This window comes from Chelmon rostratus, chromosome 19 (genome assembly GCF_017976325.1).
Source record: "Chelmon rostratus isolate fCheRos1 chromosome 19, fCheRos1.pri, whole genome shotgun sequence".
Taxonomy (NCBI): Eukaryota; Metazoa; Chordata; class Actinopteri; order Chaetodontiformes; family Chaetodontidae; genus Chelmon; species Chelmon rostratus.
In genome coordinates this window covers 233487-291990 of record NC_055676.1, presented here as the reverse complement: position 1 = coordinate 291990, position 58504 = coordinate 233487, and the positions used below count along the sequence as shown (strand labels likewise).

The 58504-nt window shown below is 40.4% G+C and overlaps 1 protein-coding gene across 3 annotated transcripts; it reads left to right on the top strand.

Annotated features, from left to right (window-relative positions):
- Window positions 1–7558: 7558 nt before the first annotated feature.
- Window positions 7559–40566, top strand: syk (spleen tyrosine kinase). Of its 3 annotated transcripts, none has more exons than XM_041959960.1 (15): window positions 7560–7664; window positions 7762–7840; window positions 15046–15517; window positions 18079–18239; window positions 27018–27156; window positions 28670–28751; window positions 28891–28937; window positions 30167–30229; window positions 32874–32955; window positions 34853–35012; window positions 37255–37464; window positions 37927–38116; window positions 38706–38846; window positions 39568–39680; window positions 39823–40566. In XM_041959960.1, the coding sequence occupies exons 3-15, from the start codon at window positions 15116–15118 to the stop codon at window positions 39893–39895; spliced, it is 1863 nt and encodes a 620-aa protein (XP_041815894.1). In that variant the 5' UTR covers window positions 7560–7664; window positions 7762–7840; window positions 15046–15115; the 3' UTR covers window positions 39896–40566. The 3 variants fall into 3 exon arrangements, with proteins under 3 accessions (XP_041815896.1, XP_041815894.1, XP_041815895.1); XM_041959961.1 differs by having other exon boundaries at window positions 7597–7664; window positions 7766–7840; XM_041959962.1 differs by lacking the exon at window positions 30167–30229 and having other exon boundaries at window positions 7559–7664.
- The last annotated feature ends 17938 nt before the right edge of the window (window positions 40567–58504 follow it).

The following is a 58504-nucleotide window of genomic DNA, read 5'->3' as shown; positions in this document are numbered from 1 at the left end:
AAAAAATATTAAATAAATGTAAAAAAAAAAATTATTGAATATTAGGAGATGTCTAACTGACACTGGTTGAGTATTGCAATTGAAAAAAATGTTTGTCCTATATATGCAAATGTAGGCCAGTTAAGAAAATAAACCTCTAATAGATTCATAATATGCCTGTCAGTGAATGAGTGTCTTATGTCTTGTCAGTATCTTGTCAGTGTGTGTTAGAAGCATTTTGCTTAGCTGCTTTAGATAACTGCCCAACACCCTTAAACATATGACTAATCATAGTTAGACATCTGCTCTCTGTCCATGGTGCTGAAAGAAGCACCAAAATGGATAGGATGAAGGCATTTTCAATGCTCTAACTTGCAAATTTAATGCAAACATTAGGCATTGTTATATTTTTTAATTCTGTTGTCATGAGTATTTTTGTGACGTCATATGGCATTGCCATACCTTGACTTTTGCTGAAACAATGCCCTCTGAGAACTTTTTAGCATTAACACATATACGATCTGGCAGATCATCATTCGGAATAGATTTTACCAATGAAATCCTATATTGGAAATAAATGGTATATCTACACGCTTCCTATGGGTTCCTGATCATGTTGGTGAGTAGGGAAATAAGCAAGAGGATATTCTGGCCAAACAAACACTATTAAATATGTAAACCTACAAGTTCAATGAAGCAAAGATGAAGCTAAGACATTCATTAGGACATATGCACAATCAGTATGGCACGAGTACTGGGATGATAATGAAACTGTAAGACATCTTTATAATATACAAAGACATGCTGGTGCTGGGAGGATGGTGGGCTGGAAATGAAGGCAAGAAAATGTCATCGCCCATCAACCAGAATAGATTATACAGGCTTCAACCATAGCTTATATAAGATATAAGCACACAACCAGAAAATGATAACACTGTAGGAGTATGTGCTTCTTCATTATAGAAAATACAATATCAAGAGTCACTATCTTCTTCAGTCACTAAGGACAACATGTTTTGTCGTTGTCAGGTCTCTTGGGAAAACAGCAGGCAAGACATACTGTGACATTATCCACTTTTTAAAAGAAACTAATTTAGCTGTTAGTTTTTTAAAAGTCCACACTCCAGTCCAGTTGGTGGCAGTAATGCGCGTCTAAGACTAAGACATGCCAACTGCCAATACACACAGAAGCAGCAGCAGCAGCAGCAGAAGAAGTAGTAGCAGCAGTGGTCGTAGAAATAGTAGTAGTAGTAGAAGAAGAAGAAGAAGAAGAAGAAGAAGAAGAAGAAGAAAAAGAAGAAGAAGAAGAAGAAGAAGAAGAGGAGGAGGAGGACGAAGAAGCTGATGACATTGCTGCTGAGCTGTGAGAATAACCTCCGTCCTGTTCACAGTGCAGAATTATTGTCATGTCGCAAAAAATATGTTAAAATTCAAGACGACCTCACACAATAATAAGAGTTGAGTTACAGAGACCGACTGGCTGAAAGAGAAATAGACTGCACTGTAGAGGGTGAGTATTTGACCGTTAATACCGCATTAGTCCATTTAACCAAAGTACTCTAACGGTTTCATTTAGAGTGCATCCACCGGATATAATGGTAATTCACTTAGCAGTAAATATGAAACAGTTAAAGGGGCGAGTTAAGCTTCCATTTCTATCTATCTATCTATCTATCTATCTATCTATCTATCTATCTATCTATCTATCTGTCTGTCTGTCTGTCTGTCTGTCTGTCTGTCCAGGCTATATATATATATTCTTTTTTACAAACTCAATTTGGAAAAGAAAGCCTAGTATTTATCTGTGTTTTGAGTAATAACACTCTAACCAGCAGCTGCATGATTTTAAAGGTGCAGTGAAATTAATATGAGCTCATAATGCAAATGCAAAGATGGAGCAGACATCAGGGTTGTATTAAGCAGGGGCAAAAATGAGTTATGGGTTCCTGCATTGTGAAGGAACCGTGTTGCTGTGTCAGGCACAGAGCACAAAGCAGATTACACATGACAGCTTCTGATATTTCACATTGTATTTTGCATTTACATCATGTATGCTGAAATACTACTTGCCTCCAGATTTGCTATGTGTTACTTAGTTTGTGGAAAATTGATTGAACATATACTGTATTTATTTAAAAATATTTGAGCCCCTTAAGGGTCTAGGATCCTGAGGGCGTTGCCTGCGTTGGTTATCAAACCTGTGCAGGATGAAGCTTTTTGTGGCATTGGACCAACATTCAGGACCAAAAAACTGATATAATGGCCAAGGCCATTTTTTGTCCAGGCCCATATTGTAACTATCAATCACAAATTATAATGCGTATTCAGTGTGAGCATTCCCAACCAACCTACCCAACCCCTGCCACCCATCCCACCAGCAGTAGGGTCAGGGTCAGTTCACCCAAAGTACAATGTGCAAAAGACTTCTGGGTCATCACACATTGACACTTCATAAGTATGTGATTCAAGTGGATGGCTGAAATTTTTGTGTGAAAGGTGTGAAAATTAGTAAAATCCTGTCTAATGTTGTAATGTTGTAAAAACTAATGTAATTAAAAATGGTCTAATTACAGCTATGGTTAATACTACTGCAATACAGTCCTCTCATAGTGCCTTGTAGAAAAGTCACATTTGTTGATTTTGTTTAAGAGATGCATGATCCAAAAATATCAGTGGAGATCACTGACTTTATTGTTTTTGTTGAAATGTAACAGGGGATGTTAAGGACAAGTTTAATCAGTTCCAAAAAAGTTTGGACACTGTGTAAAATTTAAATACAAACGGAATGTAATGATTTGCAAAACACAGAAACCCGGTATTTCTTTGAAAATAGCACAAAGACAACATGGTTACATACAGTCCATTGTAGACGTACAACTGGCATTTGTGGTGCAGTGACTAACTTACAATGTTTCTTGGAAGTGTTCCTGTGCTCATGCAGTAATGTCCTCTAGACAGTCGTTTTCAATGCAGTGGCATCTGAGGGCCTGAGGATGGCCATCCAGTATTGGTCCCTTGCGTACAGAGATTTCTTTAGATTCTTGGACTTTTTGTCCGTCACAGAACCCCACCCCATCCTCGCTTCAGAAAGACTCAGCCTCTCTGGGATGCTCTTTTTACACCCAATCATCTTAGTAACCTGTTGGCATTTACCTCATTAATTGTAAGATGTTCCACCACGTGTTTTCTTTGAGCACGTCATAACCTTTCAAGTCTTTATTTTCCACCGTTCCAACTGTTTTGAAACATGTTGCTGTCATAAAATTCTAAATTAGGTTATAATTTTCAAAAAACAATGAAACTTCTCAGTTTCAACAATTCATATGTTGTTTTTGTGCTATTTTCAATGACATATGGGGTTTCAGTGTTTCGCAAATCACATTCTGTTTCTATTTACGTTTACACAGTGTCCCAACTTTCTTGGAAACAGGGTTGTACCTTTATGTATATATGTATAAACAACATTAGTTAATTAGTTCAGTTACTAACCCAAACATGTAATGTCAAACTGTGCTGCTTTCCTGTCTTTTGGCCTTTGTCAATGAATTAAAAAAAACAGCTAAAGCTTTTACAGTTAGTTCTTAAAGGATCAAGAATGTTATTCCTATGCAGCAGGGATACATTAGTTTCTGCATGGGTACGCAGTAAGCATCCCTAACCCTAACCCGATCTCAGTTTTACACAAAAATGAAAGCATCTTCCTGGGTTTCTGGTTTTTACTTGCCACTGTCCCAACTTTTTTGAAGCGTGTGTTGTTGTTGTTGTTGTTGTGAAATTTGATATGTTGGCTTTTTTCAACTCAATATGGGGTTTCAGATCATCATCGTTTCTATTGACATTTTACACAACGTCCCAGCTACTTTGGAGTTGTATGTCTTGACAATGGAAACAGCCACAATATATTATTTCATTAATTTACTGATTCATTTGACACTACCATTTTACACTTTTATGTTTCTTTTTCTGTTTTTCTGTTTTTTGATATTTTGCTTCTTCACATAATTCACACAAAATAGAAACTGACATTGGTGTGTCAACATTTAAGAGGTAGAAAGTGACTAGAAGAAAGCAAGAGGGAACATTAAATGAAACTTTAATCATAAAAACATATTTAGCAGTTTTCATTTTGCAATTCAGTTCAATGCATGGTGATAGATGAACATTTTATTTAAGCAATTCTGATGACATGTATTGTACTGTATATATTTATCTTTGTAAATGCCTAATGGCATACGCCAGTGTAGTAACTGTCCACAACTATCTGTAAAGCAAAAGTGAGTTCAATAAAATATGAATAGTGAAATGATCTTACTTGTCATTTGTCATTTTTGATTTTTTTCATACTGATTGCCTGTTTTTTGTCTTTTTTTTATGTTTTATAAGCCCTGGCAGGCTTATGAAATTTTGTGTCTTTTTTGTCCCCTTGTATGTTCTGTGCTCTGCCACATTTAATGATTACAAGGAAATTAAGTGTGTAGTTGTAAAGTTAATCACTAGCATCCATCACACATTTTGCTTGAGAATTCAAGTATTAAAATAAGGTTATTGGATCATAAAATCAAGGAAATGTCTTTAAGGCATGCATCAACAACATTTTGACGAGGAGTTTTTTCAAAGGAGACAGATTTGTTTAAACACACACATACACACACACACACACACACACACATATATTACATGTGCAGAGCTGCTCTAGATCAGATATATGTAAATTGTTTTGCTTTCCTGGACACAACCTATTCCAACCTCTCCCCTCTGGTTGGCGCTACAGATCACTCAACACCAAAACAACCAGACATAAAAACAGTTTCTTCCCACCTTCTTTCGTCACCCTGATGGACAGTCAGCAAGTCACACAGTGTCACTTAACCTCTGACACAAAAACATCAACTGACTGGCCATTTATCATCAAATAATGCGCAGGTTTTAACATGTACATTCATCACTCACTGTCACTGTCAACACACATTGTACATTTCATTGTATATATTGTTTATTGCCTCACCATTGTTTGTACATATTGCTTATTTTCCATTTTTGCACTGTTTAACTTATTATTCAGTCTTTTGTGTGTCTTTTGTCCGATGCAAGTATATTGAGTGCAATTTAAACCTGAGTCAAAATCCTTGTATGTGCACTCATGCTTAGCAAATAAAGCCGATTCTGATGCTGATTCTGATTTAATATGAGTTTACATCAGTCTATAGTATGTATGCAGCTGTACTGGTTATGTGGTGTTGTGTTAAATGAATTAATACAAATATCATAAAAATACATATCTGATCAGATTCAGTATAGACGGATACTCAATGTGAGGTACAGAGATTAAAAGATAAATAGATTTCTAGAAAGCTGAAATATGAAACTAAGCTTTTCTTCCCAGTGTGTGTCTACAGGGTTGTGGTTGTAGTTATTTGACTGAATTCCCTGACTGGGATGTTTTGGAATATTAAAATTAACAAAAACCCATCTGTACATGTCTGCTAAAACTAGTTAAGATAGACTTAGGGAGAGCTCTGCATGTGATGGGTCATAAAAATCTATAAAAATTCACATGTAACGCCTAATATGATTTTATTAAATTGAGGCCCACATTGCCCTTTAAGGCCATATTTCTTGTAAGCTAAGAGCCGATGAGGAAGTGAAGAGAGCTCACTTCCTTCGATGGGGGTAGACATGAGCAGTTTGACATAGTTACAGTAAGCTGACAGAAAAAAGACCACAAAGTGTATAGAAGACATCATATGGTGAGATTTTCCATCCCCAGTGCATCAACTCAAAACAAACGAGAACCACTTCACCTTAAAGATGAACTGAAGTCTGAATATAGCCCGTTTAAAATGTCACAATGTTTAGAGCTCTTTCATGCTGTGTTGTAGATGCTTTGCTGTTCTCCTTTCCACTTTCACTCTGACACCTTCACACAGATTGCTGCAGCAGGATTAAGAAATCAGCCATTGTATATTGGATTGTTTTTGTAATGTAATAACTCAAAGTATAACAGTTATCAAAAAGAAGATTCACAGCAGACATATACAAACAATTGCAATTCATGTTAATTGTCTTTGTTGCATAAAATTGCAGCAGACAGCACAAAGTTATGTGTGTATTGATATATGAATGGCAAATGTGCTTGTCAAGTTCCAGGTGAGCAAAAAAGGCATGCGAGAATAAAGTATGCCAGATGAGTGTGATAACACTAATGATACTTCACTTCATACTCTTCAACGTAATTGCTCATTCCCTAACCCTAACCATTACAACTGCAACCCTTAACCTAACCAACACCCTAAAACCAGGTTTTTTGCCATCTCACAACCCCTTGAGGAAGTTACAACCAAATGTCCTCACTTTCCAAAAAAGGACTCTCAAGGTCTAAAACTCTATGTCATCCTCACCAAGTTACACACACCAGTCCTCTGTCACGTTGCAGTTATAAGGAATACACTTCATAATTTTGTGACTTCAATTTAATTGAATTCTTAATTTAATTAACTGAAAGTAAATTTTAGGACATCACAACCATTCAGCAAAAGGCTGCAGCTTCTGGGTCAGTGTGTGCATTTTACTGACAGTATGTTCTGAGTACGAAACACCAAAGTCAACTGGCACTTCCTGCGTGGTAAACATGTACTGCTTATGACACATGACTGACTGTCTGTCCCTGCTTACACTGCTCAGTGCAACTATATATATGTGATATATGTGTGTGTTTGTGTGTGTGTGTACATATACTTGTTTTGACTTATTTTGTGTTTAAATGTATAAACACAAAAAAGTAAAAACAGCCATTTTTGTGTTGTCTTGTCAAACAATAGTTGACAACAACAACATACAACACACTATTTCATTATTCATTGCATCATTTCACCATTTCCGCTCAAGCAGACAGATATGTTAAAAAAATTTGTGGCGGTATTCACTCAAAGACTGAGCTTAAGTACAAATTTGAGGTTACTTGATTTTAATAAAACAGTAATTTGGCAACACAGGTCAGTGTGATGTCAAATATTGTGAAATTGTCTGTAGAGTAAACCAGGACCATTTTTGCACATCATAAAATAGCACAACACAGACACAAATATACTTAAACCTAATCAATCAATAAATTGAATGAATAATGAAATGTTAATACACATTAATCATTGCAGTATTGCAATTTCTGAAACACACCAAAATGTAATGATTAAGACACAAAAAAATAAAATATTAGAAATAAATTTTACCAATAAACAAAAAAAAAACAAAAACAAAAAAACAAAAAACAACAACAAAACAATCTCAAAGTCCTATCACAAGGTTTTTTTAACCTTTCAACCGGTCTTCCTCAGCAGTTTTTTCTCAAGATATTTTTGTCCAACTACTGTTTTCAAGGTCAGCACTTGTGTTTCTGTCTCAATAAAAATACATTAAAAAATATGATGAAACACACAACGTGATCTTTAAGTTGTGCCATCACTAAAGTAATCAGCGATGTCACTTGTGTCATTGCAGTTGTCACATAATTTCCTGCACATCGCACACATGTTGGTCAGTGTTCAGATAAAAAAAGGAAGTCAAAGAATTAAAATGTCAAGGAAGTCGTTGAAAAGAGGAAGCTTCAGTGCTCTAGCACCTCACTGTGTGTTTGCACACAGACTGATTGTCAATCTGCTCCATCTGGAAACACACAACTAGGATCAACTGTAAGTGACTGCTTGTTTTCAAGTGATTTTCACAGCACATAATTTTGTTTGTCAGGAGCTGGCTGAATTTAAGATGACCTGCTCGCATGTTGTTCAGACAGCTGGCCGCTAACATGCTCAAGGACTGAAAGGACAGAGTTAGAAGGAGATCAACACTCCGGAACTCACCACATACAGTAAGTGCAGTATTAGTGTTTTTTGTCTTTCTAAATTATTTACTCTCTCATTTTGCTGACTTATTTTTCAGAAAACAAACTAAAAATATCAACCAGTTGCTCGTGTTTCAGGAAATTAACGATGTAGAAATGAATAAAACCAATAACAGCATAGAATAAATTTATGTTTCCAAGACAAATTAAGTGGCCTAATATTATTCTTTTATGAACTTAGAGTTTTATTAGAAATGAAATCAGTGTAGTAAGACTCAGGAATGAAATTGTTACATGTTGGGTGCTGACTCAGACAACTAGGAAGCACTTTTATTTTCCAGGTCTTCATTAGAGGTGGAAAGAACTTTGCTTTAGTATTTCCATTTTCTGCTAGTTAATACTTGAACATAATGATATTTCAGAGAATATTGTACTTTTTATTAGACTACATTTTTTGACAGCTGACGATTGCAATACACAGTGCACTGGTAAAGACTGAGCCTGGTTGTAACTTTGTACAAAGAAACAGTCTACTACCTGTGTCACATTTGGGATGTTTGCGAGTTGTTAACAGTTCACCAGAGAGACATTTCCCCTCTAAACTTATGAGAAAAAAAGTCATGTTTTTGTGTGTTTATTTTTTTGGCAGTGGGATATTGTTAACAATAATATTAGTGGTGGTATGCTATGCATTACTGCTCAACAAAATTAAAAATGACCATCACTGCTGCCTAAATTTTAGTAGTAGTATAAAAGTACAAGTATAAAACTTTCAACATCAAAAATCTAAATTAACATAGCATTATCTATGTTAAATTAAATGGCAAAATGATACAAGAGATTAAATCAAACTGGAAGAGAACAGAATCCTCAAGGAGCTGCAAACATTAAGAGTCATATTTTCTATAGCAATAAAGGCCTTGTGAGACTTCCTGACAAACAAATTCAACATTAGGACAAAACACTGGTTGCTGTCAATAGCTGTCCCAGCATATGTGTAATTGTTGAATGGAGTAAATATAGATTCCTGTGTGTAGGGAGTGCAATATTGAACCCCAAATTGCTCCAGATGTGCAGCCCAGCAGCTTAATATAATATAATAAAATATAATATAATATAATATCGATAAACTTTATTTATCCCCGGCTGGGGAAATTTTGGCATTACAGCAGCATGTGATAGCAGTGGGAAGAAAAAAGGCAGCAGAGGTAGAGAACATTTGAATTTTTTTTTTTTAAGTAGACTACATATATGTACATATTATACATATTATATATAAAAAAATATGTAAAAAGTATGTCTTGCTTATATAACATCTTAGCAGTAATCTCAGTGTGAATGTGAATAGATGTATGCAGGTGATTTCAAGGCTGTGCAAGGTTGGTTGTGTTCTCATCAGTTTGAAAAGTGTTGTATCGGTGCAGTCCATTTTCCATTCTGAACTACTTAAAGTGATTAAACTTTTGCAGTCTGAAACCTTCATATCTGGGACTACAAACTGTGCTGTATGTTTTGAAAAACAGCCCATAACATATTATGAAATGTTAATGCTGCATTAGTAGTGACCAGCTACTAAGAGAGGGAAAAAATATGGAAAATGTGACAGATCTTGGCAAAACAAGATATTGTATCCAGGTTGTGATTATGTATCTGCTCTTTTCAACTCTATTGATCAAACAGAATCCTCTATTAATTGAATAGAATCTGTGGAAGTGAATAAGGTATAAAGGAATCATTTATTTGTCATGTTGCAACACAGGGTTGACACAATGTAATGTATGTTGCAGCCCCTTCATGCTCCACACACAGTATACAAATATGTGCTATGTCAGTGTAAAGTTTGATCATGTATTTATGGTGCAGCATGGAGGATGAGTTGAGGAAAAAAACTGCTCTGTCCTCTGGTGGTACGCAGCAGATAAGCACCAAAAGACTTAAAGCTGCACTAATCAACATTTTTTATATTGACAACTGCTCAAAGGACAATGTGTAATGAATGTTTTTTGGCTTGGTTTGCTACCATGCCTGAATAAAATCTTTATAAGGTGATGATGTCAATGTGCTTACAGCTTGTCCCACTGCCCTTAAGTGTTCACTGTCAATAATGTCATCAAGCAGATTAAAGGCATCAGTATGCACGAACCAAAAGCTTCATTGGATCTAACAGCACCTGAAATACCCTCCCAACCACCAGATACTTGCACAAGGCTATGCATAATTGCAAGAAACTAACTTTGCTAGGAAATCTTTTGGGAATCTGCAGCAAAAAGTTGCTGTCCTTCACCGCCATGTCTCATGAGTTCATGTTCAGTGCAAATGGCACCATTATGCAGATGGTTCAGTCACCACATGCCTGTTTTTTTTCATTTGCTTGATGGAAACAGTGTTCATTAATTTTAAATAAGCTGTTCCATTAAAAATGACAGCTCCTGTCATTTACACAAGCAATTCTTTAATGCAACTGTAACACCATGTCATATTCATGTAATGCCATTTCTGTTGATCAATACATTATGGTAATGTAAAAAAGTGAAGTGGTAAAGTTACTACCTTCTGAGCTGTCATTTTGCATCGCAACAAATTCCCTACCACTGCAATATTGCAGCATTTTGGAGATAAGTAAAAATGTATTCATAGGTATCTTGAACTGTCCGATCGTTCAGAGCAGTCGTAGATATGACATGCTCTCTGTTCAGACTGATGTTTAGTTTCTGGTATGTTTTAGATACTGAAATTCTCAGTTTGTGGAAAGAACAGGCACTGCTTCAGCTAAAACTGATCACAACTGGTTGACAGACAATCCTCTTGATCTTGACTATTCAAAGCAGAATTCCAAATATCTCAGTGTATGCAACAAACTGTTAACGTGTGTGATTCAAAGGATTTTTATGAGTATATTTAAAAAAACTTCAGTAATTGTTTTTATTATTAAAACTGTGACAGTGACTGCACATATCAATAATTAGCATTGTAATAATATGATAATGATTTTATGTTAAAACAATTTGCCACAGTGGCCAAGCCTGAAATACTTTTTGGCAATAACTGGCAAAGACTGCAGATATGCATGACTGCAGGATTTGGGGGTCTTGCTGTAGCGCTTTTGTGGTTACTCTGGTTATTGTGACAAGCATGTCACTAATAATGTCAGCAAAGGTGTGGACATGTTTTCATAGCTCAAGGCCTTTTGCGTTGCTGGTTATTTTGCATATGTCGGTTTGCCCTGCTAGTATAGTATAAAAGTGGTCAGATGTCAGTCACAATCCTAATGTTTTGGTGACCTCTTGAACATTTTAGTCATGCATGTGACTCTATGAATGGCAATGTCAGTCTGTAAGTCCACCACTTTTTATGGTGTTAGACCTCTCTGTTACGTGAATGTGTGTGTGGCACATCTCATGTTATGTTTGGAAGTGACTGGTTTAAGTTGGGAAACATGGAAGATAGGATGAACTCACATGGTTGGGGGAAGTCTCAGTCATATGGCCATGGGCTTTGACAATGGAGTCATGACAAAGGGGCCCAAGAAACGGGAAGATAGCTTTTTAGAATCAGTTTTGAGGGGAATGTTTTTGGAGAAAAGCCAAACTCTCTGACCTAGTTTGTACTCAGGAGCCTCTCTGCGGTAGCAATCGGCGAGCCGCTGTTTGTCCTCTGCCAAAAGGAGCAACACCACCAGAGCCCTCTTTCAGATTTGCTGACGAAGATGGATTGAACCAACAGAGAGTTCCTCTCCTTGGCCTGGGAATAGGGGGGTGGGGTGCGCAGGTACCCGAGAGAGGCCTTGAACAGGGTTAAGCCTGTAGCAGAGCTAGTGAAAGAGTTAAGAACGTACTCTACCCACAGGAGATGAGTAGACCAGGAAATAGGATTTGAGGCTGAGAGGCTCCTTAGAGCGGCTTCTAGGTCCTGATTGGTCCTCTCTGACTGGCGGTTGGTTTGGGGATGGAACCCCGAGGACAGACTAACTGATGCTCCCAGTGCCTGGCAGAACTCCTTTCAAAACTTGGGAGATGAATTGTGTCCCCTCTAGCTAATATCAGCTGGGATGCCATGCAGACGGAAAACATGCTGTACCACCATCTCAGTAGTATCTTTGGCGGAGGGGAGCTTGGACAGGACAACAAAGTGAGCAGCCTTAGAAAACCATTCAGCAATGGTAAGAATAACTGTAGTACCTTAGGAAGGAGGTAGAGGGCATCATATTTGATGTTTCTGGACTTGGGTCGGTACGTGAGGATGAAGTTAAACCGAATGAAGAATAAGGACCACCGGGCCTGGTGGGAGTTAAGTCGTTAAGTCAACTGGGTGTAAGCCTGGTTTTTGTGATCGGTCCATATCACAAAGGGTTGCTCTGAACCCTCCAGCAAGTGACACCACTCCTTCAGCGCCATTTTTACGGCTAGCAGCTCCCTGTCCCCGACGTCATAATTCTTCTCAGCTGGGGTTAATTTCCTAGAGAAAAAGGCACAGCGATGAAGTTTTTGGTCTGAGCCTGAACATTGTGAATGCACTGCTATTAGAGGTGTCTACCTCAACTACGAACTGATGAGTTGGGTTGGGTTGGATTAGGAGCAAACATGAACAAGACCTTGAGTCTTGTAAAGGCTGTGGTTGCTTCCGGGAAACACGAAAACAGGATTGAGAGGTTAGTCTGGTTAAGGGGACCACTACTCGTAAAGTGGCCATTCTTCCTCCGCCGTAATTTTTCTGGGTCTGCTCTCACCTGTCCGCAAGCGATGACACATCCAAGAAAGACGATTGAAGTAAATATCTGCTGCAAATGGTGAGTCACCCCTCCTGACTCTTGGAGAAAATGAGAATGTCATCTGGACACATGAACAGAAAGCTGTTAATATAGTCTCTCAGAACATTATTTACCAGGTTTTTGAAGACAGCTGGGGCATTGGAATGGACATCACCAGATATTCAAAATGCCTGATTGGGGTGTTAAAAACCATCTTCCACTCGTCCTTCTCCCTTATCCTCACCAAGTTTTTATTTATTTCTTTTTAAAATATATGTTTTATGTCTTGTCACAGAGGTTGAGAGTAATGTAATTTCAATTCTCTGTTTGTCTTGTACAATTGACAATAAAGCTGACTTTGACTTTTGACTTTGACAAATGATTGGTGTTCCTGAGAGGAAGCTTAGACAATACGATAGCTCCCTGTAGAGACTCGAAAGCTGAAGGGATAAGTGGCAATTAGTATTGGTTTTAATCGTGATAGCATTTAGACCCCTGTAGTCTATGCATGGACAGAGTGATTTGTCTTTCTTTGAGACAAAGAAGAACCCAGCACCGACAGGAGAAAAAGGATGGATTATACCTGCAGCGAGTCCTGGATATGTTTCCATTGCTTACCTCTCTATCTGGTAGGGAAACAGCTAACTCCTTGCTGAATACCTCCTTTAAGTCGTGGTATTCAGACGGCGCTCCGGACAGATGTGGGGAAGATACAGGAGAGACAGAGGAGATTTTTTGGGGAAATGGGGCTAATTGTAGGCAATGGGAAAGACAGAGAGAACTCTAGACAGTGATCTTAAATCTCTCTTAAAACGCACCTCTTTTCCTTGGCTTTTATTACCACTTAGATTGTTTATTTTATGTGCACAGGTATTTTACCCTTTATGTATGTTTATTTAAACTGTGCTTTATAAATAAGATCGATTGGATTGGTTCTTACAACTACCCCAGTCAATATGTGGGTTGTGAAGCTTAAGTCACAGATAACCAATGACTGGATGGATATGAGGAATGAACATAACACACAGGCAGATTTGTTCAACGTGGTTACTGGACAGTGTTACAGTTTTGGGTGCTATGCGGTGCGTTACCTCTTCCAGGAAGAGGAAGGTGATGGCCATGACTGGGGTGGATGAAGTCTCCAGTAGTTGGTGGTCTAGCTTCTTTGCTAGTTCCTTATCAATAAAGTTCTTTTCTGCCCCAGAATCCGGCAAAGCTTGGAGCTGAAGAGATAGGGTGGCAACAAAGGGTAGCAGGTAACAGCAGTTTAGGGTTAGATGGGGAGTTAATAGAGGGAGTGCTAGAGTCTACCTACACTATGTAACCTGGAAGAAAAGGCCACTGATGGGAGAAGGCAGAGGCAAGGTTAGAGGATCTCTCCCTCCATCTCTCTCATGTCCTATAATATAGACATTGCAGAGTGCAGCTTCATTCCATGAACTCTCCGCTGCCAGCACCCTAAATCTCACTGAGTAAGTGGCCAGCTATCATTTCCCTGTTTAAGGCTTAGTAATCTGCCAGCCACATCCCCCACATTATCAGACATGTTCTTGACCTCAGAGATGAACCCTTCATGTGTAAATTATAAATAAATAAATAATCTAATGGTTCTCGCATTCTCTAAGTTGCCTCTGCCTACTCTAACGACAACCCTCTTAGATGACCACAATATTTGCCGAACTCCACAGAAAATGGCTTCAGGTGCATATTGTGGGACTCTCTGACAACAGGCAGGGCCAAAGCTGAGGCTGCCCTGACTGGGGGCTACGTGGGGGGCTGCATAGAAGGCTGTATGGGAGGCTGCATGTTTGGCGGAGGGGTTGCTGGAACAGAAAAGAGACATTGGATTGAAAGTTAACATGCATCCACCGGGCTTGTTGCTGGGCAAGAATTGTCTCCAACATTTGTCCATGTTGTCCCAACAACCGTCCTTGGTGGAGCAGGGCCCGGTGTATACTCTCAATCTCTCTGTCTGTGAATGTCATCATGTTCCTGTCTGAACATAAGCTCCATTTTCCTTAATACTGGGGAGCATAGAAGTTAGATTATATAGTATAATATTACTGACACATAATATATAATATCACACAGAAGTATTGTATCTGTGTAAATGTACTATACATTCTTTGTACTTGTTATGAGTCACAAAGGAACCAGGGACTAAGCTGGTGCAGTTTTACAAATTCATTTAGATCAGTGACAAACACAATCGAGTCATACTGGATGGTGAGGTATGTTAGGGTCAAAGCCAAAGTAAAAAGTCCACATAGGCGAATAAATCCAACAAGGGAACATAAGTCCAAAAAATGATAAATCAAGCAAGGTCCACTGCAAAACAAAACAAAAACCGAACAACACAAAATGAGAAACCAAGCAAGGTCCAGTGCAAAACAAAGCAAAAGTCAGTAAATGTCAGTGAATTAAGTTTCAATTTAGTCAATTAATCTTGTTTCTTTCCTCTACTTTTATTTTTCTTTTTTTTTAGGTTAATTGCATCCTGGTGGCTGAATTTTGTGAGGGAACTTCATTAAGGGAGCCACCATCCAGAAGCCAACATGACTGACAAAGTGAATACATTGCCGTTCTTCTATGGTAACATCACTAGGGAGGAAGCAGAGGACTACCTGCAGCAGGCAGGCACAAGCAACGGCTTGTACCTGCTACGGCAAAGCCGAAACTATCTCGGAGGCTTCGCACTGTCTGTGTCGTATTCAGGCCGCTGCTACCACTACACCATAGAAAGAGAACCCAATGAAACCTATGCCATTGCAGGTGGTAAGAGCCACAGAAGCCCTGTGGATGTGATTGATTATCACTCTCAGGAGATGGATGGCCTTGTGTGTCTGCTAAAGAAGCCCTGCAACAGGCCCAAGAACATGCAGCCAAAGGTGGGGCCATTTGAGGACCTGAAGGAAAAACTGATCCGAGAGTATGTAAAACAAACCTGGAACCTGCAGGTTAGTGTCAACTCTATCCTGGAAGGTCATTTAGAATATAGAGTGTGTGAAGTCAGTAGGTACAATGCGTCCATGTTGAAGGAGGAAATCAGTCTGTAATGACGTCTGTAATTTTACTGTTGTGTTTTTTAATCTGTTAGACTTCTTTGTAGTAATACTGCCATTTTCCCTAATTTCAATAATTTGGCAAATACACTGTTATCATTAAGGTAGATTAATGGCCAGTGCTATAAAAAACATAAAGCCAATGTTGTGATGAAGTGTAGTTTTCCTAACAAGATTTGGCAAAATTCGGAAATAGCTGGTGATGAAAACAGTTCACTTTCTTGATTTGAAAGTTGAAAGCTTTGTGCTTCTTGTGATATTGTTTTTATTTCAAAGTTAACATGAACTGTCAAGATCAAGGTTTACTTCATCCATTATCACTAAGACTTATTGTATATTTGGTTTTTACCGACATGTATGTGTAGACAAGTGACTGTGTTGCAATGCACATGCTGGCATAGTTTGTGTGAGCCTGAAAGTTGCCCCAGGGAGCATATCAGGGCCAAATCATCCCTGGTTGACACTCTAATATCTTCACACTGACTTCCAATTTTGCATAAGTAAACAAAAGTATTCAGCAGTCAACATCAACAGCTGAGGAGGTTACTATATTGTTAATGCTTTGGAGATAAAGTTGTACCAGTTTCTCTCCAAAGCTGTGCACAATTGCCAATACATGAGATAAAGATAAGGTCATGTTAATAAAGAAATATTAGCTGTCTCTGGGTAAATCAATGTTAATGTTACTTATAAAAGGGAAGCTAAAAAAAAGGGCAATGAGAATGCTGAGCTTTCAAGTTTCATCAAGTCATTAATAACACCATCAAGCACATCATGTTTAGGAATGTCCTTTAAAACTCACACAAGTGCAGCTATTTACTGCACACTGTCATTAGAATCTAGTACAATTAGCTGATAATTAGCCTGATCAGCCACCGTCAGTAGCAAACATTGTTACTGTAAACTACTAATCAAACTAATAACTAACCAACTAATAACTTTCTGAGGTGGTAACAAAACATTAAACATATGCAGACAGTAAATGAATGAAATGGAAGTTGACTCTCCAGGGAAAATAATACTTCAACATCCCTTTCAGGAATTTGACATATTAACAATTCCTGACATGTAAGGAAAAACACTTTACTCTAGACAGACCAGATAGAAGGCATCATATGTTGTCTTCTTGTCAATTCAGCATCAATATAATCCATAAAGATAAACTGTATTTCCATTGAAACTTTGTTGCCTCAACTTCCCACCAGCCTCTGTTGGTTAGCTGCTCTATTTTAGTGGAAGACAACCATGGGAATGAGAGGCAAATTGTTTGATGTTTTCTCACTAAAATATGGGCTGGTTGGTGTATCAGATGCACACCCAATTAAGCACAAACTCATTACACTGTTATTTGGGGGAAAAGTAGGGTGCATCCTCTGTCACGTCTATAGCAAGTTAGCTGTGTCCTTTTGGATTTTAAACAGGAGGCATACATATCAATATTGTTGGAAAATGAATATTAACTGAGACATCTTGTGCTCTCTCGTGTCGATGTCCAGCGTAGTGGTGGAGACACTGGGAAACCTTGACATTGTTTATTTCCTGCGTCGTACTTAGTTTTTAACAAGAAATCCACAGCTTTCATTTAAGGGAACATCATCAGGAAGTGCCATAAATAAAATCTCTATTAAAGAGTGATTCCACTGATAAACAGAAACATGCAGTGACAGCCACCTAAGTAGTAATATCTTTTTAAAAGCAGTACATGCTGATAGCCACAGCTGTCTTTGAGTATGGTCAAGATTCTGCCGGTAATCATCATTCAACAGCATACAGTCTGGAGAGCAGGCAGTCTCTACACCAGGTGCTGTGTTATTTGTTCCTAGACACTTAACTGATGAACACTTAAATGTAATGTAAAAATACCCCCATTTGGTTCAAATCCCATACAGGTAACAATTTGGAGAAGTACTTATATTCATCATAAAATGCCATTTTGGTGTCAAATAAGTTTGATGTATGAAGTTCAGGTTTGTTAGTTTATGAAAAGGGTATGACAAGGGTTTTGTGAAGAACAAGAGACAAACTGTGATGCAGCCCATAAACATTTTTTCAGAACAGTTTTTATCCCATATTCCTATTATCAATACTGTGTATGTTCTGACAGTATAAAGAGACATTTCCTTTACTTAATCCTGATTTAGTAGTGTGACTGAGTTTTACTCTGTCACTTGCCCTTTGAAAAACCACATCTTGAAATGCTTTGACACTACTTACCAACCAGGGCAATAATGACACATGGTCCTCATTGCCATATGGAGTGTGTGTGTGTGTGTGTGTGTGTGTGTGTGTGTGTGTGTGTGTGTGTGTGTGTGTGTGAATGTGAACTGTAAATAGTGAAAATGCTGCTTGGTGTTTGATCACTTCACTTCAAATGGCTCACTCAATAGCCAGATCTGTCTTGACATGCATGCGCTATGTATTATGTGTGTGGGCTCATTGCTAATATGTGTGGGCAGGGAGCAGCTCTGGAGCAAGCCATCATCAGTCAGAGGCCTCAGCTGGAGAAGCTCATTGCCACCACTGCACATGAAAAAATGCCCTGGTTCCATGGAGCAATAACACGAGAAGACTCTGAGCCCAGGCTTCAAAATGGCTCCCGTACAAATGGCAAATTTCTGTAAGTATTATTAGTGTCACTATACAGATTTTGGCTGTGTTTATGTCTATTTTTTGAATCTTGCAATTTATCCAGAGCTCACAATATCCAGAATATGGTCAAAGAATAAACTCATGAAGACCACCATTCTCCACATTAAATCATTTTAGATGCATTTTGATGGTCCAGGTCACACAAAGATAAACCTACTTCACTGCACGTGTTAATTTCTAAGAAACTTGATGTTGAAGTCATCATTTTAGGAAGGTTTTCCTTGCAAGTGCAAGTCCACCAACAATTGTTGCAAATTAATATCTCAGAAAACAATTTCAAACTTTTTACCTCAGTTGAACATCTCAAGAACATCTGAAATTCTACTTGGAAGAAAACATTTGGATTTGGGTTACCTAATTTTTATGTTAAGTCAGAATCAGAATCAGAGTCAGAATTGGCTTAATTGGCCAAGTATGTTTGCATATACAAGGAATCTGACTCTGTTCTAACATAGCATTCAGTGTACTTGCATAGGAAAAAGAAAAGGGACATACAAAAGACAAAAAAAAAAAAAAAGATCAGTTTTGTAAAGATGAAAACATGACATGGCCCCTGACTGGATCCATTATAGCTGTTCTTATGTACAGAAATTCTTTATTTTATTGTCATGAACTACATTGATTAACTGCTTCTGCAAGTCTTACGAACCGTCCATGTTGACAGAAAACATGGACAGTTTTAGACCCAGTTCCAATCCAATAATACACAAATAGCTACAATGAACATGATGCCACAGTGAATGACCAGTGTTATGTTCCCTTAATGCTGTCAAGTAGATCTGCCTTGTTACAGTGTGAGTTCAGCAAATCAACGACAGTACACTGCTTTACATTATATTTATTTCGATGTATTAAATGTTTAAAATCAAAATGTTTTTTTCTTCGTTACGTTTGAACGAAGCAAGAGTAGAGTATTAATAACAGCTGAAGCTTGAGTTGAGAGTCAGTGGTCTCAGCTGAAGAAACACAGAGAAACACGCATGCACCCATGCACGCATGCAAGCATACACACAGGCACACACACACACACACACACACACACACACACACACTCACACACACACACACACACACACACACACACAAACTATGGTTTCCGCTCTGGCACTTTGCATAGGACTTCCTGAACTGGCCAAACAAGAGGAAGAATGACACTAAGGCGAGAGGTGACTCTTCTGTCTCTTTTCTCATGAAGTGTCTAGGAGGAAACATTGTATTTCCACTGAAACACAACCTCATGTTACAATCATAGCTTTATCTTAAATTTTATGAGAATATTCCAGACATGGTGTATTCATATAATATTTTGTAGTCCCTTGCAAGTTTTAGGCTCTGACCAAGGGTGGCCAACAACAGCGAACAAAACACTACTATAACTGGTTGTGATATGTAGATATTTTTAATTCTATAACATATTTTTGTATCTGTTATTAGAACATAATTTAGTTCACAAAAGGGGCTGGTGTATGTATGAATATTTAAGTAAATGTTTGAAAATATTTTCATCCTGTTTTCTACCAACAAGGTACAGCGGGTATATTGTATAATGACAGGTGGGGTTAAATCCTAACTAAACAACTATACAATCCCACTTCAAAAAACCTAAACTAGCCAACTACCAAAAATGAAGAACATGGTAAATTCAAGATGTACATTTTATTTCATTTTAAAAAAAAATAATCTCTCTGAGATGCACATTTATCAAACATTCTTTGTTATGCATTTTATTTTTAAATGCACCAATCACTTATTTTACTTGAAATGAGAAAAATACTTTTATTCATTATTATAGTACTTATTATTTGTCATCCCTCCAGATCAACGTAAAAACTGACAATAAATGGTGAAATGTTTTTGAATTATACTTTCTTTATTTGATTTGACGGTCAGTTGTTATTATATATTACAGACATTATAAATGTCTGTATGTGGTATACAGACATTTATGCAACAATAGGCTTCTTCAATATATATGGCTCTTAATTATACACATTGTGATGTTCCGGACCTTTGCTTGAGGAAATCTTCTCTGACTGGATCTCTTCGAATTTCATTGAATGCCTCTGAGCTACAACTTGATAAAACTTTATTGATCTCACAATGGAGAAATTAACTAACGCAAAAAAAGAACAATAAGGATGAAAATAAGAACAATAGGAAGAACAAGAACAATAAAGGTGCAAATAGAACAAACGGAGTAATAAATTACAACTGTAAGAGTTTAAAAAAATATATATATGCGTGTGTGTGTATATATGTATATATATATATATGTGTGTGTGTGTGTGTGTGTGTGTATATATATATATATATATATAGGGATGAAACATCAAAAATTCGAGAATACATCGAAAAAATGGCCCCCGAAGGATGAACTGCTAAGTGAATGTCTCATGGAGCAGAACCCTGATACTGTAGAGGAGGAGGAGCAGACAACCCGGAGGGACAAGCCCCTACATGGCATGTACCACCGTCAGATAGAGGAAGTGGCTGTTATCAAGAAATCCTACCAGTGGCTGGAAAATACAGGACTGACTGACAGCACAGAAGCACTAATCATGTCAGCACAAGAACAAGCCATGAGCACAAGAGCCATAGAGGCCAGGATCTACCAGAGTAGATCAGACCCAAGATGCACACTGTGCAAAGAAGTCCCTGAGACAGTCCAGCACATAGTAGCAGGATGTAAGATGCTAGCTGGATCAGCATACACGGAGAGGCACAACCAAGTGGCTGGGATAGTCCATCCATCCATCCATTGTCTTCCGCTTATCCGGGGCCGGGTTGCGGGGGCAGCAGTCTAAGCAGGGATGCCCAGACTTCCCTCTCCCCAGACACTTCGTCCAGCTCTTCCGGGAAGACCCCAAGGCGTTCCCAGGCCAGCCGAGTGACATAGTCCCTCCAGCGTGTCCTGGGTCTTCCCCGGGGCCTCGTCCCGGTGGGACATGCCCGGAACACCCTCCCAGGAAGGCGTCCAGGAGGCATCCGATAAAGATGCCCTAGCCACCTCAGCTGGCTCCTCCTGACGTGGAGGAGCGGCTCTACTTTGAGCTCCTCTCGAGTGACAGAGCTCCTCACCCTGTCTCTAAGGGAGTGCCCCGCCACCCTGCGGAGGAAACTAATTTCAGCTGCTTGTATCCGAGATCTTGTTCTTTCGGTCATGACCCAAAGTTCATGACCATAGGTGAGGGTGGGAACGTGTCCCTCGTGGCATTCTGTGGGAGGTGCTTCGGGAGTATGGAGTCTGGGGCCCTCTACTACGGGCTGTCCGGTCTCTGTATGACCGGAGCAGGAGCTTGGTTCGCATTGCCGGCAGTAAGTCAGACCTGTTCCCAGTGCATGTTGGACTCTGGCAGGGCTGCCTTTTGTCACCGGTTCTGTTCATAATTTTTATGGACAGAATTTCTAGGCGCAGCCAAGGGCCGGAGGGAGTCTGGTTTGGGGACCACAGGATTTCATCTCTGCTTTTTGCGGATGATGTTGTCCTGTTGGCTTCTTCGAACCAGAACCTCCAGCATGTGTTGGGGCGGTTTGCAGCCGAGTGCGAAGCGGCTGGGATGAGAATCAGCACCTCCAAGTCCGAAGCCATGGTTCTCGACCTGAAAAGGATGGCTTGCCCCCTCCGGGTTGGAGGAGAGATCCTGCCTCAAGTGGAGGAGTATCTTGGGGCTGGGATAGTATACAGAAACATCTGCAACCAGTATGGAATAGAAGTACCCAAATCCCAATGGGCCATACCACAGAAAGTGGCTGAGAACAGGGCCAAGATTCTGTGGGACTTCAGCTTCCAGACTGACAAACAGCTCCTGGCTAACCAACCGGACATAGTGGTGGTGGACAAAGAGCAGAAGAGGGTGGTGGTAATAGATGTGGCGATCCCAGCTGACGGCGACATCAGGAAGAAGGAACACGAGAAAATTGAAAATTGAGAAGTACCAAGGGTTGAAAGAGCAGCTGGAACGGATGTGGAAGGTCAAGGCTAGCGTGGTCCCTGTGGTAGTGGGGGCACTCGGGGCAGTAACCCCCAAACTGGGAGAAGAGTGCAGTCCGATAGGAACAGCCAAGACACTGCGCAGAACCCTCAAACTCGCAGGCCTCTGGTCAAGGGCCGGAGCTTGAGGATGACACAGATACCACCCCATCAGGGTGAGAATGAGTTTCTAGAAAGTGTCTTTTGCCCAGCAGCATTGGATTTGGATGTTTGGATGTTTGTAATCAGAGAAGAACAGAGGTTATTGCACATAATAGCTATACATTGGAGTTGTACAGTCTGACAGCGGCGGGAATGAAGGACCTGCGGTAGCGCTCCTTCCTGCACTGAGGGTGCCTCAGTCGGCCACTGAAAGATCTGCTGAGCTCCTCTACAGTCCGGTGCAGTGGGTGAGAGCTGTTGTCCATGATGGCTGTGAGCTTGGCCAACAGTCTCCTCTCACCCACCTACTCCACAGAGTCCAGTGGGCAGCCCAGGACACAGCTGGCCCTCCTGACCAGCTTGCACAGTCTCTTTCTGTCCCGCTCTGTGCTGCCCGGGGCCCAGCAGACGACAGCATAGAGGATAGCAGAGGCTACCACAGAGTCACAAAAAGTCTTGAGCAGGGGTCTGCACACTCCAGAGGACCTCAATCTCCTCAGGAGGTGGAGGCGACTCTGGCCCCTCCTCTACAGGCCCTCGGTGTTGTGGGACCAGTCCAGTTTATTGTTAAGGTGAACGCACAGGTACAGGTACTTGAAACTATCCACTGTCTCAATGTCCTCCCCCTGGATATTCACTGGTGAGTGTGGTAGTGTCCTCCTCCTGAAGTCAACCACCATCTCCTTTGCTTTACTGGTGTTCAAGCACAGGTGGTTGCGCTCACACCAGTCCACAAAGTCCATAATGACTGACCGGTACTCCAGCTCATTCCCCTCTGACACACAGCCCACGATGGCGGAGTCATCGGAGAACTTCTGAAGATGGCAGCTGTCTGTGTTGTAGGTGTAATCCGAGGTGTAGATGGTGAAGAGGAAAGGTGAGAGGACGGTGCCCTGGGGTGCTCCCTTGCATAGTCATTTGTGCATTTGTCTAGGGACATTTTTAAATGTCCCTAGACAAAAAAAACAAAAAAACGGTATCCAAAACATGGGTGGTATTAGTGTTATCATGTCTGCAAGCATGACTATGGGATTGTAGACTGTAATGTCTTTCATATGGAAAATAGTGTAAACCCATATTTAGTTGAAAATAGCACAAAGACAAATTACCAAATGTTACGGAAGCTGAGAACGGCCAGGTCCATATAATTTTTTTTTTTAACCGTTTTCTCGTGATAACGAATTAATTATTTCGTTATCTCAAGATAACAAAGACCATTTTCCCGTGATAACGAATTAAATTATTTGGTTCTCAGCATAGACTGGTTCTTGATTTTGGGGTTTCTACACAGACAAATCCCTAACGAAGGCTAGTTCTAATTTAGCACGATGTAGCTTGATAAAGTGTTTATTAGCAGTGATGTGATGAGTGTGTTTACATTATGGTTAGTGCGGCACAATGCATTACAGTGATCAACTTAAAATGTGTCTATAATCAGAGGAAGTATGCCCCTTTGTATTTAAAGTTCAGGGTTTCCCCCGTGCTTTATAGGCCTGGCGGGCTGCCAGGCTTTTCTTGCCCCCCCCTGCCAGGCTTCTGTAAAATGTTGAAACTGAGTTGAATGTTTTTTAAAAATTATATCCTCATTTAGAATTTGATGCCAGCGACACGTTTCAGAAAAGTTGGAACAATGGCAAAAAAAGACTGGAAAAGTTGTAAAATGCTAAAAGAAAACACTTGGTGGAACATTTTACAATTAACTAGCTACAGTTTAGTAACATGATTGGGTATAAAAATAATATCCTAGAGAGACTAAATCTGTCTGAAGTGAAGATGGGGAGGGATTCAGCACTCTTTAACAGACTGCACTGGTATATAGTGCAACAACCTAAGAATAATGTTTACCCATCCGTAGACCATGTTAAATGCAGTCTATTTTCCAAATATTGGTATAAACAAGGACATTTTGTAATTATGTATATTGAGACATTAAGACTGTTTGATCACATAAAGGCAGCTGTGGAGAGACATACAAACTGGGCAACAAAATCAGCAGATGCTCACTTTTGACACTGACACATAAGTGGTATTCAACATGGGTGACATCAACCCAGTAAGGCTGTTAGTACATACACCTGCAAAGAAAAGTCACCTCACTAATGGTTATAAACAAACACAAAAATAACAATTACCAACATAAACCAATATGACACAGACACATTACAAACACTTTTGTACAAAAAAACTCATGTGTTAGAGAGTAACATTTGCATTTTGTTCTACCTAGGTTGCAAAATGTAGATACACTTTTTCCCCCTTTTTCACAACCTCATGTTTTCATGTGTATTGTTGAAAAAATGGACTTGAAACATAAATAAGGGTCACCATTGTGCCTTTGAGATAAAGCTGGTGCTAATATTATGGTATGCTTACAGTTCGCTACAGTACAGCTAAGGTGTTTCTCAAATAACAAACCCTAACCCTAACCCACTGAAAGGCCTACTGAATGAGAAGAAAAGGGGTTTTAGATCTTGGGGTAAAAATGAACTCAGGAGTGTGCAGGTGGAGCTGAAAAATGAGATAAGAAGAGGCAAGGACAGCTGTAGAAAGATGCAGGAGGACCAGATTCAGCTCCAGACTGCTCAGAAACTGTGCAGATCAACTCTGTGGAAAAATTCCTGTGAGGTCCCAGTCCCAAAGACTGTGCATCCCAAAAGAGCCCAACCACTTCAGGCCGGTAGCCTTAATTCACCTGATGAAGAGAGGATGGAGAGGATCCTACTCAACCACCTCTGTCACCTTGTGGACCTCCTACAGTTTGCATATCAACCAGACTTTGATGTGGAAGATACAATCATCTACCTGCTTCACAGAACTTTTTCACACCTGGAGAACATTGGGAGCACTGTGAGGGTCATGTTTTTTTTATTTCTCCAGTTCTTTCAACGCAATCCAGCCATCACTGTTCAGAGGGAAGCTGGAAGGAGCTGGAGTAGACTGCCACCTGGCTGCATGGACCATCAACTACCTCACCAACAGACCACAGTATGTGAGGCTTCGCAGCTGTGTGTCTGATGTGGTAGTTTGCAGCACGGGGGCTTTACAGGGTACAGTGCTCTCTCCTTTCCTCCTCACCCTCAGAAATAACACTGACAGCTGTCATCTGAAGAAGATCTGTGATGATACAGCCATCATTGGAATTATCACAGGGGAACGAACTGGAATACTGGGGAGGTCATCACCAAGAAAACAAGGGGGTGTGAACTGAACAACCTGCACTTAAATGCCAGCAAGACAAAGGAGATGGTGATAGACTTCCGCAGGAAGGTACCACAGACTTCACTGGTGAACATTAAGGATTGGACATTGAGATTGGATGAATATAAATACCTGGGTGGTCACCTCAACCCAAAACTGGACTGGACCAACAACATACTGTAGATGTCCTGTACAGGAAGGGCCAAAATCCTCTCCATCTTCCATCCATGTTATCACCTTTTTATTCTTGCAATTACTGCTGTTTGTAACATCTTCATTTGCCCATTGTGGTTATAAAGTTATAAAGATAAGTTATATCTTATCTTTGACTAATATAGACATAGACTACAATGAGAACAAATCTGTTGAGTGAGATGCTGAAGTTTGAAAAACGCGTCTGATAAAGCTTGTTTGCTGAAGTGATTAAGCCGTGACTGGCCTGTAATTGGGCTGAATGTTTAAATGTGTACACTGAAAAATGATATAGTCTTATCGAGTAATTTGTATCATAAGGGATTTAATTTCTTGTTGTGTCCATACTTTCATGGTATGTCAGTTACAATAAGTTTCCACAAAAGTCCAACAGTTTATTGTGTTGCTCACTGGTGCACATCTAACCACTTTGGATGTGCATCCACCATCACAAACAACATTTTGCCCATAAACAGACTTGCATAATCTATGTGGAGTCTTTGCATGTGGTGCATGATTTTACCTCATTCTCTATGTTAGTATCCATGTGGGGCCACCACATATAACTTCTTTCCAAGTAGCTCATCCTTGGGTGCGACTGATGTAGCTGTTCCATCCTGTGTACTTAGTTCACATTGTCTCTGCTTATAAGGAATAAAGTCTCTGTGTGGGTTATTTATGAAGCTGTTCTGATGTCATTAGTGGTCCCAGTTCCTGGGACAAAATGAAAGTTGAAAGTTCCTCTGGTGATGGTCAGAATGTCAGCACTGCCATTGTTTTTACCTGCTGTTTTTAACATACTCATATGCTCCTAACACTACAGCCCATCTCATTTCCATGACATAGCAATGTTTTTACTTTTGTTGTATCAGATGGAATGAAAAGACCGAAAGAGACACAGATATCTGACTCATAGTTTAAGAGTTTGTCATTTTTGAATCTAGTCATGTGAACTGGGTTTATATTTCACAAATCTATGTTGGTACCTGACAAAACATCATTCACATCATTCTGTGCAGGAAGAGTATAAATGATACTTATACTAGATTCATTGAAGAGAAGATACCACCATTCTGGCAATACAAACAAAACAACAGAAGAAAGGTTTTAATTACAAACAACTTGTTGTTGCGGCTCTTGTCTCCTCCACTACCAATGTTCTCATTATACTCCTCCTACTTTGTGATATTTGTCCCATTTCTTTTCTTCTTCTTGTGTGTGCAGGATCCGACAAAGAGATCTGCATGGATCGTATGCTCTGTGTTTACTACATGAAGGACAAGTCATGCATTATCGCATTGACAGGGACAGGACTGGCAAGCTGTCTATCCCAGATGGAAAGAAGTTTGACACCCTGTGGCAGGTTAACACAATTATTGTCATGTATCTGGTCTTCATGTTGGTGTTTAACTATTAGTCTCAGGATTAGATTTAGGGGTTCCCGGCAGGTGTTTGACACATTGTTCAGAGACTGTCACCCATTTCATTTTCTCAGAAATAATATGATGTAATTCATAATTGTGATAGTTATAATAACATCCCTTATGAACACTGTCTTGAAATGTGCTAAGTGCATTCATGCTCCCAAGGCTGTGGCCTTAATTTTTGAAATAAGTCTATATTCAGGAATCCAAATTCCCTTAGCTAATCCCCAACCCCTTCTGAGAAATTTTTGACTAGCCACCCAAAAAAATATGTTTTCTGATTACTTTGTTTTACTATGAAGTCACGCTGTTGTAACATATACACAATGTGGCCTTAACGTTGTCTTGCTGAAAACAGCAGGGACATCTATGAAAAAATGTTGAGAATGATCACAGTCAACTTTGAAAACATTTTGGAAATGGCAATTTGGAATTGAAAAAGGAAACATTGGCAGTGAAACAAACTTGTATTGGAAAAAGTTGACACTGGAACCAATATTGGCTTGGAAAATGTTCCACTGAAAATAAAACACAAATATTAAAAAGTATTTCATTTTATTTTTATATTTTTGGATTTGTATATGTTTTTCAATTTTCTGATTTTTTTTCTCCATGTTTTTTTCTTCATGAAAGTCCTTCTTCATCCTTTTAGGCTGCTCCAAGCATGCAACTGCATGCACATCAAAAAGATTTGACTTAGCTTAGCTCTGATAACTGACATTAGTTAACGCTTGTTCCAGGAGACCACTGCCAGACCAGCATGCTGTCAGTTAAAAGTTATCTTACACCCAGCCTGGTTTTATGTGGAAAAATAACACAGACACACCACAGTAAAACAGACTTAATGTACTTGCAGTTTGGGAGTATCAGGCAAACTATTGGGCGCCAATGTTGTATGTAGTATACAAATCATTAGTATGCAGATATTTAAATCACACTTTGTTTACCCCTCCCCTCAATCGACTCCTCTCCACACCAAAACAGCAACAGAAAGTTGAAACTGAAAAGCCACTGAAAAAAAAGAAATGAATTGAATAACACATCAAACTATCTAAAGATCTAAAAATCTAAATTTAAAAAAGGTGTTGTTATTTTTTAGTGGAACAATTTTCAGTGCTAATACTTGTTTCAGTGCTAATACACTCCAGTACAAATGTTTCAATGGCAATGTTTTCTTTTTCAGTTTGAAATTGAAATTCCAAAATGTTTTTCAAAGGTGACTCTGATAGTTCTACAATATCTTTTATCCCTGCTCTTTTCAGCAGCTTTACAGTCACTGTTCTAGCCTCATATTCTTGTAGGAAGCCTACAAGAATAACAACTGTCAACTCTTGTTTTCTGGGGTGTAATGAACATTTTGGCCTCTGAAGAATGTTGTGAAAGACTTTGCACTTTTAGTTTTGTGTAGTTATTGATGCATATATGTATACAGTACTTCTCCCTTTTCCACAGCTGGTGGAGCACTACTCATGCAAACCAGACGGCCTGCTGCGAGTGCTAACAGAGCCCTGTCCAAGGCCTGATGGAGAAACTGGTAAGACATCTACAGGATGAATAAATGACTGTCACTCAAACTGAAGTCCACTGCATATTAATTAATATCTAACAAAAGTGTGGGAATATGTTCAAATCTGATCCCCATTTGTCATATTCTGTGTTCATATGGTTGATAGGACGCCCACTACTCCCACGGGACCATCCTGGATTAAGTTCTGCCTTTGTAAGTTCTGTGTGTGTTTGTGTGTCTGTGCCCTTGTGCATGTATGTGGCATTAATACATTTGCATATTCTCATGATCCTTTGCCTAGGTCAGTAACTACAACAGGAAGTAAGGTAATTTACATCTGTCACATGATCAGTGAAAGGAAATGAGGATGCTCCTTGTATTATCTTTATTTTCAGATATTTTGTTAATCACAAAATTGTGATTGAAATGGATTTAAATTCTAAATTGAGTCGGTATTCTGTTTACAGATTAATTATGAGTAACAGTTAGATTAAAACATGTGTGTCCAGCTTCTTGCATGTGGAAGGCTTTTTCTCACTTCTTTCTAGTGGTGTATATTCATGGTTTGATTTACTGTTTATTTGCATATTGTGCTTTAGTAACACAAAGTACAATTCAGTCATTGAGATTAAGAATGAATTATTTGATTGTGAATCAGTTCAAAAGAAGAAATAAGTTATTTATGTGCACAATTTATTAATTTGTGCCCACATTTTTTTTCCAAGACACCTGAAATCTGCTGAAATCCATACAATACAATGGAGGTGGATGGAATTTTTGTGATGCGCAAAGCATTGAAAAAGCTATAGAGTATAAATAGATAGAGAAAATTCAGCATCAACATCTCTTTCCAAACGCTGATACTCAGACCTGACCTACACAGAATGGGCTGTCAATAGTTTTCAGTGGAGCTACTTAGAAATAGTCCCTATGAAAACTGTTGACATTGTGTTCTATGGATTAACTGGGGCACTCTTCCTGACAGAACAGTCTCCCAGTTAATCCAGAATAATAATAACAATAATAATACAGAATTTTGATGTTTTGTTCATATATTTATGCAGTACTGTGAGTACAACAGGGTCATTCCCCACCACTGACTTGGGATGGAGGCAGAAATATCAAAGATAGATGTTTATTCACTTTTATTTTGTCTTCATCCTGACAGGCATACTGTACAGTACGCTGAACATGGAAATGCTGTATACTGTATGAATAGTAGTTAGAAGTAGAAAGAGTTAGAGAGTATAAAGACCTCTGCTTCCCAAGTTTGTAGTGGAATGAATAAGATGACTCAGTGTATGCACCAAGAGATAAACTTGACACATCCCTATTTGGAGCTTACCTTTCCCCTGAATCTGTTTCTACTGTAATGCTCAGGTGCATGACTATAACATTACCAGGTCACCTTCTGATAACTTCTCTAACATGTTGGTTTCTAGCAAAGTGCGGCAGGTGGAATTCTCTCCAGACTCAGAACTGTTCCCATACCTGGCCGAAAAAAGGTGCACTACCACTCCTCCTGCCTCCTCATAAATCTATTGGTCACAGTAGTGTGCAACCCCACCTTAACTCTTCCACGTGTCTGATTTTGCTTCAGTATGGATCGCTACTTACTAACACAATCCTTTGCTTTATCACGTCCCTTCTCCATCTCTCTGACAGATGCCAGATCAGAGCAGATAATTTCACAACTGAAGCTGACTACACACTCAAACTTATTCAATTTACAGTTTGTTTGACATCATAGTAGTTGCCCTACTTGTAATTACAGTCTGACACCACCCAGAGGTTACTAAGTGCAATTACATTCTGAACCACAGCCAGCAGTCTTGTACTGTGTCCTTTTCAATAGCTCCCTCGACATGTCATAGTGGGTCAACATGTCCTAATCCAAAGGCTCCTCCACAATGTTGTTTGAACAAATTTGGACAACACAACACATCCTTTTAAGACCCCTGTACTGTGCACCGGTCACTTGGTTTAGTTTGTTTGAAAAACATGTTAAGGACTCTTAACATGTTTTTCTCAATTTTCTAAGAAATTAAATTTCTGGCTTGGTACTATTTACAGGGAAAATAGAGACTAAATTCTGAGACAATACACAGTAATAATAAAGTCTAGAATACCCATTTGTTTATTTGAGTTATTAGCCAATTGTTGCTGGTGGTGTTGTTTAAGGATGGTAATTTTGGTCTGTCTGTGGTTGGTCCACTGCTTTGATCCAACTGAAATATTTAAAAAGTATTGCTATTGCTATTGATTGCTATGGAACTTATGACTTAGATGGGTTTTCCAGCCATCAGCAGGTAAAAATGTTCATTTAGCTAGTGAAATAGCTTTTCATCTACAATCTGCTATCTATCATGTATTTACTGGCACACAGCCCTGTTGGTCTGTTTTGCTTTCACAACAAATAAACTGCACCAGAGTTAAACAACAGCATTTTGGCAAGTATTAAACTGAGGCATTATGATTCTTTTGTCTAGTAGGTATTATTCCACCTGTGGCCACAGGCAGACTACCAAACAATCCCATAAAATAAAATGTAATTTAATTCAATTCAATTCAATTTGAGAGGGGGGAACCTCACCCACTAGACACAAACTACAAAAATGTTCAGTAGTTTAAGGCTAACTATGAGACTGTGGGATCAAAGGGGTCTCATTGGTTGTGTCAGAGTAAAAGGCTTCTCCATTTCTTGGAGAAGCCTTTGGTTTTGAACAGCCTTGTCAGCCTGTTATGGTGTTTTTGATCAAGAAAGGTGGAATTGAAATGAAGGGCCTTTGAAATGGAATTCCGAGTTTGCCTCTGTGGCTGAGACATTAGACTTCGTTGTTAGACTTTGTTGCTCACTGTGCAGCTTTTTGCACCTCACACCTTTGTTTGTTGAGTTCAGCATTTCCAACTTTTGTTAATGCAATTGCTGAAATGTACAATAGAATTATGATACTTTTAATAATGTCGACACTGAAGTCACAGGTGCTAGAGATTCAAAAAGGGTTCTTGGATCTGAACATGCTTTGATATATTCACATATTTTTTAAAGCTGGAGGATCGGTCATAATGCATGTTTCAAAGCTAGTAGATCGTTGACATCAAGCTGTTTGTTCCATACCCCTTCTTTGAATGCATGTGAATAAAAATACTAACGCTATGCATTTATTCTCTTCTTCTAAACCCTTTGTATGGACAATTATACAATGCCCAATTAAATGGCCATCATGTATTACAGTGCTACTGAGGGGTGGCTAACGAAAACAAAAGAGAAAAAAAATAAAAAATAAAAAACTTGACATATATGGTTTCACATAATTTTATTCAGAATTTCCTTCTATGTCAGTGCTTATTCTCCACAAGTCATGGATTAATTAGTTCTGGCCATCTTACCGTCAAATTCTAATTCAACTCCAACTACAAAAAAAGTTGTGGAGATGTTGTGTAAAACGTAAATAAAAACAGAATGCAATCACTTGCAAATGAACTGTGTTTACCAGCAATGGTTTTACAAAGTGTTCTCAAGCACATGTAGTATCATCATTTATACAATCATGTGTTTCACAAAATGATGAACCTTACCCCATCTTTGCTTGTGAGCCTTTCAAGGATGCTTTTTCATATCCAACCATTACCATTACTATTGCTTGTTACCAATGAACCTGTTTACCTGTGGAATGTTCCAAACAGGTGTTTTTTGAGCATTCCACAACTTTCCCAGTCTTTAGTTGCTCCTGTCCCGACTTTTTGAAATGTGTTGCTGGCATCAAATTCAGAATAAGCATACATTTACAAAACTCAATTAAGTTGATGAGATAACACATTGAATATATTGTCTTTGTACTATTTTCAATTAAGTACATGTCAGAAAGGATGATTAAGATGATCACATTCTGTTATATTCATATTTTACACAGCATCCTAACTTTTTTGGAATCGAGATTGTATTTGGAAGAATCCATCTCTTTTCAACCTAAACACCGTGTGGGAAAGTCTATCACTGTAATACAGGGTGGGAGTGGCATCCTGCAACATAAGAGTATTGATTAATTCACTCACTGTAGATTATGCCTAGCCTGTGAAAATATGCCCTATGTGTTTTCACTATGTATTTTCTCTCAAACATTGTCTTCTCTGATGAACTGATAACAGACCCGGGGATCTCGACACAACACCACAGATAATCTCAATCCTTATGAAACCACAGTGCCCAATAATCAAGCAACCAGCAAAGGTAAGTTTTTTAAAATATACAGTAGATGTGTAAGTGCACACTGTGTTCAACACAAAGTTGAGTATACTAATGTTCAGTTGCTATTGTTGACTTGCTAGTTAATTAGTAGTAGCTCCCTAGCACATTATATCACTATCAGATCCATATTCTCTTCACCAAACAACCATCCATTAAAGAGTTAGTCTATGCAAATTAAAGACAATATTGTACAGTATTTCTTTCCTTTTAGTTTCATTTGAGCACCACAAGTGAAATGATTTTTTTTATTATTAATTATTTATTAATTTATTGTGGTGGTGACAGAGATCTCAGAGGCAGTTCAATACTTCAGCAAATAAAACATACAAGTGACTGCATGACTAGGAACTAGTGGGGGACAGAATTTGTCATTTGTTCAAACACTCAAGTGACAACAAGTGACATTTTGTGGCTGTGTGAGTAATGACTCTCAGACAAAAGGTGTAACCACTTGGGGAGGAGGCTGAGTTGGAAGGTTGGCACATCAAAGTTCGAAGCCTCTGAGGAAGAGTGAGATACTTGCTCAAACTTTTTAGCCTTTTTTGCAGGTATTCCATCCCTCTCAAGTTCCTACTTCTCCTTCTTCGTCTTGTTTTATTGGCAGGTGGCATTTGCATGTTAGTTGTGTATGTTACTTCTGTACATTAACGTGTGTACATTATGTTACAAAAGAGGTATACACGGGACACAAATCCCGATCTCCTGGATGAAACACCCCAACCTCCTCCATACGTGAACTTTCCTCACGCTTTAGTCTATTGGACTACACTGCATTGTGAAAAATTATGCTAAAGGGGTACCCGTTGCCTTAAAAAAGTGACATCAAGGAGTCCTGAGCAGATGTGTGTATTTGATGACTTGAGAATGAGAATGTGTTGTTCAAACTTGTGTCCTTGGAAGTTTGAACCTGGTAAAAGAATGAAAATCTGACCCATCACTGCTGGTTGGTTGGAAACCTAAAGCTAAGACTTCCATAGGTTTACATTTTGAGTTTTCTCTTAAATGCACAGTATGGAATTTCTGCCTCTAGGCATCTCTTAATCAAAACAATGAAAATTAAAGACCTGTGGATCTGTGGAGTTGTCTTCACTGTTAAACAACCACTGTTGCCATGAAAATCAATCTAATATCACTAAGGCAGAAATGTTCACAGATGAGGAAATGTACAGTATTAAAGATTTAGTCAAGTTAGCCCTCTTTCTCATTTTCTGCTGTATCATCTGAGATTTCCCATGTTGCCCTTGACAGGCAGGGAAATGTAATGCACCTTTACCTTGAATGAAATATGGATTTCTCTTTGTTTGAACATTGTTGGAATCATTTGGGACAATGTCAGTCTAAGACTAAGTGCAGGTGTGTGTGTATAATATATATTATCTCTTATATCTATTGCACAGTAATAAATATGTGTTAAAGTAGAAAAAAAGTTTGATATTCTTTTGTTTTTTTTTCCTTAGGAGGAGGATTAGAGAAGGAGCAAATGTGGATGTTAATGTTAGATTTTCATCATTTATTTCCTTTTAACTATTTAATTGATTCCTTTTTGTGCGTCTTTACAGTAGCGCATCTGTGCACACTACTCGATGTAGCAATTATTTCTGCTGTGTACTTTGCATTTTGCATTAGATCCAGCATAAACTGCATTTCTCCCTTCTTTTCATTTAATTTTATTTAATTACTTATTTTTTTCCTTTTCAATATCATTTTTACTGTGTATTGGCTCATATGGGACAGTTTGGAAGCAATGACAAATTACTTGAATTATTCAGGTTCAGTTGAAATCTGTGTTCCAACTTGTTCACGTACTGTATAAAACAGACTGATGTGTCAACCATTTTAAAATTATTCCTCTAATGTGGCAATGCCATTTCTCCATCAGAGGCCATGCCAATGGACACAGAGGTATATGAGAGTCCATACGCAGACCCAGATGAATTGAGGAGTTCCACTGTGGATCGCAGCCAGCTGTTTTTGGAGGATGGAGAACTTGGCTCTGGGAACTTTGGTACAGTCATGAAGGGCATCTACAAGATGAGGAAGTACGCTAAATCATGTCACATTACATCTGTGTGTAAAGACCACCACTCCTCTACTTTAAATGCCCTATATGTCATGCCATTTTATGGATCGTCAGACATCTGCAGACTTTTCTGTCCCCAAAGTTGGATATTATTCTCCTCATATTATATTCATGACTTATAGTAGTATTGAGTTTGGGGAGAAAAAGATTAGCAGACTAATTAAAACATTTCAACAGGGAAAAATACAGCTGCAAAATTTTACGCGGTAACTGGCAAGATACATGGTACATGATAGTCAACTCCCAAGATTCTGAAATAAAAGATCCCAGTTCCAGGATCCTAGGTTTCTTTTGAGAAATGCATGCCTTGATAAGCTGATTATCATAGTGCTTAGCATTTAACATTATGTGGAACTAAGAAAGCACTGATTTTCATGTCCAACAGCAGTTCAAAAATGACAAAAACCCAAACCTTTAAAAAAAAGGGTTTTCTAAATTATGTGAGGAATTCAATCCAACGATCAAATTCCGAAACACACAGTTCTTACTTGATCAGAACCAAGCAAAGAACAGTGTCAAAGCTGGCAACCTTGATCAGCTGTGTGATCAAGCCCTAAACAACTTCATTGATACATTAAGGTTGAATTTGAACTGGATTTGTTAAAGCAGAAATTCTTCCTCTGAAGTTATGCAACCTAATACAACTATACAAAGATCAATACCCTCTCAAACAGCCATGTATCATAGCCTCATTACATGCAGAAATGTATCTTGCAGGACACCTTGGATTTAAATCAGCAACTAAATGAGGATGTATAACCCTTTTTATTCACTTGTAGTTGAACCTCTTGTGTCCATGTGGGAACATATTTTCACTGAGGGGTGCTGCACAACATATATGTGCCTGCATAACAATGCATGTGCACAGGCTTACACATTTTCTTTCAGCAAAGCCTGGATCAAATAGAGGCAGGGGTAGCTAGCACCAGCGCTTCTTGTGGCTCCCTCAAATGCCACAGCAACTCTCACTGTTTGTGGCATGTTAGTGAAGATAAAATGTTAGCTGTCGGTGTTCGAACAGAGCTAAGTGATTGTGACATATTGCCTATTTTTTGCACTTCACTATCACTACAATCGATTTGACAACAGACTTCACAATCAACTAGCCAATGTCCAAGATGCTGCCAGGAACAATTTGTGCTTTTATTTAATTTATGCATTAATCAATGCTGAGGTCCGGGATACACCTATCAAGAAATCATAACCTAGAGCTAGGGGACAAAGTCCGCAATCGTTGTTTACGTCAACAGTCTGAGTTCATCAAATCAATTGGCGATCTTCCAGAGTTTGTCTTTTCAGTATGAAATCCCCTCTTTATATTTACCCAGACAGTGTTTCTGTGCTGAGCTGTTGTGGGGGATAGTAACATGAAGAGTGGATTTTGTACTAAAAAGACTGAAAGACTTGGAAGACACTTTGATTTGTTTCACTCATACTACTGAAGCCGCGCATCAACTTCAGATAAACCTCTCTTGTTCACACTACACTATTCAAAGGCGTAGTGTGAACAAGAGGAATGATTACAATAACTGCAGCAAGGCCTGTTTCAATATCACTCATTACTCCTGTGGCACTTACCATAGCACATGACCCTATCACCTCCTCAACCTGTTTTTAAATCTACTATCTGATTTGTCATGACCTGGCTCATGTGGTCACAACAAAGGGGGGAGACAAAACCACTGTGCACTGTTTAAACAATATTTTATCAAAACATTACCAGAGGAATCCAAACAGTGGTGTGCCTATAGAGGCTGGCAAGGAAAAGAGAGAGAGAGCTGGCCTGCTGCAGAGGGCCTTTAGAGAGACTCAGGCCAGAACACTCCTCATGCCACAGGGGCACCATAGATTGTAGATGCAGGACACTTTGATTGAAAATACCACATTTCAGTGTACGTTTTGTCCCCTTTAATCTCAAAAATCTAACTGACTGACTAAGAAATCATAGCTTTAAAAACAAACGGCAACAATGCCAGACAAACTATGATATATATGTAATGTACGTAGCCTGGACTCTTCTGTCTTTATTGTGAGAGCTGATTGCTCTTCCTGTTACATCTTTTGTACTCTCACTATATATACTTCACAGTATTAATATTGTATACACCCCAAAAAGTAAGTCTGCAAAGTGCATTTGTGATAAATGTCAATAAAAATTAGGTGGTACAGTCATCCTAACATTAACCCTCCCTATATATCAGGACTGAGAAGCCAGTTGCAGTCAAAATCCTAAAGAATGATGACAACAACCCATCAGTACGTGAGGAAATGTTGCGAGAAGCCAATGTGATGCAGCAGCTGGACAATCCTTATATTGTCCGGATGATTGGTATCTGTGAAGCAGAGAACCTCATGCTGGTAATGGAGCTGGCTGAACTGGGACCGCTTAACAAGTTCCTGCAGAAGAACAAGTATGTATTACAACCCCATTTCAAAAAAGTTGGGAGGCTGAGTAAAACGTAAATAGAAACAGAATGTGATCATTTTCAAAACGTTGAAACCTCATATTTAATTGAAAACAGGACAGAGATTTGAAGGCAGCAACATGTTTAAAAGAAGATATCAGTTGCCTAATTAATTGTGAGATGTTCCATCAGGTATCTACTTTTAGCATTTCACAACTTTTCCAGTCTTTTGTTGCCACTATCCCCAACCATCACATTCTAAATGAGGATATAATTTTCAAAAAAACTATGAAATTTCTCCATTTCAACATTGATTTTTGTCTTTGTGCTATTTTAAATTCAATAATTGAAATAATAATCCCAGCACTAGTTCCCAGCACTCTCTGTAATAACCCTGGAAAAATAATTATTTCTTGTGGGATGTATTGTTTTATTGATAGTCATGCCCTCTTGATTGATCATCTACAGGCAAACAACCCTAAAGAACATTACAGAACTGGTCCACCAGGTGTCTGTGGGTATGAAGTACCTGGAGGAGCATAACTTCGTCCACAGGGACCTTGCTGCCAGGAATGTGCTGCTGGTCACACAGCACTATGCAAAGATCAGTGACTTTGGCCTCTCCAAAGCTGTTGCTGAGGAACAAAACTACTACAAGGTAACTGCTGACAGGGACAAACAGTCATGAACACATCCTGTTAGTTGTAGCTCAAGCATGAAGTTCATCCAAGCCGATGGTTCATGGGTACATACTCTTGCGGCTTATTTCCAGTTCATTACAGCGAAATGTTAGAGTGGGGCAATATAAGTAAAGAACATCCCAATATTTATAAGCCTCAATACATTTTTTTCTAAAATAATTTCTTAAATTTGATTTACATGAACCAGCTTGTAGTGTTTTAGAGTTTCAATTTCAGTTCAGACCAGTATGAACATTTCATTCAACATGATAAAGCTGTTTTGATAAGAGATGAGAGCAGAAAATAAAAAATAGTAAACCTTCACAAGCACCAAAACTCACAAGATCTGCTTAATTTTGTATCTCAGTTTCCATTAGCACATAGTAAACACAATCACCTAGCTGTCAATCATAGTTAGTCAGTTGCACTTGCTTGTCAACTAAAAGAAAAAAAAACACATGCATCAGAATAACTAACAGAATTCCTGCAGTGCAATGAGGCAGACAAAATGACTAACATAACTTGGAATCAAACCCACTGATGTTTTGTATGTGTCTCATCCTACAGGCCAAGGGTCACGGGAAGTGGCCAGTGAAATGGTACGCCCCCGAATGTATAAACTACTTCAAATTCTCATCCAAAAGTGATGTGTGGAGCTTTGGGGTGCTCATGTGGGAAGCTTACTCCTGTGGCCAGAAACCATACAAGGTATGAGCAGTCTCTAACCAACCAGAGACATGATGACACTTATTTCACACATCAAGTGAAGTATTTCACTCAAGCAATAGCTTACTGAAGCAGTGGCAGGCAAAGGGCAGATTTCGGTGTAGAGGGACATGCTGGATATGTATTCCTCATTCTGTTCAGGAAGAATTGTCTCCATGACCCTAGAACCTGTATTTTTTAAACTTTTTGTGCAGAAGGCACACCAAAACACAAGCCAAAATCTCAAAGCACACCTGTATTCATATATCATATAACGTTATAACGTAACAGCCTCTATAACATTATCTTTACTCTTATGACTTTGTAAACATTTATTTTTTATTTACTAATGGCAAATAAATTCTGAAACTATATAAAACTGTATTAATAATGAAATACTATATATATATATATATCATTAACAAAAACATTAAAGAATTAATTTGAAACTTTGTAAAATGACACCCATTTAAATCAAACAGGTCAGGTAATGGAACTGGAATAGGGAAAAAGCTGTGCCAAGACTGGCAAGTCTTCGAGAAACGAACTCCTGGAGAAACTCTGGCAAATACACACATCCACTGGATTATTCCTCCATACAATATATGAATAGTTCCAGAGAAACTACTTTGTATCAACTTGTATTGACTTTTCCCTATCAGAGATACTAAGCAGTGTGTGCCTGATTGTGTCACCTTTAATCTTAACATATCACTGTTCATAGGGAATGAAAGGAAATGATGTCATGCAGATGATAGAAAGTGGAAAGCGGATGGATGCCCCAGTGAACTGTCCACCAGAGATGTATGACCTCATGAGGACGTGCTGGACCTACAAGTAAGTTAAGAGTTGTCTCTAAATCATCAAATGGTAGTGGCTGGATTAACAAGACTGTCTTCCACCAGATAGGAATAACAAGGGTAGTGTATATCAGGACACCTCATTTTTGTTAAGTACTTGCTGTTTTCATGTCTTACAGGGCAGACGAAAGGCCTGGATTTACTGTTGTTGAACCAAGACTACGAGAGTATTATTATGACATTGCACAGTGATTCTTCACATGGATGTTATAAGACTATGCAAACTATTGGTTGATGAGAAAAACTGCATTTAATCATATGAATGACTGTAGATGGTTATGATTTATAAATGCTACTGTTGAATACTCACTTCAAGTGGAGGATTTATTCTATTTTTTAGACATAGACCATAGTTATGCAAATTACATCTATTTTATTTCTTTTCTTGTTCCTCCTGAATGTAAACAATGTAAAAGCTGTAATAAACAGATAAAAGTCCAGCTCATTCTATGAACAAACATTCATGTTACAGCTAACTAACTGATTCATTTGGTAGATGTCTTTCATATATTCATTAAGTGTGTTAATGTATAGTAGCTGCACCATTGCAATGTTATTAAAGTAAAACCAAAAAACATCCTTTGAAAAAGGCTGCTGAGAAGTGGAGTAGGCTCATGCCTTTATACAAATCCATACTAAAGTTCATATTTTTATACTGTTTATTTAAAAAAATGACAAAGAAGCAATTGTAATAATTGAAGCAAGACGTGATGGACAACAGAAAATATTGAAGACCTACTCATTGCTTTGTCTGAGACAGCTATGTCTATGTAGATTCATTTCCTGATACATCCAGATTGTAAACTGTTAAAAATTGATTGTTTATTACAATCACTGGACAATTAAAAGAACAATCACCAAAACGTTTCTTGTTTATCCAAACACCTTCATCAGTTGTAAAAGGCCAAGAAGTAGCTGATCAGCATATGACCTAAGATGTAGTCATCACATGACTACTGAAATGTCAGTGAAGTGTGCTGAATGCAATTATGGATATGACTTTTATTCCACTCACACAAAATTGGTGCCATTGTCAGATAATAGTTGTTTCTCTTGACTACGTCTGGCTGTAAAACAGGGCATTGATGAGTTAGTTTATGCCTATAAGTGATGAGTCTGTAAGTGATGCTGCTACTTCAATTTGAATTGCTCTTACATCTAAATGTGTATATCTAGACAAAGTAACACCATAGCACTTCACAACACTCCCACATTTCGAGATGATTTTTCTGACACAGTGACACCAGGAATCCAATATTTTTGCCATCGTCTGGATAACATATTTGTGACCACCATAACCCACATCTTCATGAGCTTGTCAGAGAATTAGATCAGAAAGATGAAAATCCTTGGCTAGTCTGAAAGGATGTTTCATCTCTTCTAATGTGCTGCTTTGGTAAGTTTCCCACCAACTCTCTTTCACTTTTCTCTTTATACTCCTTATTCAATCTGTCACATACTTCCCCTCTAAATTAGATGTTGTCCTCAACATCATTACCTTTAACCTGAAATGTTCTAACACCATCAAATGTGGAAAACATTGGATTACAGGCTGGAACTCGTTTGATACATTCAGCTCTTTTCAGAGTTACCTTCAAAGTACGGTTACAGGCTGGAACTCTTTTTGTACATTCAGTTCTTTTCATGTGGCATATGCATGTCCAGTGTGTCTATAATTGTCAGAATGTCAGAACTTGTCACAGTGTTCTTGAATCAACCACAGTCAACATTATAACAAAGTCCTCAACTGTGCAATGTTTTTTGAAAATTAGTAGTGCTCTGGTTTACATTAATCCTCAAGCATTTGAGCTTGAATTTCTCATGTGTGTGTGATCAGCAACATTCGACTTAGCTCTATGTCCGTAAGTGTACAACACTTTAAACTGTCTAAAGCAATCATTCCATACAAATATGGTTGCTGGTTATGCCACAGTGGCACTGGCTGTGTCCATACCCAAGGCCTTGTGTAAAGGGGTGGTGCAGCAAGACTGTAGCAGAACGGGGTTCCAATTCTGTCATACCTGAGTGTTTTTGGTGGCCTACGCTGCCTCTGAGCCCGCTGAGGTCTCATCTCCATCTCACTTTCTTGTCCATTATCCACTGAGGGCTGTGATGCATCCTCTTCAGTATCAGGTGAGTTGTCGCCCTGTACATTATGGTCCATTTCTGGTGGATTATTATCATTGTCCTCCAACAAGTGTGATGTTTCCAGTTCGGTTGGGCCAAGTTCTATCACCTTGTGTGCAACAACAGGTGTCTCTTTGACTGGCTCTGGCGGCTGAGTGGAGACCTGAGGTGGCAAGTCTACCCAATGATAATCATCCTCACCATCGTCTCTCTCTGAATCCTCTCCTGCTTTCTCAGTCACTGTTGTTTTCCTTTTTGGTTTCACAGGCGGGCACACTTCCATCTCCAGTGGCAGGTGATCGCAAGGTAAGAGTAGGTTTCGATGTAAAATCCTTGATTTCCCTTTTCCATATTCAGGCCTCAGCTCATAAATGGGAACATCCTCTCCCACTTGCTGAACTACAGTGTGAATAATATCTTCCCAGTGATTCCTCAATTTTCCAGGTCCCCCCCCGAGGGGTCATGTTGCGGACTAGCACACGGTCTCCAGGATACAGCACTGAACTCCTCACTTTGCTATCATATATCCTCTTGTTCCTCTGGGCAGATTTGTGTGCATTCTCTCGTGCAATGGCATATGCCTGCTGCATTCCTTGCTTCCACTGGTCAACATAATCACGATGACTACCACTACCTGCTTCAATAGGAAGTCTTTCCAATTCAATTTGTCTTTATCTGTGAGGGTTTTGAGCATTTGCATTAACGTGCGGTTAAAGCGCTCTACTTGTCCATTCCCCTGCGGATGGTAAGGGGTAGTCCTCGATCCAGCTACACTACAGTATTTGCTCAATTGTGAGAAGAGTTGATTTTCAAACTCGCCCCCCTGATCGTGATGGATACGTGTTGGAAACCCAAATTTGAGAGCATAATCATTGAATGTTTTGTCAGCCACCACTTTTCCAGACTTAGACGTTGTCGGGTATGCCTGTGCAAAGCGGGTAAAATTATCTACAATCACGAGTACATACTCAAAACCGCCTTTGCACTTCTCGAGATGAAGGAAGTCTACTGACACAGGTTCGAACGGCTGGGTAGTAATTATATTGGTAAGAGGGGCCCTTGTCTCACGGCTAGGCTTTTTTTTGTTTCAAACAAGTACAGCTCATTACATATTGTTCTATTTCCTTTTGCATGTGTGGCCAGAAAAGCTGGTCTCTAACCAGCGATACTGTCCTGTCAGTTGCTTGATGTCCCATCTGGTTGTGTAATTCATTTAATGCTGTGTCTTTGTGTTTGTCAGGCAATACCAGTTGTTTCCTGTGGGCTGTCTTTCTCCATAGGACTCCGTTCTCATCCACCTCGAGTTTATCCCATTCTCTGAGGAAACATCGGCTCTGTACACTGAACTCCCTCAGTTCTTGACGTGAGGGTCTAGCTCCAGACACTTTACACTGCAATACTGGTCCAATATGTGAGTCATCTTTCTGAGCATGACATATCTGATCTGGCGTTAATGAAATAACTGGGGTACCTTGAACAACCAGTAGACTACTAACAGAAATGGCCATCGACCAGGAAGCATTTGACTCTGTCTGTGTTTCTACCGCCTGAGTGGTTGCTCCCACTGCATCATAAGACATCTCCTCTGTGTACTCATTCATCTGTTTTTCAAAGTCGACTGGCATTCTAGACAAACTGTCAGCATCAATGTTCTCTTTGCCTGGGCGATACTTGATAGTAAAGTTAAAATCAGCTAATTCGGCAACCCATCTGCTTCCTGTGGCATTTAATTTAGCAGTGGACACGTAAGTTAAGGGGTTGTTGTCACTGTAAACGGTGAAAAAGGGTGCATAATACAAATAGTCACGGAAACGTTCAGTGATTGCCCACTTAAGAGCGAGAAATTCTAATTTCTCTCTCTCTGATGTTGACAGTGTGCGTGACCCATATGCGATAACACGAAGTTTCCCATCTTGGTTCTGATACAGCACGGCTCCAAACCCTTTACTGGATGCATCTGTATGAAGTACAAATGGCTGGGAAAGGTCTGGGAATGCAAGAACAGGTGGTTGAACAAGACAATCTATCAGTTTTTCGAGAATTTGTTGGTGTGTGTCTCTCCATTCGATTGGTGTGTGAGACGGCACCACTTTAACATTTCTTTTGTTATGCCACTTCCTTCCCTTAGGTTGTGAGTTTTCCTCTCCAACAGGTCCCTTGTTTAGGTCATAAAGGGGGCTGGTGATGCGAGAAAAGTTCTTTACATATTGGCGATAATAGCTCAACAGTCCCATAATCTGTTTCAACTCGCCAACTGTTTTTGGTTTTTTTTCTTTCAAGGCTCTTACAGCAGCCATGTCTGAAGGATCCATTCGGTTGCCTTCTGCTGAACCTATTCTTCCCAGATATCTAATCTGAGTCTAGAATAACTCACATTTACTCGGTTTCAATTTGATTCCATACTGTCTCAGTCTCTGCAACACTGTTCTCACATCATTGACATGACTTTGAAATGTTTTGCTGAACACAAGGGTGTCATCCAAGTATGGAACACATATCTTGTCGCAGAGGCCCTCCAAACACTCCTCCATGCAGCGTTGGAATGCTGCTGGGGCATTCATCAATCCGAACGGGACCCTTGCCCATCCATACAGGCCCCACGGTGTCACAAAGGCTGTTAGGTGCTTGCTATCTTTTGCCATAAATCCCTGATGGTAGGCCTTTCCCTGGTCCAACAGTGAGAACATGGTGTTTCCTCCAAGACCATCCATTATATCCTGAACTCTGGGGATTGGCTGCCTGTCAGGGTGAGTCTTGCGATTTACTCCCTATAGTCTATGCACAAACGCAAAGAGCCACACTTCTTTCTGACACAAACAACAGGTGAAGCATAGGATGAGTGGGATTTCTCTATCCACCCCTGTGCAATCAAATCCAGCAGTTTTCATTTCCTCGTATAAAGGTTTGGGGACTGAAGTGTAAGTTCGGACTACAGGCTCGGAATCCTTCAGTGCAATTTTCAGGTGGAGCTTCTCAATACACCCTGTGTCACTATCTGACCTGGAGAAAGAATTTGATTCTTCTCTCAACATCTCCCGTACAACCTGTCTCTGACTTTCATCTAGATGGCTGAGATCAACAGGGGGATCCCAGAGCTCTGTGCTAGCTTCCTGATCTCTGTCGGGCTGGGCCTGAATGTTGTTTACCTCCACAGGTGAGTGTACTTCCTTAGCTGCACAAAGTGGATAGACAGATGTAACTGACTGTGCTGTACCAATAACTACCCTCCCTGTCAGCATAATCTCATGGTCAGTGGGATTTTGAACACCAAGTATGATGTTTGGTTGTGCCCCTTTTTTCACCTGCACTAGAGTGTCACAAAATTCAATACCCTCTGGCCACTGGGGGTTGTCATCAGGCTCAAAGACTAACGTGGTGTCTTCTTTAAAGGATTTGGCATTTATTCTGCATTTTACCTGGATGGCGCTGTGACTCGGCACACTCACTCTCTGACAAGCTGTTCTCACCAGATACTCGCTTGTTCGCTCAACACTGACTGCCTTAATAAATGGTTTAACTGACTTTTTCTTTAGCTTAGGAAAGACCTTATTGACAGTCTCTACCAGTTTCTCTTCTTCTACACTATTTGTCGGGCTTTCCTGACTGTTAACAACAACACGTTCAATTACATTGAAGCCTATTATAGGGCGGGGCTGTTGACTACCTCTCATAACAAGCACTGGGACATGGAATTCCTCGGAGCCAACTGCTAGCCTAAAGGTCACTTCTACCCACCCTACATATGGCATCTCGGTGCCATTGGCGGCCTCTATCTGTAAGGGTTCACTTGGGTCGACTATCTGTGCAATGTCCCTCAGTCTCATGTCAGGTAAGTTGTCTGCTTTCCATTCCTCATCAATTGCAGACACCTGGGAGCCGGTGTCCCACAGCACTTCAGTTCTCTTCCCTTGTAGATAGCAGTTGATGAGACATTTTTTTTCCAACAAGATCTGTCACTGTAGAATGTTCCCTTGTCACTATGTTCCTTCTTTTGTCAGTGGTAGAGCTGCATGAATGTCTTTTCAATGTTTCTGACTCACCGTGTGTGGATGGTTTACAGTTCTTGTGATCTGGCCAGTGATGAACCTGGCATTCCCTGGAACAACACAGCACTGTTTTACACAAAGAACATTGCTGAAGCTTCTGACATCCCTCTTTTTCCCCACAGCTGGTGCATTTTCGGGACATTCTGAGTGATCCGGTCACTCCCCGTCCCTTGGGCGTAACCGCTCCTCGTTTAAAGGGGTTCCTCTCATTCTCGTTGCACTAGACTGACCTCTGTATCCTCTACACCCCGCTTGGAAGTGCTCGCTACTCCCACATTTATAACAATGTTGGCAGTACTCCTCACCCTGCTGACACAGAAAACACCTTGGCCGGGGCCAGGGCACTGGGTACCTCTGTGGTGCAAAGCCCTGCTGAAACTGTGCATTTCCTGTCATGAACCGTCTGCTGGCAGCTCAGAATTCCTTCGATGGGCCATCCGGCTGATGGAAAACTGCAGCGTTCTCTCCACTCCAGGCTGCGAAAGGTGGTTGAGCATAGACTGGATGGTGGGCTGCTGCCACATAATCTGCATCTTTGTTGGCAGGAGGGTACAGCTTTGGTGCAATTTCCCCCTTATTAATAGACTCTCTGCCTTGAGATCCTTCAGCAGTACTATATCAGCTTTAATTTCCTTTAAGTCTGACAGTACATTCGGTGGAAGTGTAGCAGTATTTTGTTGAGCTGTACATTTCTTATCTCCACTTACATCACTTGACTGAACAGCATGGATGCCAGTGTTTCACTGCGGTGCAGTCTGTCTCTTTTTCTCTTGTCTTTCTTTCTCGTGAGCACATGCCACGTTGAGCCTCTCCAAAAGCAACTCATCTAAGGTGGCTGGTTGCAACAGGTAAGGCTGGAGGTCACTCTTGATGTTATCATTTTGTAGACCTGTGAGTACTGTGTGCATAAACATACTCTGCAATAGTGCAGGGTCATACTTGAGACTGGACTCGGCTTCTTGTGATGCAAACAATATTTTTTGTCTTAAATCCATTGCCCTAATTAAGAAGTTCTGCGGATTCTCTTTATTACTCTGAACCTCGGCAGTAAGCTGTTTATATAGTTCAGTAGCACTTCTCTCTTGATAGTGCCAACGAAGGATTCTTCTCAGGGTAGGCAAGGAAAGATTACTCTTACCCTCAAGGTAGCTTCGCAGCTGCAAACCAGGTGCGATGGCTCTGATAACAGCGTCAACTATTTCTGACTCAAGATAACCTTTGCTTAGGCCATTCTCAATGTTGGGCCATGTTGGGCTATTTGCATGGACAGGAACTGTGGGAACTGGTACAGTTTCATTATTTACTCCACTCTTTATGTTTCCGGTAGTTAATCCTTGCATTTCAATCTCCTTCTGTTGCACCATAAATTTCAGCTGCTCTAGTTCTTTTCTTAACTTCTCCTGTTCCTCATTATTCTCTGCTTCTTCTGATGTTTTGCTTTTGCTAATCTCTTGCAGGCTTTTTATTATATCCATAAGACTCAACAGTTCTGACATGCCTTCATCTTCAAGTTGACTCAGTTCATCACGTTCAATATGGTGGACAACATCCAAAGCAAGGGCATTACGAGTATTGTGAGGATTTCACAATAAAATGCATGGACTTCATTTTAACAAAATAAATAGTTATGGCTGGCAGTCCTAATTCAACACAAATTCAACTATAAAATATGCTATGTATTTATAACAGATGAAGGAAAATAAAATGCACGAACTTCATATTAACAAAATAAAATAGTTATGGCTGGCAGTCCCAATTCAACACAAATTCAACTATAAAATATGCTATGTATTTATAACAGATAAAGGAAAATACTCCTTATTCAATCTGTCACATCTCTGCAGTTTTTCAGTCCCTGGTGAATGACCTGCTACAAGACCTACTAAACAGAGTTGTTTTTGTTTACGTAGATGACATAATGATCTTTTCTCGCTCGCATGAAGAACACATTGCTCACGTGAAAGATGTGTTACAGAGGCTACTGGAAAACAAACAGTTTGTAAAAGCTGCGATATTTTATGTGCCATCTGTCAGTTTTCTAGTTTTCTATGTGGTGAAGAAGGGACAACTTCGGGCAGACCCCTCTAAGGTGGAGGCGGTCAAGGAGTGGTCAGTCCCTGCCACCCGGAAGCAACTGCAGCGTTTTCTTGGGTTTGCTAGATTTTACAGAAGGTTTATTAGAAATTATAGCCGCATAGTGGCCCCACTCTCTAAACTCACCTCCTCTAAGGTCAGTTTTGTCTGGTCACCAGCTGCTGATTCTGCTTTTGTGGAACTTAAGTCACTGTTTATTAACGACCCTGTCCGTCGGCTCTCTCCCGCAGAGCGTAATCATGACTTGGGGAACTAGGAGCTGCTGCCGTTGGTTCTGGTCCTGCAGGAGCACCGGCACTGGTTGGAGGGGGCTGCACCACCTTTCATTGTTTGGACTGACCACAAAAACCTGTCGTATCTCCACACGGCTTGATGGCTGAACTCTCGCAAGGCTCGGTGAGCACGCTTCATGGGCTGTTTGCAATTCACCCTCACCTACCGTCCCGGCTCCATGAACGTAAAGTCGGACGCCCTCTCCTGGCAGTTCACCCTGGGAGGGCCGACAGTGAGACCATCCTCTCTCCCTATTGCCCGGTGGCGAGTGGAGCAGGAGGTCCATGACGCCCTCCAGGGCCAGCAGGTGCCCAATGGTTGCCCCCCGGGGTGGCTATTCATTCCCCAGCTGATAGGTCTACTGTACTCACTTGGGGGCACTCGTTTCAGATAGCGTGCCACCTGGGAGTCTCCCGCAGCCTCACCCTGATCCAGCAGCGGTTCTGGTGGCCCTCAATTGCCACTTACATACGGACCTTCGTCGCCTCCTGCACCAAATGTGCACAAAACATGTCCTCGCACCGACCCCTGGCGGGTCTCCTCCAACTCTTACCCATTCCTCCATGCCCCTGGTCCCACATCGCTGTGGATTTCGTCGGCAACCTCCCCCCCTCTGATTCTCACCATCATTGAACGGTTCGCCAAGGCAGTACATTTTGTCCCCCTTCTAAGCTCCCCACCCCCTTGGAGACCGGTAATCTGATTCAGACTCCACTATAGATGGTGAGGAAATCCCAACAATTAGGGAGAAATCCGTCAAGAGTCTAGGGCGGTGGTATAATGTGGACCTGAATGTGCAATTTAGAAAGGATGTTGCAGAAGGGCTGAATAGAATAGATATCAGAGCTCCCAGGAAAACTGAGGTTGTGGTGTTTGCAGTTTGGCTTGTATCCTAGGTTAATGTGGCCAATGTCAGTATATGAAGTCCCATTATCTGTAGCAGAGACAATGGAAAGGCTAGTTAGCTCTTATATTAGAAAATGGTTGGGTGCTCCCAGGTGCTTAAGCAATGTAGCTTGGTTGGGAAAGGAATGCTTCAGCTGCCAGTATCCAGTCTAACAGAGGAGTTTTAATGCACTAAGGTTAGGACAGAACTTTTGTTATCTGGGAGTAAGGACATGTTAGTCAGCAATGTGGTTTCCGAATCCTTCTAGGGGGAGGAAATGGAACCCAAGGGCAGCAGTGCAGGAGGCAGAGGCAGCTCTTAGGCATGCAGAAATCATAGGAAATGTTCAATTTGGCCAGGGAGGCAAACCAGTGTGGAACAAAGCAGGTCTAAAGGAGAAAAGAAAGCTTGTAGTGGAACAGGTGCAGAGGCAGGAGGAGTTGTTAAGGGGGGCAAAAGCAGTTGGTCAGGCCAAACAGGGACAATGGTTGAACTGGGAAGGTGTTGAGAAGAGGAAACTGGAGGGACTTGTGGAGTATGGAGAAAGGCTGTATTAAATTTCTGATAGGGACGACATACGATGTGTTGCCAACCCCACAGAACCCAAGTCTCTGGCTACAGGGTGACCAATCATGCCCAATCTGCTCAGGTACAGCAAGTTTAAAGCACATTTTGTCAGGTTGTAGAATTAGCTTATCACAAGGCCGGTATATATGGCGGCAAAATCAGGTGCTGAGAAGCTTAGCTGCAGGCATTGAAGAGAGAAGAAAGCAGGTGAATTCTGGAAGTTCTAGAAAGGAGAGGTTAGGTGTGCAGTTTGTTCGAGAGGGGGAGAAAAATAGAGCTGCTAAGTCAGGGAGAAGGCAGGTAGGTGGCTGCCTGCCTGGAGGCTGTTGATTGGGAAATGCAGGTGGACTTGGGAGGAAAGCTAGTTGTGCACCAGGAAATAGTTTATAGTAATCTGAGGCCGGACATTGTTTTATGGTCCATGAGTAACAAGACTGTGTGTTTTATTAAGTTAACAGTCCCTTGGGAAAATTCAGTGGAGGCAGCTTATGAAAGGAAGAAGACTAGCTATGCAGATTTAAAGACAGACTCTGAGCAGAGGGGATGGAAGACCAGGGTTTGTCCGGTTGAAGTGGGGTGTAGAGGTTTTGTTGCAGGGTCAGCTGTTTCACTGTTGAGGGAGCTGGGAGTGCAGGGGCAAAATTTGAGGAAGACAGTGAGGGAGATGTCAGATGAGGCTGCTAGGTCTAGTCAGTGGATATGGATCAGGAGAAATAATAGTAGTTGGGGGTTGAAATAAAGGAAATGTAGGAAGAGATCCAGGAAGAGGAAGTGTAGATTCCTCTTCCTGGATCTCTTCCTATTGGGAGAGAGAAGATGGGGCAGGGAAAGCAGAGCAGAGGAGAGGTGTCTTGTTCAGACTTCACTCCTGTCCAGTCCAGTCCTCTGCCTCCCCCTACTCCCTCACTGCCTTTATTTCACCCCCCAACTACTATTATTTCTCCTGATCCATATCCACTGACTAGACCTAGCAGGTGTGGCCAGCTAGAGTCTCTCTTTGGGACCATGTGGCCTGTTCAGGTGAGTTTGTGTTGTAAGATACAGAGTTGGCTTGTTTTTTTGTTTGTTTTTTTTTGGTTGTTCTTTTTTGGTTGTTTTCCTGTTTTGTTTGCTTCTTGAAGGACATGTTAGAAGAGGCTGTTAAATCTAGTCTGTGGTTTAGGCCTCCACCTTCAGCACCCTCTAAACTTCCTACCCCCTACCCGAACAAGGGTTTGTATCCAATCCCTACTTTCATCTTTGACTCTACCTCTTTACTTTCTACCCCCTACCCAAACCAGGGTTTGTATCCCCACATCTGCCCCTATCCCCAAGTAGGCAAAACACTATTGAAGGGAGGTATCCACCTGATGACCCCCAGAGACGTGTTAGGAATCACTGCTCTTTGGCATGTATAGAGCACAAGTATCTAGTGTTTAAATTAACTACTTCTTTTCTTGTACAGGTAAGTAAACAAGCAAGTATAGTGTCATTACCCCCCCATTTTTCCCTTAAAGGGTTAAATCAAATGCGATAGGTAAGTATTTAATAAAATGGTCCATTAATCATTAAACAAACTAAAATGATCAAAATTGACATGTATTGAAAATAAACAAACTATGTCACATTAATTCCAATGTGTCTCTTCTATTTGTTGTAATTCATGTTTCTTATTATACTTTAGCAATGAACACACAAATGCATTAGCAATTATTAATCACACACATTAACAGTGAAAGTTAACCACACATTTGCTGTAAAATGGGATTTTGAGTGTTTGTTATTATTATTCTATGTCAGTATGACCAAAGATTTCTGGAGTTGTTGGGATAACATGAAATTGCAAGTTAAAAATGTCTCAACTACAAAACAAACAAAATCCATGTTCAACTGGATGGTGGATTACAATGGCTTGCGTTTTTGCGACTGTTGTTTCGAAGTGCATCATGGACAATTGGCAGTTGAGTACATGCTGATCTCTTCGGGCACTTGGATATCATTGTTTCAGACTGTTTTTTGTTTTTTTAATGTTAGTTATATCATAGATATTACGTTAGCTAATAGACTAGAATTGAGCGACAGGCTGAGTCCATGGCTGACTCGTTGTTTTGCACAACGTTTTGGGCGATTTTTGCCATTTTAGTTTTTATAGTTTTTGTAAAAGAAGCTTACAAAATTGAGGCGCTGGCAGAACGTGAAATTTGACGATCAGACGTTACTGATTTTCATGTGCTCCTTGAGGATAATTCTGATAATGAACCAGAACACCAGGACATGACCGAAAAAGACTCAGGTGTCGTTATATTTTTGAATGCAAGCAGTCTTGTATGTTTCCAAATTAGCCACTCTGACTCACTGATTTTTATGAAATAGGTGTTTAATTGGTGAACTAAACAAGTAAAAAAAAACAAAGCAGTGCAGTTGTAAAATTGATGAAAACAGTATAACTTTTACAACAGACGCCTTACACAGAACAGAACAAAAAAGGTTATCCTATTTCAAAGAAAAATTTTATGTAGTTGACCCAATTGAATGTTTTTAATTTGCCATCAAGGTAATTCTTTGTTTTTGTTTATATTTGTATTTTATATACAAACTGCCGGAACAAATAAGCAATTTTTGCTTTCTTTGAACTATTGTGTAGGCCACAGACCGTGAGGACAGATTTCCTGAGGGGATGAAAGTTGGCATTGTGATGGTGAAACACGGAGAGGTTATCCTCACTGGCCCCACTAAGACCACTGGTCTGAACAGAGAGTACAGCACTATCTTCAGCTGCTTCCTTTATTTCTGCTTGCTGTTTGTCCATTTACCTCTTTCTTTGATGGATATGCAGCATCATGGAATGCTTTCAACTGTGTATGTTGCAGCTGAATCGCTTCCTACAGCCTTTGCTCACAGAGACAGCCAAAACATACTTAATTTTCTTTTTGGAAAGTGTTTTTGTCACTCTGTGCCCTCTTTTTGTCCAAGATCACAGAACAAATGGCTTTTCCCCACAGCCAAACCTCTTTTCCTTGGTTCCTTTATCATTTTTTCTATCTGCAACTGTCACAGTAATGGCAAAGATAGTTCACTTTATTCCTGGATGAGGCTGTGACTTGGACCTCCTTACACTGTAGTTCACTGAGTGTCTTTAATATGTCCTAATATTGGATCTGTTCAATAAAATCCACCATATCCTTAAAGGTAACTCTTTGATTGTGGTTTAGGTGGAAATCACAGAACTGCATTCTATTTTAACAATCTCGTCACTGATCTTAACTTCACTTAATTCTTCATTTCACTGTGAAAAAAATTGAGTAATTGAGACCAGATGGTCATTAGAATATAGGCTTATTGAGCCTATTTTGAGCAGTCAGAAGTTATGGAAAACTGATATACCAGTAGGTGGCAGCAGAGTCAAAGCAGAGAGAGAGAGAGAGAGAGAGAAATGGATGGGGGGGTGGACAGAAATGCAATGACATTAACAATAACAACTATAATAATAGACATTTAAGTAATGACAAAATTGTATATGATATATATGTAGCATATAAAGCACAGTATATACATATATATATGTATGTGATATATACATATATATATACATATTAGAAACCGATAGTATATGTATATAACACTACGAATCTGATAATAATGGAAGTAAGACTAATAGCAGTAGAAGTTGCAGTGGATGTCAGACAGGACCACAGCAGGAGACTTAACCATAATCCACAAGCCAGGTTCAACCAGGATCCATGAGCAAGTCAAGAAAGCACAAAGAGTCTGGGGAAGAAGCCAAGGTAATATCATGCCTTAGCAGGACATGAATGCATACAGATCTCTCCCCATTAAGATGGAAGTGCCAACAACACTAACTGGGCTGCAGAGTGAGTACCAGGAGTGTAATAGAATATGTTTCACAGAGACATGGCTGAATGAACTCACTCTGGACTAGCATGGTTTTCAACTTCTGAGAGCGGACAGGAGAGCAGAGGAGAGTGGTAACAGGAACAGTGAGGGCACAGCAATGGTTAATGGACTGTATTTATATTGCGCTTTTCTAGTCTTCTGACCACTTAAAGTGCTTTAAAACACAAGCCTGCATTCACCCATTCACATATGGTAGCCAAGCCACCTGCTCATTCTGAGCATTCACACACCGATGTACAGCATAGGGAGCAACTTGGGGTTCAGTATCTTGCACGATACGTCGATACGTCGACATGTAGACTGCTGAGGCCAGGGATCGAACGACCAACCATCTGATAAATGGACGACCGCTCTACCTCCTGAGCCACAGTCACCCTAGCAATGTTTGTGAACAACAGATGGTGTAACCTGGGGCACATCGGTGTAAATGAGCAACGCTGCACTAGAGATACACGCCCTGACGCAGCAGTCTGCAAGCTCTTCAACAATGTAGGTTCACAGCAGCAGAAATCGCAGTCCCTCCTCTTCATCTCTGGTGACTTCAATCATGCGTCCCTGCCCCCCGCAGTATAGACAGATGCGGCTTAAAATATTCGTGCCCTAGCATTTTATTAAACTAACCCACCATTCACCCTGAATAGTGAAACTGAAAGATCTTTTATTATCAATACAAGTCTATATTTGGCCTGCAATGAAACAAAAAAAGGGGAAAATAACTGAATTAGCTTATTATTCTACAAAGGCATGTGCCTTGAATCTGTGCAGGACACAATAAAATTAGAGATGCATTTTGGAGCAGAACATGAATCCCAGTCTCAGAAAGAGACGAGGATGATGACCCGAAACATAAATCAAAAAGCACAAAAAAATGGATAAGAAGAAAACACTGGACCATTCTGAAGTAGGTTGCAATGAGTCCTGATCTGAATCCCATTGAATATCTGTGAAAAGGGCTGAAACTTGCATCTGGGAAACAGCACCCATCAAACTTGAGAGAACTGGAGCAGTTTGCTCAAGAAGATTGGGCCAAAGGGAGGAGACGAGAAGTGGAGAAGAATGCCAAGAATGCCAAGAGGAGAAGTGTAGAAACCTTATTCAGAGGTACATATACCACATGATTGTAGTTATTGCCTCCTATGGCTGTTCTATAAAATACTAAGGGTACTACATTTTTTGCCAGGGCCATTTTCATTTATTTTATTATTTCAAATAATATGTGAAGTTGTAAATTATATACACAGTTTCAGTTATACAATGTGAAATGTAAATTCATATAGACCATATACTTCTGTCAGTTTCATCTAAATACATAGAAAATTGAGGTAGAACGTACCAATATTTTTGGCCATGTCTATATTTACCATTAAGACCTCCAATGGCATGTAAGGTCTTATACCACCTGTTGAAACAGTTGAACCAGAAACAGGCTTGGTGATATAGACAGGGAGGAAAAACAACATGTCCCATACTGGGCTGACAGGCAGTGAGAAAAACTGTTCCTAATAAAAAACCAAACTAAAAACAACTAAAAAAAGAAAAATTAAATAGTGCAAAAAAGGATGCTGACAGTTACACCTTCAACATTTCCCATGAGAAGTGGCTAGGGTGCAGGCCTCCCGTATTGGGGAACCAGCCTTTCTTTACGCAACCTTGACTTGTGGTGGGATACCCCCCGGCTTAGTGCTGGGACATCTGCCGGAAAGAGGTCAGCCACAGTGGGGATGTGCAGCCTGATGAGGCTGATGAGGCTCTCTGCAGCAGCAGCATGAACCCACAGGGCAGGCCTGCACGCAACCGCCGGCCAGGGCCTCAACAGTCTGTTCACAGGCTCGCACACACACCTTCTACTTATATTCTCATGATAACCTTGACCCTACCATCAGCACTGTATGTATAACTTCAACCTGACAAGAACCTGATTCTATCCTGAACACTAAATCTTAATTGCAGAGTGTGGAAAAACATGGCTGTGGCCAATGTCATCCAGAGGTTCACTGGAGATTGGATTTACGACTCACTCATCTTTCATCCTATGTGCATTGGTCTAGTCGACTGATCTTTACTCCAGTCTTGAAGTTAAAATAAATAATAATAGAAATTGAAAACAGAACTGAAGTCCTTACACAAACAAAATGGGGGGCGGTGTCATTTGGGTGAACCTTATACTAGCATTTTTTACGTATAAAATAGTATAAAATAATAGATCTATACTGTATGCGATGTTCATCAGGTTTGTGATAGAAATTGTTTACTTTGTTCTTTAAGCCCTTATCAAATAAATGGTTGATAAATGCTTCGCCATATACATATTTTATATCGTTAGATCTAGATATCGTTTTACTATATTGTCATTCATTATCTATTTTAACAGCAGTAATACTAATACTACTATTTTTCAATTTCAGTGACATTTATATAACGCCACATCACAACAGAAGTTGTCTCAGGATGCTTTCCATATTGAGCAGGTACAGACCAAGTAGTTGTGTAGCAGGCAGAAATCTCAAGCACAACCAGGCTCTGGGTGGGTAGCCATCTGCTTCGACTGGTACTACTTCTAACAATAATTATAAACTTTATTTGTATAGCACCTTTCATGCAAGAAATGCAGCTCAAAGCACTTTACAAGAAAGAAATCACATGCACCAAGTGGTTCACATAAAAAGACAGAATGAACATAAACACAGAGAGAGAAAATTAATGGAAAATAACATGAAGAACAAAACTACTTGTTAATAATTGTAAAAATAAGTATAAAAAGGACAAAAAAAAGAATGAAGAGAATGCATAGCATATGATGGGTAATAAACTGAATAATAGTAATAAAATTAAGTTAAAAATAGAGTTCATAGAATTAATAAAAACAAGTTAAAAAAATTGCAGCAGTGCATAAGCACAAGACAAAGCGCAAAGTGGCCCAGAGCTTTGAGTTTACAGCTGCAGCATCATTTGGTTCAGCAGAGATGTAAGATAAGATAAGATAAGATAAGATCAACTTTGTTAATCCCCAGCTGGGCAAATTGGGCATTACAGGCAGCATTAAAAATAGCAATAGCAAAGTCAATGGAAAATAAGAAATACAAAATAAGAAGTTGACTATATATATGTACACTTTGTACAAAAGACTATAAAAGAAATATATCGGCAATGGAAAGTATTGAGAAACATTGAAAAACTGCACAAGGATTGAAACAAAAAATTGCACATGTTTAGTATGGATAAGTTAAATAGAATATTTACTCTATTGCACAGTAGATAAGTATAAATATGTCCATCCATCCATCCATTCTCTTCCGCTTATCCGGGGCCGGGTTGCGGGGGCAGCAGTCTAAGCAGGGAAGCCCAGACTTCCCTCTCCCCAGACACTTCCTCCAGCTCTTCCGGGGGGACCCCGAGGCGTTCCCAGGCCAGCCGAGTGACATAGTCCCTCCAGCGTGTCCGGTCTTCCCCGGGGCCTCTTCCCGGTGGGGGAAGGCGTCCAGGAGGCATCCGATAAAGATGCCCAAGCCATCTCAGCTGGCTCCTCTCGACTTGGAGGAGCAGCGGCTCTACTCTGAGCTCCTCCCGAGTGACAGAGCTCCTCACCCTATCTCTAAGGGAGCGCCCTGCCACCCTGCGGAGGAAACTCATTTCAGCCGCTTGTATCCGAGATCTCGTTCTTTCAGTCATGACCCAAAGTTCATGACCATAGGTGAGGGTAGGAATGTAGATTCACCGGTAAATCGAGAGATTTGCCTTCCGGCTCAGCTCCTTCTTCACCACGACGGACCGGTACAACGACCGCATTACTGCTGCCACCGCACTGATCCGCCTGTCAATCTCACGCTCCATCCTTCCCTCACTCGTGAACAAGACCCCAAGATACTTGAACTCCTCCACTTGAGGCAGGAGTAGACTTTACCAGGGAGGCTGAGAAGTGTGATCCCCCTGTAGTTGGAGCACACCCTCTGGTCCCACTTTTTGAATAGAGGGTGCGACAGCCCGACAACATCCAGAGACTTGAGGTACTCAGGGCGGATCTCATCCACCCCTGGTGCCTTGCCACCAAGGAGCTTCCGAACTACCTCGGTGACCTCAGCCTGAGTGATGGATGAGCCAACCTCTGGGTCCCCAGCCCCTGCTTCCTCTACGGAAGGCATGGCAATGGGATTGAGGAGATCCTCAATGTACTCTTTCCACCGCCCAACAATATCCCCAGTCGAGGTCAACAGCTCCCCACCTCCACTGTAAACAGTGTTGGCAGGGTACTGCTTCCCCCTTCTGAGGTGCCGGTCGGTTTGCCAGAATATCTTTGTGGCCGACCGATAATCCTCCTCCATGGCCTCCCCGAACTTTTCCCATACCCGAGTTTTTGCTTCAACAACTGCCCGTGCCCCAGCACGCTTGGCCTGCCGGTACCTGTCAGCTGCCTCAGGGGTCCCACGAACCAACCACGCTCGATAGGACTCCATCTTCAGCTTGACGGCATCCCTTACTTCCGGTGTCCACCACCGGGTTTGGGGATTGCCGCCACGACATGCACCAGAGACCTTACGGCCACAACTCCGAACAGCTGCGTCAACAATGGAGGTGGAGAACATGGTCCATTCGGACTCAATGTCTCCAACCTCCCTCGGGATTTGGTCAAAGCTCTCCCGGAGGTGCGAGTTGAAAACCCCTCTGACAGAGGGTTCCGCCAGACATTCCCAACAGACCCTCACTACCCGTTTGGGCCTGCCAAGTCTGTCCAGCTTTCTCCTCTGCCAGCGGATCCAACTCAACACCAGGTGGTGATCAGTTGACAGCTCAGCCCCTCTCTTCACCTGAGTGTCCAAGACATACGGCCGAAGGTCAGATGACACGACCACGAAGTCGATCATTGACCTTCGGCCTAGAGTGTCCTGGTGCCACGTGCACTGATGGACACTCTTATGC

What these genes read in the sequence shown, in the direction of transcription:
- syk (XM_041959960.1), top strand. Translation starts at nt 15,116, where the DNA reads ATGACTGACAAAGTGAATACATTGCCGTTCTTCTATGGTAACATCACT. An exon ending in AACAAACCTGGAACCTGCAG is followed by an intron (nt 15,518 to 18,078) that starts GTTAGTGTCAAC and finishes ATGTGTGGGCAG; the next exon opens with GGAGCAGCTCTGGAGCAAGC. An exon ending in AAGGCCTGATGGAGAAACTG is followed by an intron (nt 28,752 to 28,890) that starts GTAAGACATCTA and finishes TATGGTTGATAG; the next exon opens with GACGCCCACTACTCCCACGG.